We start from the raw sequence: 72,089 nt of genomic DNA, 5'->3' as shown, positions 1-72,089 counted from the left end.
CTAGGTGACTTCCCAGCGGATTGGCCTATGCAAAATGGAGCAGTGATTGTTCCCGTTCTAACATTCCCCCAACCTGTGGAAGAGCCGCAACCAGAGGAGCCTACTGGCGTTGCACCAGTGCACACACCTAGGGTTGCACCACTATCAAAAATCCACCAGCCTTTCTCCTCCCCTTGGATGACACAGGGGTAGAAAAGTCCTCTCTGATCCATGACTTGTTCATCTTGATGAACGTTTGTCTGTCCACATTGTCACTGGACAGACGCGTGCGCTTATCTGTCAGCACACACTCAGCAGCACTGATGCTTCTTAGATTCGTGGGCTGCCTAAAACACAGAAGTGGGGGGTCTGGAAAAATAGATTTTAATCGGGCATCTTTTTGTAGTAATGGTTGTAGTTTCCGTGCAGCTGCTCTTACCACCTCCAGATACCCTCTACCCATCCAGAGACTTTGAATTACATGTTTTGCTATAGGTGTTTATTTTTTTATCTAAATGGGCTATAGTCAGCAGTGGGGTACCGCAGGGATCTGTGCTAGGACCAATTATTTTTATTCTCTTTATTAATGACCTTATTAAAAACTGACCTTGATAGTGCAATATTACAAAACGATGTGGATAAGATGTCAGAATGGGCAGATGCTTGGCAAATGAGTTTTAATGTTGATAAATTTAAAGTAATGCACTTAGGACGAAGTAGTCCTATAGCTGCATATACATTAAATGGAAGTAAACTTGGGATTACAGAACAGGAGAAAGACTTGGGGATTCTGGTTACTAATAAGCTGAGCAGTAGCACTCAATGCCAAGCAGCAGCTGCAAAAGGAAACAAGAAATTAGGGTGTATAAAAAGAGAGATTAGATCCCGTGGTCCTAATGTATTGTTACCACTCTATAAATCAGTTGTAAGACCACATCTAGAATATGGGATCCAGTTTTGGGCTCCACATTTTAAAAAGGACATTCAGAAGTTAGAGTCAGTTCAAAGGCGGTAACTAGATTGTTGCAAGGAATGGAAGGCCTCGCATATAATGAGAATACATGTGTGGTCAATATAAAGGACTGGTTCATGACGTATTCCTTCCAAGTCAATACTAATGATCAGGGGGTATACACTGCGAGTGGAAGAAAAGTGATCCCAGCAGCTAAATAGGAAAGGGTTCTTTACAGTTAGAGCAGTCAGACTGTGGAATGCCCTACCACAAGAGGTAGTAATGGCATATACTATAACAACTTTTAAAAAAGGGCTGGATGAGTTCCTTAGTGCACACAACATTGTCGGTTATAAATGACTTAGTGACAAAATGTATAATTGGTGGAGGAAGGTTGAACTAGAATGACCTAGGTCTTTTTTCAACCCATGTAACTATGTAACTATGTAAGATAAAGTATATGGGATTTAGCTGCTGGAGGAAGTTACCCAGGGCAAGTTAGCAGAGTTTTTCCACGAGGTGAAGGACACAGCACAGGGATCCTAGGGACCATAAGTACGGATACCGAACGTGCCAGAATAACATTGGGGAAGGAAGGCCGCCCATCATACGGCTCCCCTCTTCAGGCACATACCCTTATTCTGTTACGGAAAAAATTCCAGCAACAAGTCCATGGAAAAATCTTCATTAAAAATTCATGTTTATTTATCAAACTTATAAAAACAGTCCATGTTAAATTGCCCCAACAGAGGACGCGTTTCAAACGACCAAGTTCTTAATCCGTCTCTAACTCTTCTGAGAAAAAAATGGACTCATTAAAAAGGGCTGAAACCCTAACATGAACCTCATTAACCAGTAGAAAGGTTTAGGAGGTGCAGCAAAGAAGTTCTCCTATTAACCCTACATATTCAAAGTCCCAGAGAAGACTAACCAAAAGATCCTTTTGTCGGAAGCCAGTTCCCTGTCGATCCCTCCACATCATTCACATTAGACTTATTCAAGTGGTCACTAGGCGATAATAATGCATTCAAAGCCGTTGTCAGGTTTCCGGGTTTTCCAGTTCTCTTTTGCATGAGCTTGCCCTCGGTTAACATGGAGTTTTATGTTCTGTTGCCCTACTTCCTGTCCAGCTGCTTAAAAGGCCGCCTCTAAGCTTAGTCCAGTGCCTGAGTATACTGCTTGCTGTGTGCTCCTGCTTTGCTGCTGCTGCTACTTCTTGATTACCTTTGGATCCTCCTGAAAGTCTACCGACCGACTCTGGACCATACCCCGGTTTCTTCAAGCTGTGCCCGGACTCCGTCTGCCGTCTTTGTTCAGCACGTCTGCCCGGTTTTCTCCGGTTCGTAACCATTCTGGACTTTCATCCCGTACGGACACTTCTGGACTTTACCACTTGCCCCTTGTGTCCCGGCTGCTGCGCATTTAGGCCTTCCGGGGTTGATTGCCGGACAGTCCCTGTATAGGGGTTCGCTCTGGTGGTCTCCCTGGGGGAGTCCGGTGCGTGGCCCCGGGAATCCCCTTCGCTCCGTTTCGGGAAGGTATTTTTCATGTGTTTGTTATACTGTGTATTTCCGTTGTGTATCTACCGTGGTTACATATTATAAACATCTTGTACCACAAACTCGTCTCTGGTTGTCATTGCCCTAACGCTATCGAAATCCTCAGAACATATAATAAGTATTACATTATACTCAGGCCATAAGAGGATTTCGCTGGGGCAATGACTGAGACACGAGGAGTAGATCAGCTCTTTTCTATGATTAACTCCTTGCAGCAGGAGATGGAGGTGGTGCAGACTAAACTTAGAGATGTGGAGGCACAGCTGGGCCATGATCACCAGGTACTGGGTCCGGCTATTCAGGATTTGCAAGTCAGAGTGGAGGCTCAGGAAGCCGTTCCCACTACGTCCGTATCAGCTGCCGGTATGCCTAGGTTACCCCCATTCCGTTTCAATGGTGACCGTAGTCAGTTTCGTGGATTTGTGAACCAATGTATACTGTTTTTTGATGTACATGCCGATTATTACCGTTCTGACCGGTCCAAAGTGTTATGTATAATTATGTTATTAACCTCACGAGCACTGGCTTGGGCTAATCCTATGATAGAGAACCGGGACGTCCGTTTAAATCACCTAGATGATTTTCTGACCGCAATGGCGCAGATGTTTGATGATCCGAATCGCCGTGCTACCGCTGAATCGGCTCTCCTTTCCTTACGTCAGGGAAAGCGTTCTTTCGTTGAATACGCCACTGAATTTAAGAGGTTAGTGGTAGACACCGACTGGGGAAACAATGCATTATTGTCTGTCTTCAGAAAGGGGTTGTCCGGTACCATCAAGGATGAGTTAGCTCGTTCCGAATCTCCAGGGGATTTTGAACTGTTTCTCCAGCACTGTGTGCGTATTGATACCCGCTTGACGGAACGTAGACAGGAAAAATGGGCAGCTGTAAACCGTGTAAACAACTTTGCATTTCCTTCCAGAGAACCCGCTCTCAGGACGCCACGGGAGGCCGAGGACGTTCCTATGCAAGTGGACTCTCTGCAAAAACGAGAGACCAATGAACGTCGCGAACACCGGCTCCGTGAGCGTTTGTGTTTCTATTGCGGTCAATCGGACCATTTCTTGATCGACTGCCCGAAACGTCCGAATCGCCCAAATAAGGTATTGGCAGCCATGGCAGAGTGTGACAACACGGACGCAGAGTCCGATATCTCTGAGGCAAGTGGACACTTGGATGCGGTATTTCCCTTGACTGTAATGTCTACCTCACCGAAGGACTCAGAGGGGAAATATACCCATTGCTCACTCCCCATTCAGATCCGTTGGGAGGGACAGCTAATTCCTACCTCTGCAATGATAGACTCTGGGGCAGGGGGAAATTTCATGGACTCTTCCTTTGCCAGGAAACACGGTATCCGGACTCAGCAAAGATCCTCACCGGTTACCATGGAGACGGTAGACGGATCTCCGTTAATCTCTGGACCAGTTGATCGGGAAACCGTACCGCTAGAATGCGTCATGAAGCCAGGTCAGCAGGAGACCCTTGTTTTCATGCTAATTTCTTCTCCTCATTTTCCGATTATTTTAGGTATTCCGTGGCTACGGTCTACAAATCCGGTCATCGATTGGGAAACTAAGGAAATATCCTTCCCACCGCAGAGTATTCCGACCATTAGTCCAACTGTTCCGGTTCCAGTAACACCGAATGCGGAGGGCACTGTACAGGTACCTGTTCTACCCCCGGTGTATAACGACTTTGCGGACATATGCGACAAAAGAAAAGCCGATCGGCTTCCCCCGCATAGACCGTATGATTGCCCCATAGACTTACTCCCAGGGGCGGAGATCCCGTTTGGTCATGTCTACCCGTTGGCGGCACCTGAGCTAGAAGCACTAAAAGACTACATTGATGAGAGTCTAGCTAAGGGATTTATTCGTCCGTCTACCTCACCAGCAGGGGCACCCATCTTTTTCGTGAAAAAGAAAGAGGGGACTCTAAGACCCTGTATTGACTACCGGGAACTGAATAAAATAACCATCCGGAACCGGTATCCGTTACCATTGATTCCTGAGCTGTTGGAGAGGGTCCAACAGGCAAAAATATTCACCAAATTGGACCTCCGTGGGGCATACAATCTACTCCGCATACGTCCCGGAGACGAGTGGAAGACCGCATTCCGATGTCGGTATGGACATTTTGAGTACCTAGTGATGCCTTTTGGACTTTGTAACGCTCCCGCGGCTTTCCAACATCTAGTTAACGATATTTTTAGGGATATCATGGACCAATTCATGGTGATTTATCTGGACGATATCCTAATCTTTTCTGATTCCCTACAGGAACACCAGGAGCACGTCAAGACCGTACTTACCCGGCTGAGGGAAAACCACCTGTACATTAAACTGGAGAAATGCGAATTCCATTGCTCACAGATACAATTCTTAGGTTATGTCATCTCTCCTCAGGGACTGAACATGGAGTCGGGCAAGATACAAGCAATTCTAGACTGGCCGGAACCGGGAAACATCAAAGAGGTACAACGCTTTGTCGGTTTTGCCAACTTTTACCGACGTTTTATCCGTAATTTTTCAGAGATCGTTCGTCCCATCACTCTGTTAACCAAGAAAGGACAGAAGTTTGTGTGGTCCGCCCAGGCCCAGGAAGCCTTCCATCGTCTCAAGGTTTGTTTTACCTCAGCGCCTATATTGGTACATCCGAATCCCGCACTTCCCTTTATCGTGGAAGTCGACGCTTCCGACTACGCATTAGGGGCCATCCTTTCTCAAAGGACTGGGGACAAGAGTCTCTTACATCCGTGTGCTTTCTTTTCCCGCCGGTTGTCCCCTGCAGAAAGGAACTATGACATTGCGGACAAGGAATTGTTAGCGATTATTTCCGCTTTCAAGGAATGGAGACACCACTTACAGGGAGCCGCGCAGCAAGTGATAGTACTCACAGATCATCGTAATCTGGAATTTCTTAAGTCTGCCAGGTGCCTGTCTCCACGGCAAGCCCGTTGGAGCCTATTCCTTAACCAGTTCAATTTTGTCGTTACATACCGTCCAGGTTCACGTAATGGGAAAGCCGATGCCTTGTCCCGAATCCACGCCGTGGACTCCGTGCCTGGAACCCCGTCTCAGACCGTGTTATCGGATGCCAATTTCGTTGGAGTAATCCAGGACCAGGACTTGTGGAAGGACATCAAGCTGGCCTATGATGGTGACGTATTTCTTGCTGCCCCCCCGAATGATGTAACTCTTGTTCTTCGGAATGGTGTGTGGTTGAGAGAACGACGCATTTATGTCCCGGAGGCCGTAAGACTTCGGGTTCTCAAGTTGGTCCATGACTCCGTGTTGGCTGGTCATAGGGGGGTACAGAAGACGCAGGAATTTCTCAGCCGTTTTTTCTGGTGGCCTACCTGTTTAAAGGATGTAAAGGACTATGTCCACTCATGTGTGGTTTGTGCCCGGTGCAAGGTTCCTCGTGTGGCTCCTACGGGACTCCTCCAACCGTTACCCGTGCCATCTCGCCCTTGGGGGTCTATCTCAATGGATTTTATAGTGGAGTTGCCCGTCTCAGACGGTCACAATACCATTTTAGTGGTGGTGGATCGGTTGACTAAAGCTGCTCACTTTATTCCGTGTGCCGGTCTTCCCTCAGCCGCAGAGACAGTGGATTTGGTTATCCAGAACGTATTCCGATTGCATGGGGTACCAGACGAGATCATCTCTGACCGGGGCGTGCAGTTCACGTCTAGGTTCTGGAAGGGGTTTTGTACGGCACTCCAGATTGATGTCTGTTTGTCTTCTGCATACCATCCTCAGACAAATGGGCAAACCGAACGGACCAATCAAACCCTGGAACAATACCTTCGATGTTATGTCAGCCATCTGCAGGACGATTGGTTGAAGATGCTTCCGTTGGCGGAGTTCTCGTATAGCAACACTCAGAGCAGCTCCACTAAGGTAACGCCCTTTTTTGCTAACTTGGGTTACCATCCGACTATTTTGCCTAGGTCACCGGTTGCGGTCTCAGTGCCTGCGGTGGAGGACAGATTGACAGAGCTACGACAAAATCTGGAGGTTCTGAAGGACACTGTGGCTACAGCTCAGGAGCGTTACAAGAGGTCGGCAGACACTCACCGGAAACCGGCACCCATGTATAAGGTAGGGGACTCTGTATGGTTGTCCACCAAGAACCTGAGATTGGGTGTCCCTTCGCAGAAGCTGGGACAAAAATTCATCGGTCCGTTTAAGATCACCGGGATCGTGAGCCCTGTGGCCTGTCGGCTGCGGTTACCGCACCATCTAAAGGTACACCCGGTCTTTCATGTTTCTCTCCTCAAATCCGTCTCTCCCAATACGTTTCATGGTCGTGTAGTGCCTCCTCCTCCGCCTGTGATGGTCGACGGCGAGGAGCAGTTCGTGGTTGAGGACATTATTGACTCCCGGCTCCATCGTCGTCGGCTTCAGTATCTGGTACGTTGGCAGGGGTACGCCCCCGAGGACGATTCCTGGGAACCGGTGGGTAACATTCGAGCTCCCCGGAAGATCGCTCAGTTTCATCGACGGTACCCGGACAAGCCAGGCCCTGACCCGTCCTGAGGCCGTTTCTGGGGGGGGGAGTAATGTCAGGTTTCCGGGTTTTCCAGTTCTCTTTTGCATGAGCTTGCCCTCGGTTAACATGGAGTTTTATGTTCTGTTGCCCTACTTCCTGTCCAGCTGCTTAAAAGGCCACCTCTAAGCTTAGTCCAGTGCCTGAGTATACTGCTTGCTGTGTGCTCCTGCTTTGCTGCTGCTGCTACTTCTTGATTACCTTTGGATCCTCCTGAAAGTCTACCGACCGACTCTGGACCATACCCCGGTTTCTTCAAGCTGTGCCCGGACTCCGTCTGCCGTCTTTGTTCAGCACGTCTGCCCGGTTTTCTCCGGTTCGTAACCATTCTGGACTTTCATCCCGTACGGACACTTCTGGACTTTACCACTTGCCCCTTGTGTCCCGGCTGCTGCGCATTTAGGCCTTCCGGGGTTGATTGCCGGACAGTCCCTGTATAGGGGTTCGCTCTGGTGGTCTCCCTGGGGGAGTCCGGTGCGTGGCCCCGGGAATCCCCTTCGCTCCGTTTCGGGAAGGTATTTTTCATGTGTTTGTTATACTGTGTATTTCCGTTGTGTATCTACCGTGGTTACATATTATAAACATCTTGTACCACAAACTCGTCTCTGGTTGTCATTGCCCTAACGCTATCGAAATCCTCAGAACATATAATAAGTATTACAGCCGTATTCTTTTTAGATACAAACTTGACTCCTTCTTTCAGGATTTTAAACAGTGTCTCATCGGTTGTTAATATCGGTAAATACTTTTTGACCACATGTACCACTTCATGATAATTTTTACTGAATTTTGTGGAGAAAACCACAGGCAACCTCGACCTCCCCACTACCTCCTTTGTCTCCAAATACTGAGCCCTACTTTTCAAATTAGTTTTTTCTTTAGCTCTTTCCAAATTATCCCGCGGTATCCTCTGGCCACAAATCTTTCATCAATAATTCTACATTCAAGTCTATAATCCTCCTCACTCGTACAACACCTTCTAGCTCGTATGTACTCACCTGTTGGGATGTTCTCAATAATATGCCTCGGGTGACAACTCCCTGCATGAAGCAGAGAATTCCCCGCTGCAGGTTTTCTATACAATTTGCATTCTATCATTCCCATATTGGGATTACCATTCATGTTCATATCCAAAAAATTTATCTCCTGATTCTCATACTGGTGGGTAAAAAATAAATTATGAGCATTATTACTGATGTAAAATAAAAAATCCTTCACTCTATCTTCCTCCCCCTTCCATATAATCAATATATCGTCTATATACCGAAGGTATATAGCCATATCTTGTGAAAAGGGATTAGAATGGTTAAAAATATACTGCTCTTCCCACCAAAACATGAATATCCCTGCCAAAGAGGGTGAGAATTTGGAACCTATGGAACATCCCTGCAGTTGGACATATCGATTATTCAGGAATGAAAAATAATTATTCTTTAACAAGAAATTGGTCACTTCCAATATAAACTCCTGTAAGTCAGACGTGTAGCCAGAATACCGCTCGAGCTGACTTTTCAGAGCCAAAATCGCAAGATAGTGTGGAATCGACGTATAAAGCGTCTGTACATCACATGTCAGCCAACTGTAGCCTTTTTTCCATTCCACCTTAGACAAAGTATTCAACACATGTTTTCCATCTAATACAAAACTCGGAGATGCTTTTGCTAATGCCTGCAGATGGTCATCAAGCCATTCTGACAAATGCTCTGTCATTGACCCAATACCCGAAATTATAGGTCTAAAACTAGGTGGAAATAAATTCTTGTGTGATTTGGGGAGAGCATGCAGCAGTGATGTTCGTGGACATGAGGGAACAAAGTACTCTTTTTGCTTAGCATTAATCAATCCCAACTGCAAGCCCTCATCAGTCAACTTCTCCAGGGCCACTCTAACTCTCTCTACAGGATCATAATCTATGCTTTTGTATGTTTCACTATCCTTAAGCAATTTCAAAATTTCTCTCTCATACAATCCCACGTCCATCACTACTACCGCTCCCCCCTTATCAGAATTTTTTATAATGATATTAGGATTATTCTGCAACGATCTTATAGCATCTTTCTCCTTATTAGACAGATTCTGAGCCATAACTCTTTTCTGATTATACAAACATGTAAGTTCTTTCTCTACAATATTTTGGAAATCTGTCATTTGATCTGTTCTTGAAACAATTGGATAGAAATCTGGGTTAGGTATCCTCCTTTTTCTGATTATATCATCTTGAGTACTCAGCTTTAAATCATCTGTGGAAAGATCTCTCAGATCCTGCAATGCCAGTTGCTCACGGAATGAGGAGGGGGAAAAAAACGCATCAGTCTGATGAGGTTCTTCCAGCTCCTCATTCTGATCGCTAAAGAAGTGTCTCCTGACAGGCTCTATTGGAAGTTTGTTAAAAATTTATGAAAAAACATCATAGAAAATAATTCCTAGGGAATAAATTCTATTAGAGGGGGGTTTCCTCTTTTTTCTCTTCTTCCTTTGAATTTGCTTCTGATTGGGAAATAGTGATAGGGGGATATAATGGTATAATGATAGAACGAAAATTAAATAAAAATAAAAAATAAAAAATAAAAATTTAAATAGAAATAAAAATAATTAAAAACAAACCAGAATGTGGACATATGGGAATTAGTGCTATAGGAGACTGTGGTTAGTCTTCTCTGGGACTTTGAATATGTAGGGTTAATAGGAGAACTTCTTTGCTGCACCTCCTAAACCTTTCTACTGGTTAATGAGGTTCATGTTAGGGTTTCAGCCCTTTTTAATGAGTCCATTTTTTTCTCAGAAGAGTTAGAGACGGATTAAGAACTTGGTCGTTCGAAACGCGTCCTCTGTTGGGGCAATTTAACATGGACTGTTTTTATAAGTTTGATAAATAAACATGAATTTTTAATGAAGATTTTTCTATGGACTTGTTGCTGGAATTTTTACCTATACATGAAATGAGTTCTGCTACCTTCCATTCCGTGCACGGTCCTGGATAAGCGGTCTCCGGCAAATAGCAGGTGAGCTGGACTAAGCAAAATTGTCCTTATTCTGTTACCTACTTGTTATAAAGTAATGTACAAGTAGTGGGGACATTTTCAGGGAGGCTAATATTGGTCCGAATGGAATGCGATGTTTTATCGCACTCCACTCGCACCGTTTTTCTTGCCGTGTGACTTAGGCCTTACTTGTTCTGTGATTCCCCTGCATCAATCGCAGCGTGTGCGGGCTGGAGTTCAGCTGAGTTCAGATCAGCTGACTTCAGTGCTGGACTGAACTCAGGTGACCTCACAGCCCGCACACGCTGCGATGGATGCAGGGGGACACAGAACAAGTAATCGGCCAACACTGGAGTAATCTGATTACTTGTTCTACTAGCGCTGTGGTCAGGAGTAGGCATGAGTGAGCAGTAAAATGCTCTGGTGCTCAATGGGCAAAGCCCATGTCGATTTAAAAAATGACGTGGGCTTCGCCATATATTTTGTACGCTAGCCAGTTACAGCAGGCATGGGCTGCCCCCAATCCCCAGCTTCCTATTTGTACCCGCCTGGGAACCAAAAATATAGGGAAGCCCTTTTTTTTTTAAATTATTTCATACATTTCATGAAATAATTTTAAAAAAAAATGACGTGGGCTTTGCTCGTTTTTTTGTGTCCAGCCAGGTACAACTAGGCAGCTGGGGATTGGAATCCGCAGCGCAGGGTGGCCAAAGCTTTCTGCCCCCCCCCCCCTGCTGTGAATTGCATTCCACAGCCTTTCATAGAAGCACCATCTTCTGGCACTGTATCCAACTCTTCCAGTGGCCATGGTGGCAGGTGGCACGCTGGGTAATAAGGGGTTAATACCAGCTATGTTTTACCAGCTGGTATAAAGTCCGAGATTCTTAATGTCAGGCCAAGTTTGACCCGGCCATTAAGAATCTCCAATAAAGGGTTAAAAAAAAGACATCACACAGAGAAAGATACTTTATTAAGATAAATACACAGACACATTAGGGACTCCATGTTTATTACTCCCTCTCACCGCCCTCCACGATCGAGAGATTTCTGTACTGACCATGCCAGGAGACAGAGAGGGAGGGAAAAAGAGAGAGAGAGGGAAAAGAGAGAAAGAGGGAAAAAAGAGAGAGGGAGGGAAAAAGAGAGGGAGGGAAAGAGAGAGAGAGAGGGAGAGAGAGGGAGGGAAAAAGAAAGAGAGCGAGAGGGAGGGAAAAAAGAGAGAGAGAGGGAGGGAAAAAGAGAGCGAGAGCGGGAAAAAGAGAGAGAGAGAGAGGGAGGGGAAAAGAGAGAGAGGGAGGGAAAAAGAGAGAGAGGGAGGGAAAAAGAGAGAGAGGGAGGGAAAAAGAGAGAGAGAGGGAGGGAAAAAGAGAGAGAGAGAGGGAGGGAAATAGAGAGAGGGAGAGAGAGGGAAAAAGAGAGAGGAAGGGAGGGAAAAGAGAGAGGGATGGAGGGAAAAGAGGGGGAGAGAAAAGAGGGGTGGGAGAAGAGGGTGGAGGGAGAGAAGAGAAGGGGGGTGAGAAAGAGGTGGGGGAGAGAAGAGAGGGGGGGAGAGAAGAGAGGGGGTGGAGAAGAGAGGGGGGAGGTGCTCTGTCACCAACTTGCTCTACTCTGTGACTTGTGGTGCAGGTGACAGAGTTTAGACAGTTGGTCCCATGCAGCAGGACAGATGACAGAGCAGAGTGGTGACATGCTCTGCTCTGACACATGCAGTGCTGCATGTCACCAGCTTGTCAGTCTCTTGCTGCGTCTTGTAGTGCTGGTGGGAGGAGCACATGATCACACTGCCCGACACCACCCGCTCTCCTGACATTGGAGCAGAGCGGGTGGAGAGTGAGATCAGTACTTACGTGACAGGGGGGTTTCATCTGAATAAACCCCCCTGTACTCCACACTGGCGCCTCGTGCCTCACCATCTGCCGGACGCTCAGCCCTCTTCACCGCCCCACACTGGTGCCCTCCGGATCCTCCCCTCGATGCTGGGTTGTGACGTGAAGTAGTCACCGCCCACAGCCCACTCAATCACTATGAGTGGCGCCAGCATCCTCTGACGTACCCATCCAGTTTGAGAGCCCGGAACTTGACGGGCCGTAAGAGGATACCAGTGGCCGCAGCACCAGGGGGTCATGTGACCGGCACTGAGCGTGCAGGATAGCGCCACTCAGTGCCAGAAGTGCAAATAGAAGCCAATGTAGAAAACACCTATAATGGTAAGGTACACTCATAGAGAAAATAAAAAAAATGGGTGAACCACCCCTTTAATAGCGGCACATAGCTGCTACTAAACCCAAGGTTAGTGTGATAGTACAGGCGTCTATCAGATACCTGCATCACGCAAACCTGTAAATGACAGTAAGTAAACACAGACACAAAGAAAAATCCTTTATTTTGAATAAAATACAAAACACGCCCTGCTTCTCCTCTTTATTAAGCCCAAACACCCTGCAGCTCCGACTTAATCCACAGGAGAAGTCCCACGCCGCCTCAGCTCTGCTACATCTGAATATCATAGAGAGTGGCACGACCGACCGCTCTCTGTGAGCTCCAGAGAATGAATGAGCTGCGCATTGAGCGGTGACGTCACTCAGGTCATTTGCGGTCACAGCTGGAGATTCTCATGGTCCTTCTCTGTGATCGCAGGTAACCTGACCTAAGGTGGAGGTCACTGAGTTCACAGACCTGCATCTCCTAGCAGAAAAATCGCAGTTTTTTTGGCCAAGATATGCAGATTTTGTGCTGAAATTTTTATACCAAATTCCTGCATTCAATCTACACCTCCTGGCAAAAAAACGCGGTGTTTTGATGCAATTTTTCACCACGTTTTTTGCCGCGGTTTTTGCCGCGGTTATTTTTCTGCGATTTTTGCAGCGCTTTTTTGCCAGGAGGTGCACATTTAGTGCTGAAATCGTCTGCACCAGCTTTCAGCACCAAATTTCCACCTGTGGCAGAATTTTTTTTAAATTTTTTTATTTTTGGGGGCCAAGGCTTGCAAATTTGATGCTGAGATTTTTACACCATATTCCTGCATCCAATCTAGACCTCCTGGCATAATTTTTTGCCGCAGTTTTTGCCACGGTTATTTTTCCACGATTTTTGCCACGGTTTTTTGCCAGGAGGTGCACATTTGGTGCTGAAATCGTCTGCACGAGCTTTCAGCACCAAATTTCCACCTGTGGCAGAATTTTTTTTATTTTTTTATTTTTGAGGGCCAAGGGATGCAAATTTGATGCTGAGATTTTTACACCACATTCCTGCATCCAATCTAGACCTCCTGGCAAAAAAATGCGGTGTTTTGACGCAATTTTTTGCCGTGGTTTTTGCCGCAGTTTTTGCCGCAGTTATTTTTCCACGATTTTTGCTGCGGTTTTTGCCGCGGTTATTTTTTCACGATTTTTGCTGCGTTTTTTTGCCAGGAGGTGCACATTTGGTGCTGAAATCGTCTGCACCAGCTTTCAGCACCAAATTTCCACCTGTGACAGAATTTGTTTTTATTTTTTTATTTTTGGGAGTCCAAGGGATGTAAATTTGATGCTGAGATTTTTACACCATATTCCTGCATCCAATCTAGACCTCCTGGCAAAAAAACGCGGTGTTTTGACGCAATTTTTTGGTGCGGTTATTTTTACCAGGAGGTGTAGATTGGGTGCCGGAATATGGTGTAAAAATGTAGTAATCAGAAAAGTTACATCCCTTGGTCCAAAAATGAAAAAGAAACAAACATTTAGACGCTGTTTTTGTGCGGTCTTGTGCCAGGAGGTGCAAATTTGGTGCAGGATTTTGGTGTATTACTTCATCAACAAATTTGTATCTCCTGGCAGAAAACGGTAATGAAATGGTTTTCATACTGCTGGTTTTTGGCTATTTTTTGTCAGGAGATGCAGATGTGGGATAAAATTGCACACACATGAATGCTGCTGTCAGAAGTGTGCAGCTGTGCCGGTGATGAGCTGTTAGGCGGGCTTTGCACGTTGCGACATCGCAAGCCGATGCTGCGATGTCGCACGCGATAGTCCCCGCCCCAGGTACGATATATTGTGATAGCTGGCGTAGCGAAAATTATCGCTACGCCAGCTTCACATGCACTCACCTGCCCAGCGACTGTCGCTCTGGCCGGCGACCCGCCTCCTTGTTAAGGAGGCGGGTCGTGCGGCGTCACTGCGACGTCACACGGCAGGCGGCCAATCGGAGCGGAGGGGGGGGAGATGAGTGGGATGTAAACATCACCCTTCCTTCCACATATTCTACGGAAGCCTCGGTGACGCCGGTAGGAGATGTTCTTCGCTCCTGCGGCTTCACACACAGCGATGTGTGCTGTCGCAGGAGCGAGGAACAACATCGGACCGTCGCATCAGCGTAATTATGAATTACGCCGACGCTGCACTGATGATACGATTACGCCGCTTTTGCGCTCGTTAATCGTATCATCTAGGCTTTACACACTACGATGTCGCATGCGATGCCGGATGTGCGTCACTTTTAATTTGACCCCACCGACATCGCACCTGCGATGTCATAGTGTGCAAAGCCCGCCTTAGACTCGTGCGGGTCTGACATCACCCGGCACAGCCTGCCACTGTCTGAACATGAGCGTGCATGTACCTAGAAACACATGCACGCTCCTGTCAGATGTGTGTGCGGGTGATGCAATGTCAGACTCGTGCGGGTCTGACCTCACACGGCACAGCCTGCCACTGTCTGAACATGAGCATGTATGTACCTAGAAACACATGCACGCTCCTGTCAGATGTGTGTGCGGCTGTGCTGTGATGTCAGACTTGTGGGAGTCCCTCGCAAGTGTGACTGCTGCCTAAGATAAACAGCATGCGTTGTTTTTTTTAATTTAAATACATAATTAAAAAAAAAAAACGACGTGCGGTCCCCCCCAATTTTCATTCCCAGCCATGATAATGCTGGCTGGGAGCTGGTATATCCTCAGCCCGCAGCCGCCCGGTATAGCCGCATCTATTAGATGTGACCATTCCGGGGCGATATCGGCTCATCTTGATTGCCCTGGTGCGGTAGCAATCAAGGTAATAGTAAGGGTTAATAACAGTGCATGGCTGCTGCTAAACCCTAGGTCTGTGAGATACCCGCATCACAAACCTGTAAATTACAGTAAATAAACAAGACACAGAGAAATCCTTTATTTAGAATAAAGTACAAATGCAGCCTCCTCCTTCACCCCTTTTTTTTACCCCAACACACCCCTCCAGCTCCGGCGTAATCCACAGGAGATCCAGCGAAGACACATACAGCTCTGCTACATGCCACAGTGAGCAGCCATAGAGCACGGCTGCCCGCTCTGAGTGCAGCGTAGTACTGAGCCGCGATAACCGATGACTGCACGGCAGAGACTGTCACAGGCTGGGGGCGCGTCAGCCAGGAACCAATCACAGCTGAGAGGATGGCCGGTTGGCGGGGAAAACGCGGAAAGCTGTGTGATTGCATGCACAGCACAGGAAGGGAAAGCGCGACCCGGAAGCAGTGTGCCGCCATGACACCGAGTCTCCGTAACTATGAAACGCTCATTTATTTATTGTTTTTTTTTTCATTTTTAGTAATTGCCGGTTCCAGATCGTGCACCCGGAATCCCGCATCCGGGTTGGGCCTAGAAATAGTGCTAAAACCTTACGGATCCGGACATTTACAGTCTGGGCCCGCTCAGCACTACTCATTTTCATTAGTATTTTTGTTCAGATTTTCATCAGAGGTTGGTCAGATTGTCAGATTTTTACCGTCTGAGTTTCACCAGTCTTATGCGAAAAAAAATCATAAGGCTTCTGAAGTGTGGCGCCCCGGAGGCTCTGGTCGCCACAGGGTACTGCAGGTGTGGTATCCATCTCAGGTAAGGGGGGGTTAACCATCGGTGTCACCACATTTCATCTCACATACAGTCAGGTGCTTCCCACTGGGGAGCTGTCTTGGTGCAGACAGGTGGTGGCCATATAGGGTCATGGGACTTTCCAGTCGGTAGGGCAACCGCCAAGTAGTGGGCACCATTGGGGTAGAGGTAGGCGCAACACACTCATACAGACAGACGAGTCTTGAACATAGTTCTGACAAGACACTTCTGGAGCTCTTTGATCTTTGCTAGGCCCGGGGCTTGGAGCAGGAGCTCAGCCAGGGTTCCTAACTGCTGAGGGGGACATCCTAGGAAAAGGACACTCTGTCTCTCTCCAAAATGGTGGTGGCCCCTTACTTGCTTGGAATTGACTGTAGCCCAAGACGGCAGAGACCAGCACTTGGGTGCAGCTTTAAATCAGCGAGTAAAAAAACCTGGAACTGCGGTTGCTGACTCAGACTCTGTTTAGTGATGTTGTCGCCCCACGCTCTGGCACTTCCAAGGGACTGCCAACCCTCGTCATCCCACCCGTGGCCCGCTCCACCTGTGGGGAGTGACACCATCCCTGCTGCCATAACACCTGCCCGGCGAGGAATTCTGCAGCGGCGACTACTCCCTGGCCACATACCACAGGTGGTGTCATGACAAACTCTCCCAATCACCCTGCTTTCCCTTCCTTTTACTGTACGCCCTGGGGCAATGGAACCAGGCAAGGCCACCCATGACATCGCCTGACCCGACCTTCAACAGCCCGACAACGAGTAGGTTAACCACCTGCCCCGTGGGGCGCTACAGAAGCTTTTCTTATAAGTCAGTGAAAAACAGACAGCACACAGATTGCACATGGATCTCATCTGTGTTAAATAGTTTTTATTAAAGAAATGTCTTGACAAGTAATCAAAACAAAACAGAACGAACAATAACATTAAACACAATACTCATATATAGCAATCTAATTAGACATTAACGTTGCAAGTGAGTAAACCGGCCTACCTAAAGGGATAAGGGATAAAGGGATAGGGTAGGGAGATAGCGAAGGGAAGAAGGAAAGAGCACATTTATTGGGGAGAAGGGGAAAAGTGGAAAGGTGGGAAGACCGTGGGAAGGGATAAGAAACTGTCACTCCGTACTCTAAGATGTACAATAGCAGTACAGTGCAGTAATGTGGGACTGAGAGGATTCCTGAAACTATCTGAGAAGGTAGTTAGCTGGTAAACCACTAGGGGGCGTAAAAGTGGAGGAAACGTATGAGCAGGGAATTCCCTAGCAGAGGTAATACTAGTCAAGCCCACCAGATGGCAGTAGAATTGTCAGAAAGCCGTGTCACAACATGAGGTCTTGTAAGTACACAAGGGCAAAGTCTAAACGTAGTCAGAGGGAAGCAAATAGTCAGTAGCCGGGAAATCAGAGCCTAGAAGCGAGGGGGAGTGGGAAGACAAGACAGAATTAAGGTAAACAGATAAGGAACGAACAGGGAGACAGCGGGAGAGACACTGATGGAAATAGACAACAGAGGAGGTTAACAGGTCAGGTGAACACGGAGGTCAGGAGGGGGCAGGGCAGACAACAGGTCACTCAAGAGCAGAACACAGCAGAGCCAGAAGTATCACTGGCGAAGTCCAAGAGAATCAGTGCCCTAATAAAGCAGCCTGACCTCCAGAACGAGGCAGAAAGGATTAACCCCTAACGTGACCTGCATCAGAAGTGAAACTAAAAAAAGGCTCAGCTCCAGCTGAGCCAGGAGTCAATCATGACAGAAACAGCGGCAAACTTTGTAATAATTCAATATTATATACATAAATAACAAGATGCTGAACTTAAAAAAAGGCAAATTCCAGTCATACAACAAGTCTCAATTTTTCAAGAACAACAAAATGTAAATCTAAGTATTTACTATGGGTAAATAGACAAACTGACTATAGAGTATTCTCTGTTGATAAGAAAGCCAAGGGCTCCCTTTTTTATGGTATGTAGCAAATAAGTTATTATAAGTTGCATGGAACTGTTCAAGTTTGTTATGTAGAGTAACTGTCAATCACCTCAGTGATTGTTAGAGTCTAAACCTGTCTCCAGTAAGTTGCAATTAGATTTTTTGCAACCATACATATGTGAATTATTAGTGGTCTAAATATTGGGTCGATCTGCTCCATGTCCAAGAATAAAACAGCCATTTGCGGCGTAAGATCAATTAGAAATGTGAGTTTTATGATTTATCAGTGCGGATATTAAAGGCCCTTTAATTTTGGGCAGCTCCAAAAGGTATGAAGGAGCTTATTCATTATTATTTACCCAATTTTGGATTTGTCTTATTAGGTTTGTTTGGTAATAACTCATTATGCTCCGAAGACTATAGCCCCCCTTTTTTATGTTGAGTTAAAATATTTTTTGCTACTCTAGGTTTTTTATGGTTCCAAACATAGTCATTTAGTAATTTATGAAGGTCCTAAATTATTTTGACGGGATAGTTAAAGGGATTACTCTAAAAATATATAATATTTTTGGGAGAATGACCATCTTAAAAGACAATCCTTCCAAGCCAAGTTACTTCACTCTTTATCATGTTGTTCATATCTTTCTGAACTTTTCCAACCAAGTTATCTAAGTTAGATTCAACTAAGGAGTGTAGTTTTTTTACAAAGGGAGATTACCAAATATTCTAGTGACTCTTCTACCCATGTAAACGAGGTAAAACTCTTAATATTTATAATAGTGGAATCTTTTAAGTTAAATTGTAATATTTTGGATTTTCCTGAATTTAATTTGTAGTAGGAAATTCTTGAAAATCTGTCTAATATGGCTTTTGTTTCTCTGATTGAGTTCAGAGGGTCAGAGAGCGATAGAATAACGTCATCTGCAAATAATCTGATTTTATATTGGCGTTTATTTGTTAGAATGCCCTTTATTCTGCCATTACTTCTGATATGCTCGGCTAAGGGTTCCATTGCTATGGCGAACAAAAGTGGAGAAAGAGAACAACCTTGCCTAGTTCCATTAAAAATAGCAATCAGTTTGGAGAGATAGTTATACGTGTACATTTTTGCAGAAGGGTTAGTGTACAGGTACATAATTGTCTTGATAATGTTTTCATTAAAGCCAAATTTAGTTAGGGTTATTTCCAAAATACTTCCAATTTATCCAATCAATGCCTTTTCAGCATCTAAAGGCCACTTTACATGCAGCGACATCGCTAATGATATATCGCTGGGGTCACGGAATTGGTGACGCACATCCGGCTTTGTTGGCGACATCATTGTGTGTAACACATACGAGCGAGTGTTAACGATCAGAAATGTGACGCCCTAGCCTATCAGGTTGTCACAGGATATTGTGCAATCTGCCCTTCTGCATGATATCCATCTCCTCCTTGGTTACGGGTCCCTGGCCTTTGGTGTTGCTAAGAACAAGCTAATCGAAATCCTAGAAACACTCTGCACCACGCCCACCAGACACACCATTGGGTAGCTTGAAGGGAATAGGGCCGCCCACTTGGGGGGTTGGTTAGGAAGGGTCAAGAGTGTCCGAAGCAGTCAGTTGAGTGGTGACTCTTGTGGAGACACGGGGCTCAGTGGGTGCTCTCGTCCACTAAACCCGCCGCCTTTAGAAAGACAGCGTGGCTCAGGGCTCATCCCAACTGAACGCCGGCCTCCTTAACCATGGGCGTAACACTACTCAGACAACACAGGGTGAGGGAACCACAATAATTAGACTTTATTGGATACCCAAACAATTCACGGCACATAACACATAACCAGCAAAACACACAAATGTAACAGGCAACAGAGTCTCACCCTTCCGCTGGCTCACCAGGGATTTAGAATGTCCATGCCTCAGAGGTTCCAGGGCTATTTACTCCAATCCAGCAGCACCCCGCTTTTGGCGGGCACCCACCGAGAAAGGAATAATGCCAGATTTAGGAAGCTGGCTGAGGTCTGCAAAGTCTGTAACAGGTGACTGAACTGTCCCAACCTGAGTGTCCTCCTTAGGTAGTCCTGGTATGATGATACAATCCTGGCAGCCGGAGTCGAAATCCCTAGGCTGTGGATATGGTCTCCAACTGGAACCGGAGTCCCTAGATTAAAGCCATAAGATATCCTGATCCTCTAGTCAGCTCCGAAGAGCTTAGATTGGATCCATCAGCATCCATCAACCTGGTGGCTTAAAGAAGTCCCTTTTTATAGCCACAGCCTTCCACTTAGATACACTGCGTCCTCATCGGATTGGTTGGACAAGATTGCTTCTCCCATTGGAGGAATTTCAAGCTGCATGGATAATGTTCATTTAAATGATGTGGGTAGAATGACTGAGGATATCTACATGGAGCCTGCAAGTCTGCGACTAGACAATGGCTACTAAGGTAATTACATTAGATTAGCAATACACAACTACATTACAATGAATGCTCCGAAGGGTCTGGTCCCAAACAATAGTTAAGCAAACATGAGTTACCACACAGTAGAACAATACGTCTGGCTGAATGTTAAATAACTTTAACCCATGAGAGTCCATGTCGTCACAACTCACATGAGGAGAGGTCACAAGTCAGTCGGAGGAGGTCAGTAGCTGCGCTCCTTGATTACTGGGGGGCAGACGTTGGTCTGGGCCTGGTAGGTGCTGGAACCCCGGTCGCAGGGGATCGTGTCAAGGTGCACAGAACTGCTGAGGAAGGCAGCCAGCGGCCTTGTACCATCTCCGGGCAGGGGCCAGCGCATGACGGGGTACGTGAACCCTAAGCCGGGAAGTAGCTTCAAGTGTCCTGGTAATTCACCCAACGAGGACAAAGTCTTCAGGAATCGTTCTCCACCCGCTCAAAAATCGGGGTACTAGCGCAACGAGGGGGATAAGACTTTCCCAATACATAGTCCAGAAAATCCCAAGCGTGAACCCTGAGAGAAAGCTCACTCCGTTAGCCATACGGGTGAGTGGGACCCGAATAGTTCTATACTACAGGAGCCAACCAGTAAAGAAGGTGCAAAGGGAAAGGTCACAGGCTAACAAGCAACACCATCAGGCACGGGATCTAGGCGTGCTCCCTTCCTGCTGCAGCGGTGCTCAGAATTTTGGTTTAAAAGTTGTCGGTGTCAGCGTTATTGGACTGAGTGAGTACGCAGTGACCCTTTCCTCCCCAACGGTATCCCCTTACTACCATCACCGAGCCCCGGGGCATTCCCCCTACCCACGGAGGGGTTAAACACCTAGCTGCCATCCCATCACCACCGGGCGCTCCCAACAGCAGCGGTGGTACTCCACTTTACCACACACCGTGGGTGGCGTCACGAACTCTAAACACAAAACCCCTTGTAAATACCCCCCTTTTATTTCGAGTGGCCGCATGACCCCTCCCGGGTCTGGAGACCCATCAAGCCACCGCGGATCCAGATCCGAGCAGTCTTGGCTGCTGACGCTGGGGCTTTACAGAAATGCTCACCTAATCGTTGATTGTTGACACGTTGTTTATTTTCAAAAGATCGCTGCTCGTTCTGGACTCAGATTATTCTTCGTTCCTGAGGCAGCACACATCGCTACGTGTGACACCCCGGAAACGACGAACAGCAGCGTTCCTGCGTCCTCCGGCAACGAGGTGGGCGTGTCATTAATGTGGCTGCTCTCCGCCTGTGTGAAAAAAAGAGGTTGTTCGCCTCCCACAGCGACATCACTAGGAAGGTAAGTACGTGTTACGCGTCCTAGCGATATTGTATGCCACCGGCAGCGATTTGCCCGTGACGCACAAACGATGGGGCGGGAGCTTTCACGAGCGACATTGCTAGCGATGTCGCTGCGTGTAAAGCAGCCTTAAGGCCAATAATAGAGAGGGTGATTTTGTGATTCCAATACTAGATATCAAGTTTAATGCTCTTCCAGGGCCGTCTGAGATGGATCTCATCTGGACCTTTCTGTCCTTCAAAATTGACTGTTCAAACCAACTACATGTGCTGAATTCATCATGGTGTGACGCCCTTGAACTAGTCAGGGTTTCACAGGGTACTGCACCCCCTTTCACTTCTGGTGCAGGACTCAACCCCCCATGGTTCTGGGATCCTAACTTTTGGTATTGTTCAATCAGCATGCAAATCCAAGTCACACCTCACACCACATCCTGTCAGGCACACCAGTGGGCAGTCAAGCTGGAACAGGGCCACTCGCCTAGGGGTAAGGCAGACTGGTGGGAGGGGGGAAGTCAGGGAGAGGAAGTGGAGAGCAAATCTTAGTCAGACAAGTAGTAGCTCCCAAAGAGTGAGGAGCTGGGAGTTGGAGCTCCCTGGTGACTTTTGGCTAGGTTGTGGATGGTGGTCTGGGACCAAAGGAGTTCTAGCCCCCTTCGTAGGGTATTGGAGAAAGGTGACAGGCTTAGTTTTGGAGAACGGGTGGCACAGGAGTATCTAGTAACCAAACCGGTACCGAGCACGGTGGGGTATTGGACCCTAGATCAGGGAGTAGCTTCATGCAACTTGATAATTAACCTGTGGAGGATAGTCTCTTTATAAACTTTCCCCAAGAGTTCAGAGATCGAAGGCATCAACACGAGGGGGATAGGGCTTTCCAGCTTATGCGGCCCACTGAAATCCCAAGTGTCAGCCATTAAGAGCACAGCTTCACTACTTAACCGTAGGGAGCGGGACCCCGACAGCTTCAAGCATATGGGTCACAACGAACACTAAAATACAGTGCATGGAGGCAAGGTAGAGCTCATCAGCAATACCAAAGGGAGCAGACTCCCGGACGAGCTCCCCTGAAATGGCAGCGGCACCCAGAGACTTGGTTTACCTTTGTGTCAGAGTCTGCTTTGCAGTCGCATCACTACCAACACTGCCTGAGTGTGTCCTCCCCTGCTTCCAATCTGCACCACGCTCCCCTACACCAACTCCACCATTCAGAGTCCCTGGGCCTCCCCTACCCGTGGAGGGAACGTCTTCTGGCTTCCCCACTCCATCTCCCCAAGGTACTCCCATCGGCAGCAGCGGTACTCCCCTTACTGCGAACTATGGGTGGCATCACGAACTCTTATCCCCTGTAAATGCCCCCTTTGAATTTGAAGTGGCTTTGAGCCCCCAGGTTGGGTGACCCTCGAGCCACAGCAACCCCCAGATCCGAGTGGTTCGACCGCAGGGGCAGCACAATGGCATGACCAAACATTTAGATACACATTCCATTTGCTTGTTTTACCTCTATTTTCACCCTTCTCTGGCTCAATGAAGCCAAAGCTGTCAATCAAAGAAAACTAGAGGGTGGTGATAGAGGGAAAACAAGCAGGTAGGATGGGATTTGGACTGGGCTCACTAACCTGGGTGACGTGTGCCTTGAAAATCCAAGCTGCGGTGTCAAAATTACGTTCCCGACATTTTCCGCCATTTTTGCGCCTAAAATGCCATCTTACCTATCAAAAGCGCGCGAAGCCGAAGCTCTGCCCCTCATCCTGAGAGCGCGGCCGGAAACTGGTAGTGACTGGAATTGGAAGTTCCCAGTGTCCCTTGCGCAAGAGTGATTGCTGACGAAAACCAAGGGGGCGTGACGGGATGTAGCGACGGAAGTGGAGCAGGGACGCCAGGACTCTGCCATAAAGTTCCTGGACACCGCAGAAGCAAGATGTCGGAGCAACGCGACTGGTCAACAGAAGGTGCTGCTCCCGGGATGGCTGCCTGGATTGAGATGAGGAGTGCGGTAGCGGCAGTGCGGGCCTGCGAGAGAGAGGCCCTGCGTGTGGATCGGGTAAGCAGAAGCCCGGTTCCGGTTGATCCGGCCTCCCCGGAACACGTTCTACCCCCAGCCACCACCACCGTCATACCACCTCCTCCAGCAGCTGCAGCTGAGATCCTGCCCGCAACACCGGCAGTGGAACCCTCGGCCCCTGCGAAGGACGACCAGGCCGCGAACGCTGATCAAGTTGTCCCAGTTCCTGTGGCTTCAGATCCAGAAGAGGCGGAAGAATAGATGGATTCGGGTTCCAGTCCCCCGGCTGATACTATGGAAGTTGTAGTGCCCATATGTCACCGCTGCGGCCTGCCAGGGCACTTTCCTAGAGTGTGTCCAGGGGATCCTCGACACTAAGGAACTGGTACTCAGAAGCAGCAGCAGTAGCTGAAGTGGGATGGCTATCTGCCAGTTTGTTTAATAGTTGTAAAATGACTGAGTGGACCTGTCACCCTTGTTGAACGTTTTCCAGTATTCTGAGAGGAGGAGGCCATGGGGACTGGTTGCATGGTCCTCGGTGGAGGGTGACAGGAGAGCTAATGCTTCCAGATAGACTGTGTCATCCTTTTTGAACCTTTTTCCATGCTCCGTTAAAGGTAAAAAGGCCATCAGGATCTGGGACGGTGCGGCGCTGGTAGACGGCACCAGGGACCCTTGGTGGAGGTTGGCACAAAAGGGTAATGGCTACCAGGTTACTCAGAACGGTTACCAGAGTCGTCTTTTACACCTCCATGACTTCAATGCCGTCACAAGGAACCGGGGGATACAGGTTAGTTGGGTGGCGGGTTTAAGGGAGAGGGACAATGCGAATGGACTGTTGCAGGAAGGGGCTGCAGCAGAGTAGGCTGAGCCACCGACTACCGCTACAACCGGTAGCGTTCCCATGGTTCTTATAACTGTGAACTCTGAGGGTTTTTATGTAACGTTTAAGTGATGTGCCTCCCCTGTGTAGGATGAGAAACTGTTAAATTAAAAATGTTACTTCTTTTTCTCTTTCAGTTAAAACAAAATAAACCTCTGGGTGTCCTGTAGCTCGAGGACGATCTACGTTTCACCAAGGGGGAATGTGATGCTCCTGAACTAGTCAGGGTGTCACAGGGTACTGCACCCCCTTTCACTTCTGGTGCAGGACTCAACCCCCCATAGTTTTGGGATCCTAACTTTTGGTATTGCTCCATTAGCATGGAAATCCTAGTCACACCTCACACCACACCCTGTCAGGCACACCAGTGGGCGGCACAGTGGCTCAGTGGTTAGCTGGGAGTTGGAGCTCCCTTGGGACTTTTGGCTAGGTCATGGACGGTGGTCTGGGACCGAAGGAGTTGGAGACCCGGTCGCAGGGTATTGGAGAAAGGTGCCAGGCTTAGTTGTGGAGAACGGGTGGCACCGGAGTACCTAGTAACCGAACCGGTACTGAGCACGGTGGGGTATTGGACCCTAGATCAGGGAGTAGTTTCACGCAACCTGATAATTAATCTGTGGAGGATAGTCTCTTTATGAACTTTTCCCAAGACCTCAGAGATTGAAGGCATCAAAACAACGAGGGGGATAGGGCTTTCCAGCTTATGCGGCCCACTGAAATCCCAAGTGTCAGCCATTGAGAGTACAGCTTCACTACTTAACCGTGGGGAGCGGGACCCCAACAGCTTCAAGCATATGGGTCACAACGAACACTAAAATACAGTGCATGGAGGCAAGGTACAGATCATCAGCAATACCAAAGTGAGCAGACTCCCGGACTAGCTCCCCTGAAGTTGCAGCGGCACCCAGAGACTTGGTTTACCTTTGTGTCAGAGTCTGCTTTGCGACCGCATCACTACCAACACTGCCTGAGTGAGTACGCTGTTGTCGCTGGCGGGGAGGACGCCGTCGCTGCTGCGCACTCGCTAACGCTCGGGTCCTTCGCTGCTGCGATGGCTGCTTGGTGGCTCGAGCTGTGGGCCGGATCCGGGGACTCGAGCGGCGCTCCTCGCCCGTGAGTGAAAGGGGTGGTTGGTTTGGGGGATTTAGTCCCTGACGCCACCCACGGGTCGTGGTGAAGATGGGCACCACCGCTGCTGGTGACGGGGATCCCGGGAGCGATGGTAGGGAGCAGCTGGGATGTTGTTTTCCCCCTCCGTGGGTAGGGGTCGGTGGTCCCGGGGCCCGGTGATGTAATGGGGAAGCAGGGTTGGCGAGGTGCAGGGTTGCAGGGACAGCGCGGCGCGGTGCCGGATGGCACGGGTGTACTCACTCAGCAAGAAAGGTACAAAGTCCTCGGTAAACCAAACGGCTGGATGGACGGGTCCCACAGCCGGCTGCAGTGCTTCTCCCCGGACAGGTGATCGCAGCTGTCTTTCCCTGCACCTTGATGTTCTTCTTCTGACTACTATGGATTCCCAACGGTAGTCCGCTCCCCGGTGTATGGCTACCGGAGGAACCCGTTTACCCGCAGGCGCTGGCCCTTGGGTCTCTAGCCTTAGGCGGTAGCTGTATACCCTCACGGTGTGGGCGGTTGCCTTCAATCGGGACTTTTGCTGTTGTGAAACCCCTGGGGTTCCAGTCAGATTTGGATCTGACTATTGTCGGCGGCTCCAAGCCTGGTCGGGGTCCAATGGCCCTGCCTGTGTGTGCTGGCTTCACTTCGCTCCCCGGTCGGTACTGGCGGGCCGTCGCCCGATCCCGGTCCTACGGTTCCGCATTGCTCCACCACTCCTGCAGACGGCCACCACCGTCTGCCAACCTTGCTGTCAGTGCCTGGGCCACAAACCCAGACACCCAAGTGTTTACTCTTCACTCTTCCACCTCCTGGACTAAACTGTCACTTTTCCCGCCTCCAGGCCTGTGAACTCCTCGGTGGGTGGAGCCAACTGCTTAGCTCCGCCCCACCTGGTGTGGACATCAGACACTGGAGGGAGGCAACAAGGGTTTTGTGTTTGGCTGGTGTCCCTGTCTAGTGGGGGTGGGGTGTTTGTATGTTATCTGTGACGACCTGGCTAGGCCAGGGCGCCACACTGTCCTCCCCTGCTTCCAATCTGCACCACACTCCCCTACACCAACTCCACCATCCAGAGTCCCGGGGCCTCCCCTACCCGTGGAGGGAACAGCATCTGGTTGCCCCACTCCATCTCCCCCAGGTACTCCAGGTTTTACTCTATTTTACCTTTATTTCCACCCTTCTCTGGCTCTATGAAGCCAAAGCTGTCAATCAAAGAAAACTATAGGGTGGTGATAGAGGGAAAACAAGCCGGTAGGATGGTGTATTAAAAGGATTAGCCCTGCCATGATGCACAAGCGCCTGCACTTAATTTGAACAGTCATTCTATGCTAACAGAGGCCCTTTAAAGAGGACAGGATGTCACCACTGATTCCTAACTTTAGTAAGATCTCTGGTGCTGCACACAGATGCTGTACCTCTCTTCATAAATCAAGAGCATCTGACTCCAGTATCCCCCCTGATCAAAACCTGCGTGAACTTTGCTGGTCTTGATTAGTGATGATCAAACCTGTGGATATAACAGGACCCCGAACTTGACCCTGAAAAAAGAGCCCTATACAAATTAATGGGGAACCCAAGTTTGGGGCTGTAAAATATTCCTAAATGTATAATATACCTAAATTGGGATAAGAGCACGCCAATTGCTCTGCAAAATGTGGATAGGTAAATGACTTAACGGACTTCTGTCACAATAGCAATTATGGTTAGTAAATGAAGAAACTAAAAATTTTAACAGTCACCACACATAGATGGATTTCACAGATTCTCCATAGACAAACAATTTTCAAAAGACCTCTTCCATCTCCGCTCGGCAATTCTGGAAGCCCATATCAGTTCTTTAGTCTGACTCGTATGCCAAGCTTGCCTCTTGATCGTGCGAGTTTTGGTGTGCGTGAGGGGCGTGGCCAAATTGAGAGCTGCAGAGATTGTGGTGTTATATCAAGTGGCAACAGATTCTGAGTCGTGTAAGGAACCAATGTCTGCGAGAAAAGAGAAGAGACTGAGAAAATAAGTGTAATTCAAGGTGTTTAAGATTTTTGCGAGGGTGCGGAAGTTTGTGGAGGGAGGGTTGTGTATTTGGAGAACAGAGAGAAGAGAATGTGAGTAGTTTGTGGTCAGATGTCGTGGGCAGGGGGTGACTGACTATGTCAGGGAAGGCTACCCGAGGCGCTCGGATCCAGGATCATGGCTGGGGCTTGAGTGGCAGCCGGAACCGGGGCTCGTGCAGCGGCCCGTCGCCCACAACAATAAAAAAGGGGTATTTACAGGGGAAGAGTTTGTTAGTGATGCCACCTGTGGGTTTTGGTGATGGATGGTGACACCGCCGCTGCCTTGGTATGGGACGCCCGGGGCTGATGGAGCGGGGCAGCAGGATGGTATTCCCTCCACGGGTAGAAGAGGTGTTGTCCCGGGGCCCAGGTGTACGGGAAAGGAGGATGTTGCGGAGCGTGTTACGCAGGGCTGGTAATGGTGTACTCACAGTTCCAGAGAAATTCACGCAGAGTCCAATGGTAAACCAAATTGCCAGTGACCGGTAACCTCCGGCGGGTGTATTAAGGACCCACACCCTGGTACAGCAAACAGGGGTCCCTTCCTCTTGCACTTAGTGTTTGTGTCTTCAGTTTGACTACTCCGCTTGAAACCGGGAAGTCCACTCCCGTTGATTCTGTGTGTAGAGATCTGTGCCCCGAAAGAACTGACCCGTGGGATCTTAGCAGGCAATTGCGTAGCCCTATCCTCTTCTTTGGGCTTCCGTCTCGCTCTCTGGGCTTGCTGGTGGGACAAGACATTGAATATTGTCCCCTGCTGGCTAATTGACAAGAGGCTTGAAGCAGTCCTCGCCCTAGGGTCCAGTCACTCCGACTGTCCACGGCCTCCGGACCGGATTCCCGCTGTCGGCACCGGCGGGCTACAACCCTGCCCCGGTCCACTTAAGGTCTCCGGTGACCATATCTCCATTGCCTGTGGCCCTGTGCCGACTGCCACCTAGTCAGTAGTCCAGTAGTCCAGAGGCTCCAACCCCTGACTACCCTGTCACTCCACACTCCTCTCACTTTCACTGTCAAAGCTGTTCTGCTGTGTTACCTCCCAGAACACCTCAGGACCCCTAGGTGGGCATATCACCATCCGCTTGGCCCTGCCCACTGGTGTGTCCGTATTGTCATGAGGGGTGACTAGGCTTTGCTGGCTGGTGTTGTGCACCTGGGTGTGGGTTTGTGTTGGTATACCAAAGAGGATGGAGTCCTGCACCTGGAAGATTTGTGCAGTCTCTGTGACAACCTGGTTTTGCCAGGGCGTCACACTCCCCCTTGGTAGAATACAGCCCGTCCTCGTGCTGTCCGGCCACTGACGTTTTCTTTTCTGCATCTATAAAAAGGTAATAGAAAAAGGTAAAACATATAAAACATTACAACCTTTCACCCCAATTAGGAAGGCACATTTCTTAAACGTTACGGATTATTTTCTTCTTCCCTTTCACCCGCCACACAAAACACCTGAACCCACCCTAGTGCTACCGCTAACACAGGTGTCACACTGCCCCGAGTTCTGTGGGTGTCCATAGTGTCCGGGTAAAAGTTCCTTACCTACCAGTCCACCCCAAGAGTTCCATGGTCCAGAACCCTTGGCCTGGAGGTTAGCCAGGTTAGCTTAGGTTTTGCTGGTGACTGGGCCTTGGCCGACTCCACAGCAGGCCCTTCCTCCAACCAACCTCTCCAGAGGTCTTACAGTCCTGGTGGTGGGGTAACAAGAACGTAGAAGAAAGTTTTTGAGTGGCCTCTTCCAGTCCAGAGGCCATGGTCCAGTAAAAAAAACATTAAACAGGAAAAACTGGGTTTCAACTGGGGAAAGGGTATCCAGTATCCACTACCTTACTCTTTTTCATGTAGGTGATGGTGGGAGGCGAGGCATGGGTGCTCATTAACCATGATCCACTTTTTGACATCCAAAGCAAACCACCCTCACTCTCCACAATGCCTGGTGTAGCTCACCATGTCTCCAGGTTCCAAATTTCGGTATGGGTGGCCAGTTGGCAGGTGGGGGGCTACATCCCTCCGGGACACAAAGATTTCGGACTCCAGTCCCGGCTCATAGATGAAACATCACCCTTTCTGGGGGTCAAAGTAACGAACCTGTCCTCGGTATGTCAGGCCCCGGACCCGGAAGGTAGCTTGGCGCAGGCAGTCCTTTTCCTTGTAGGTGTGGGAAAGCACCTCACCCTTGCGCTTCTCTCTGGCAGCTATCTCCCGGCGTAACTACTTCTTTTGCCGCTCCCAATATGGGGCACGGGTTCCGTGCTCCACCTCCTGCTCGGGAGCCAGGCCCACTTGGATGCCCTCGGAGCAGGCGACGACCGGCCTCTCATACTGCCATGGGCCTTACCGATCAGTGGCCTGCTACGCCTCTCTGCAGGTGCCCTCCGGCTGCTCCACAGCCGGGACGGGGTATTTGGGGACGGTTGGCGCTGCAGCTGGGGTAGTCTTAAGGTCGGGTGCCGCCTCCGTTGCGGCTGGACAGACTGCCGGAGCCGACGTCATCATTGGTGTGGCCAGATTCGGGGCCGGGGAAGACGTCATTGGGGTTGTGGCATGGCTCGGGGCCGGACGGGATGTCATCAAGGTTGCAGCCTGGCTCGGGGCCAGACAGGATGTCATCGGGCTTGCGGCCTGGCTCGGCGCCGGAACGGGTGCCGAGGCGGTAGTACTAGCAAGGCCCGAAGTTCCAGTCACTGGGTCCTGTTCAGCAGACGAGATGGGTTCCGCTGCCACAGGACGGGGTAGTGGGTCCGTCGGGGTGCTGGCTGTGGACACGGGCGACGAGGGAGGCGACGTGGCGGACGGGGGCAGGCCGGATTCCTCAGCTGGGATGGCCGGTTCCTGGGGAACATAGGGGCGTGGGTCACTGCTTATGTGACGCCCTGGACTAGCAGGAAATCACAGACAGGCCCTTGCACAAACACCCGTCCCCTAATAAGGTAACAGCAGTCAACCTAAAAACCCTGAGTCACCCCTCTCAGGTCTTGACGTTCACACCAGGGGGCAGAGCCAGGCGGTTGGCCACGCCCACCGAGGAGTTTGGAGAGCCTGAGGTGGGAAAAACACACAGAAGAAAGACAGAAGAAAAAGGGAGAGAGGAGTGAGGAATAGTTGGAGAGGAGTTCAGAGAAAACGTCTGTCAAGGATCTGGGTCGTAGCCCGGATACCCTGTGGCCAGGAGGCAGACTGTGGTGCCGCCTGCAGGAGCCAGGAAGACGACTGGTGGAACCGTAAGGGGCTGGGACAGGGTAGTGGCCTGCCGGTACCGAACCGGGGAACCAACTGGAAACCGGAGCACCAGGAGGTGTACTCAGACCCAGAACGAGGTCCAGAAGCCACTGGACCACGTCGAATTTACTGATTGAGGTCTGGACCTTAGGTCCTTTCTCGTCCAAAGACCCGAAAGACGGTAACAGCCCACCGAGGGGGATAGAAAGCCACTGCACAGTCAGAGAGATCCCACGGGCTAGCACACACGGGCAAACGGGTTCCCCGACACACACAAAGCAGGGGAGCGGACTACTGTCGCTGAAGCGTAGGCAGTCAAAATCTACAAAACGAGGTGCAGGAGAAAGGCGGGAACAACCAAACCGGGTGGGGGACCAGACGTGGCCGACTGTGGGCACCGACCACCATCTTTTTGGTTTACCAGAGACTCCGGTGTATCTGCCGCACTGCATCCAGAGCTTTCCAGGCCTACTTCTACGGGCCACATGGCTACCCTGAGAAGGTGCTCACAGATCAGGGGCCAGCCTTTGAAGCGGAGGTGTTCCAGGAGTTCTGCCACTTGTATGGGTGCAAGAAGACCACGCCTTACCATGCCCAAACCAATGGGATGTGTGAGAAGATGAACCATCTGGTCCTTAACCTCCTTAAGACATTACCACAAGAAGAACGGAATCTGTGGCTGGAGAAGCTACCTGATCTAATGGACACGTACAATAACATACCCTGCAGCTCCACCAAGTGCACCCCCGCGTACCTGATGAGAGCCCGGCTGGGACAGCTGCCAGTAGATCTGGAAATGGACGTAGAAGCACCCGAAACTCTTCCTCCCACTGGCAATTGGGATGCCAAGCGGCAGGGGTGGGATTAAAATGTTTAACAACAGGTTCTCTGTAAACCCCGCCCATTTTAAAACCACACCCATTCTGTAACCACACCCATTTTGTTAGCCACACCCATTTTCACGCACTTTCCTCAACCAAAAAATACAAGTAATTTAAAGTAATATCTCTTTCCCCTTCTTCCCCTCCTATACCTTCACTCTCCTGTCCAGTACTAGTTGTTGCAGTCACTGTCAGTCATATTGTATTAAACAGTTTTTCTACAATCTTTAAAAATTATTACTAAAGGATCCCTGCTAAAATTGGAATGGGCGATCTTCCCCATACAGATCCCATCCCATGTGGCTCCTTTCCCCCAACAGATCCCATCCCATGTGGTCTCTTACCTCCTGCAGATCCCATCCCATGTGGCCTCTTTCCCCAGCAGATCCAATCCCATTATGGCCCCTTTCCCCCTGCAGATCCCATCCCATTATGGCCCCTTTCCCCCTGCAGATCCCATCCCATTATGGCCCCTTTCCCCCTGCAGATCCCATCCCATTATTGCCTCTTTTCCCCTGCAGATCCCATCCCATTATGTCCCATTTCCCCCTGCAGATCCCATCCCATTATGTCCTCTTTCCCCTGCAGATCCCATCCCATTATGGCCTCTTTCCCCAGCAGATCCCATCCCATTATTGCCTCTTTCCCCAGCAGATCCCATCCCATTATTGCCTCTTTTCCTCAGCAGATCCCATCCCATTATTGCCTCTTTTCCCCTGCAGATCCCATCCCATTATGTCCCATTTCCCCCTGCAGATCCCATCCCATTATGGCCCCTTTCCCCCCGCAGATCCCATCCCATTATGGCCCCTTTCCCCCTGCAGATCCCATCCCATTATTGCCCCTTTCTCCATGCAAATACCATCCTATTATGGCCTCCTCTCCCCATATAGCCACATATAGCTCCCCTCTTATGTGGCCCCTCTCCCCATATAGCCACATATAGCTCCCCTCTTATGTGGCCCCTCTCCCCATATAGCGCTCCCCTCTTATGTGGCTTCTCTCCCCATATAGCGCTCCCCTCTTATGTGGCCCCTCTCCCCATATAGCGCTCTCCTCTTATGTGGCGCCTCTCCCCATATAGCGCTCCCCTCTTATGTGGCCCCTCTCCCCATATAGCGCTCCCGTCTTATGTGGCCCCTCTCCACATATAGCGCTCCCCTCTTATGTGGCCCCTCTTCCCATATAGCGCTCCCCTCTTAGGTCGCCCCTCTCCCCATATAGCGCTACCCTCTTAGGTGGCCCCTCTCCCCATATAGTGCTCCCCTCTTAGGTGGCCCCTCTCCCCATATAGCGCTTCCCTCTTAGGTGGCCCCTCTCCCCATATAGCCACATATAGTTCCCCTCTTATGCGGCTCTTCTCCCCATATACCTGCTATGTTATGCGGCCCCTCTCCCTGCATCTTCGGCTGACTGAGCGCTTACATGCAGCGGCGGCCTCTCCTGTGTCTCCCGTCCTCCTCCGCGGCTCGTCTCTGCACGCTGACGCTGACAGACAGCAGGAGGAGGAGCTCCCTCCTCACACTGCCATCACCTCTGCAGCGTCAGCACGTCGCTGCACGCCGGGTCAGGGAGCCGACAGGCTCCACTGAACCAGGAAGTGCGGCGAGGAGGTACGGGGATTCCTTTGTGCTAGTGTCTTAAAGAGACACTAGCACAAATGAATACAGAGAACCGGGTCGCCGCAGCTGTTTCTTGCCGGTTCTGGGAACCGGCTGCTATTTTAACAACCGGTTCTCCAGAACTGGACAGAGCCGGCTGAATCCCACCCCTGCCAAGCGGCAGACGCAGTACCGACGGATCCAAGAATATGTGGAAAGGAATCTGCGTCAAAGTCGAGAAAAGCAGGAGCGGCTCTTCAACAAGCGGGCTCAGGCTGTTCCCTTTGGACCTGGAGATGTGGTGCTGAAGCGCAAACGGAGAACCCATAAGCTTGACGATCAATGGGAGATTATCCCCTACGTTGTCCAGCCAACTGGGTGGGAGAATGAGAAAACCTACCTGATCAGTCGTGACCAGGGGAAAATCATAGCCACTGTTTCCAGGGACCACCTGAAGAGATGCCCGGGTCCCCTGAGGCTGGTGGAAGAGGGCCCCGTGCCCATGCCAAGCACGGAGGAGAAGAAGGGGGTGATCCATACGGTAATGGGAGACTTCCCAGCTGACTGGCCTATGCAGAACGGCGCGGTTATTGTCCCTGTAATAATGTTCCCACAACCCGTGGAAGAAATAGAGCCGCAGATGCCCGCCAGCGAGCCACTCGAGCTAGCTCCCAGGGATGCAGAGTAGGGGACCCTGGAGGTCCACACGCCCTAACCTAGGTCAGCCCCCGCTTTGGTACAGGGAAACTGCCATCTAGAAGGGGTACAGTTTGTTGATTATGTACATATGTGCGTGAATGAATGCCAATCACCCGAGACTCTCATCTGATTCAGAACACCAGTGTTAGAGGTAGCGGATCCCGGCTGCCATGTTTGAAGTCCCCGTTGGGACTTTGTTGAATCTTGTTTGTCCCATTTAACCCATAGACAAGGCCGAGAAATAGCAGGCCACCCAATAACTTTTGGGTTTGTAAATAAGTCCCGGACCAACCTTTCGGTCCCACAGCCTCCGGAGAAGCAGACTGGAGGAAGGGCCTGCGGGAATGTGATGGCCGAGGCCCTGTCACAAATGCAACCGGTGACGACCTTCCGGGTCAGGGGTCCCCTGGTCGTGGGGCCTCTGAGAGACTGCCGGGTAAGGAACTTTTTATCCGGCCCGTTTGGGCAATACCTGGACCCGTACTTGTTTCTGGACTGGGCAAAAGGGGTGCTGCCTGTTTCTTAGCGGCAGCATCAAGGCTAGGTTTATTTGGGTGGACAACTGGAAGGAACCGGTCCCGTTACCGTTAATAAAAATGTTTTATATATGTGCAACGTTTAAGAATCTGCCTCCCGTAAGGGATGATTTCAAAACCTTTTTAAAATGTAAAAAGTTTAGTATACTTGTACCTGTTTTTCCCATTTATCCTTTACAGCAAACAAAAATAAACCGGTGGTGGTTGGGCAGCCCGCGGACGGTCTGCATTAAACCAAGTGGGAATGTGACGCCCTGGACTAGCCAGGTAGTCACAGACAGGCCCTTGCACAAACATCCATCCCCTAACAAGGTAACAGCAGCCAACCTAAAGCCAGAGCCAGGCGGTTGGCCATGCCCACCGAGGAGTTCGGAGAGCCTGAGGCGGGAAAAACAGAAGAAAGACAGAAAAAAAAGGGAGAGAGGAGTGAGGAGTAGTTGGAGAGGAATTCAGAGAAAACGTCTGTCAGGGATCTGGGTCGTAGCCCGGATACCCTGTGGCCAGGAGGCAGACGGTGGTGGCCGCCTGCAGGAGTCGGGAAGATGGCTGGTGGAACCGTAAGGGACCGAGACAGGGTAGTGGCCTGCCGGTACCGAACCGCCGAACCAACTGGAAACCGGAGCACCAGGAGGTGTACTCAGACCCAGAACGAGGTCCAGAAGCCACTGGACCAAGTCGAATTTACTGATTGAGGTCTGGACCTTAGGTCCTTTCCCGTCCAAAGACCCAAAAGATGGCAACAGTTCACCGAGGGGGATAGAAAGCCACCGCACAGGCAGAGAGATCCCACGGGCCATCGCCTGCGGGCAAACGGGTTCCCCGACACACACAAAGCCGGGGAGCGGACTACCGTCACTGGAGTGTAGGCAGTCAAAATCTACAAAACGAGGTGCAGGAGAAAGGCGGGAACCACCAAACCGGGTGGGGGACCAGACGCGGCCGACTGCGGGCACCGACCACCATCTTTTTGGTTTACCAGAGACTCCGGTGTATCTGTCATAGTGCGTACAACAGTGCCCTCAGACCGAGCACCGCACCGCACTAACACGCCCGCACCTCGCAACCACCGGGCCCCGGGACCATCACCCCCTGCCCACGGAGGGGTCAACACCAGTCTGCAGAATACCGTCCCCGGGAGCCTAGTTAATGGCAGCGGTGGTGTCCACACTCACCACAACCCGTGGGTGGCGTCACGAACTTACATCCCTAAACACCACGGCCCCGGCCGTGAACCTCCCCACCAAAACCCCCTCACATAGCGCCAGCACCCCTTCAGAGCGACGTGACCCTGGGTCCGGAGGTGCTCGAGCCACCCACCAAACGAGCCCAGACCCGAGCGGCTCGGCTGCGGCCGAGCACGGGGCGGTACACTTACCCGCTCCTCCGAGGCCATCTCCATCTCGCACGCCAGGACAGCTGCAGCCAGGCCTTTCATCTCTGTCGTCAGCCTCGTCAGGATTAAGTGGGCTTGGGCCTGGATCCTTCGGCACATCTGCTCCATCTGCTCCTCAATCCAGTTGGCAGTGTCGGGAACGGGAATTTCCGCATGGTGGTTGCCAGGCTACTGAGACATCTTGCCGAGTTTGTGTCCAGGAATGGGTTTCTGCAGAGTCCTGGTGTCCCTGCCCTTTATCTTCTCTGGTCACATGCCGCTCTTTCCTGCCCTCCTCCTTAGTTTTTGACAGCAGTCTCGCGGGACCCACTGTCCTTTGCAACTTCCTGCTCTGGGGATCACCGGGTTCCGCCCTCAGATTCGTGCTCTTTTTGGGGAAGAAGATGGTGAGGTTGTTGTTTTTGGTGCCAAGAATGGCGGCGGTCCAAAAATTTCTGCGTTTCACGGTTCAACAGTTCAGAAAAAGGCGCACTTCACCCAACTCAGCGGATGGGGTAAGAATCCTGTTTGTGACGCCAGAAGTTGTCGCGGGCAAGGGGTAACTGACCACGTCAGGGAAGGCTACCCGAGACGCTCAGATCCGGGATCGTGGCTGGGGCTCGAGTAGCAGCCGGATCCGGGGCTCGGGCAGTGGCCCGTCGCCCACAACAATAAAAAGGGGGTATTTATTTATAGGGGAAGAGTTTGTCAGTGACGCCACCCGTGGGTTGCGGTGATGGATGGTGACACCGCCGCTGCCTTGGTATGGGATCCCCAGGGCTGATGGAACGAGGCAGCAGGATGGTATCCCCTCCATGGGTAGAGGAGGTGTTGTCCCGGGGGCCCAGGTGTACGGGAAAGGAGGATGCTGCGGAGCGTGTTCTGCAGGGCTGGACCGGGTGGTAATGGTGTACTCACAGTTCCAGAGAAATTCACGCAGTCCAATGGTAAACCAAATTGCCAGTGACCGGTGACCTCCAGTGGGTATATTCGGGTCCCACACCCTGGTACAGCAAACGTTGAATCTTGTCCCCTGCTGGCTAATTGATAAAAGGCTTGAAGCAGTCCTCTCCCTAGGGTCCAGGCACCCCAACTGTGCACGGCCTCCGGACCGGATTCCCGCTGTCGGCACCGGTGGGCTACAACCCTGCCCCGGTCCACTTAAGATCTCCTGTGACATTATCTCCGTTGCCTGTGGCCCTGTCTGCCGACTGCCACCTAGTCAGTAGTCCGGTAGTCCAGAGGCTCCAACAACTGACTACCCTGTCACTCCACACTCCTCTCACTTTCACTGTCAAAGCCGTTCTGCTGTGTTCCCTCCCTGAACACCTCAGGACCCCTAGGTGGGCGTCACCATCCACTTGGCCCCGCCCACTGGTGTGTCCCTATTGTCATGGGAAATGACTAGGCTTTGCTGGCTGGTGTTGTGTACCTGGGTGTGGGTTTGTGTTGGTATGCCAAGGAGGATGGAGTCCTGCACCTGGAAGATTTGTGCAGTCTCTGTAACAACCTGGTTTTGCCAGGGCGTCACACTCCCCCTTGGAAGAATACAGCCCGTCCTCGGACTGTCCAGCCACTGACGTTTATTTTTAACTGCATCTGGAAAATGTAGAAAAATGGTATGAAAGCATAACATCATAAAACATAAAACATTTCTTCCTTTATAGGGAGGCACATTTGCTTAAACATTGCAAACATTTCCTTCTCCCTTCAACCCGGCACCCAAAACACCTGAACCCATGGTGCCACCGCTAGTTTCTAGTATTGTGCCCATCCTTGTAGTATTGTGGCCAGTAGTATTGTGCCCATCCTTGTGCCCAGTAGTATTCTGCCCATCCTTTACGCAAAAAAAAATTCTCCTCACCTTTTTTCCGCTCCAAGGCTACGTGCCCATGATCAGTGTTAGCAGTGTTTTGGAGACAGCATGCTTCAGCTGTGACCAAAACACTGAAGTACAGTACAAGCAGAGTGGATGGGATTTCTAGAAATCAAATGCCCACTGTGCCTGTGTGGCCCGCAGCAAACACTGAGCTGCGGTGTGGTTTTCATAGGCCGCAGCATGTCTGTTATTTGCTGCGGAGCCGCATGCATCCTCCCTAGGGAGAACACAGCGAGGAAACTGCAGCGCTCTGAACCCTGATTGCAGCCCCGCAGGTCAGAACCTGCCGCGTCCAGGACATAGCGGGTGCTGATCGTGGGCACGTACCTTACCTGTTTGTTACCCTTACCCTGACGATCGTGGCCCTATGCTGGGGGTCGGCACCGACAGGGGTTTACTACAGTTGACTCATTTGTGGTACAGCACAGCGGAGCTGTCTGCACTATACCAAGGGCTGCTGCCCACCAATCAGATGCAAGTCATAGAGCGACGTCACCTCCTTGCATCTGATTGGTGGGCGGCAGCCATAGGTACAGTGCAGAAGGCTCCTCTGCGCTGTACTGCAAATGAGTCAACTGTAGTAAACTCCTGCCGGCGCCGACCCTCAGCATAGGGTCGCGATCATCAGGGGGTCTGCGGGCCGCAACAAGCAGCCTCAGGGGCCGCATGCGGCCATCGGGCCGTGTTTTTGAGAACTCTGGTCTACAGTACAAAGACTAGAGATGGGCAAATACTAAAATGTTCGGATTATTTGTGCAGAATAATTTCTATTATTCGTGTATTTGTACTGAATAATGAACCCAATGCAAGTTAATGGGAAACTCAATTTTAAAACGCTATGCTGTAAAAAAGTTTTTGCATCATCATATTTTGTGAGCTATACATCTTTCCTTTTTCCTCCTACAGAGTCATATGTGGGCTTGTTTTTGCGAAAATCTTTGACATTTTTATTGGTACTATTTTTTCCACATAACATTTTTTCATTGCTTTTAATTATGATTTTTGGGAGGCAGAATGAACAAAAACCTGAAATTTAGAAATATATATATATATATATATATATATATATATATATATATATTTTCATGTTGTTCCATGATTGGAAAAATTGATAACACTGCATTATTCCTTGGGTCAGTACGACTACAGTAATACCACATTTATATGTTAATTTTTTTACCTTCACACAATAAAAACAATTTTATAGCAAAAAGATTGATTTTGTATCCCTATATTCTTACAGCTATAGCTTTTTTATTTTTTCGCTGACTGAGCTGTATAGCAGCTTATTTCAAGCTGAGCGAGAGGACGTCTTCAGGGACACCATATTTATTTATATTCCACTTTTTCCAGAGGTTTAAGGAAAAAGCATACTTTTTGCCACATATTTTATTTATTGTTTTTATTGTGTTTGCTGGAGAAGTTACCGTATTTTTCGGACTATAAGACGCACCTGACCATAAGACGCACCCTGGTTTTAGAGGAGGAAAATAGGAAAATAAAATTTTAACTAAAAAATGTGGTCATGACACACTGTTATGGGGCGAGGATCTGCTGCTGACACTGTTATGGGGGTAATGTCTCCAAATTCTCTACTAAGGTACCCCATTCTGGTAACGATCCTCCTGCCTTGTATATGATCCTGCTCATATACCCCCATCCTGCTCATATACCCCCATCCATCCTGCTCATATACCCCCATCCATCCTGCTCATATACCCCCATCCATCCTGCTCATATACCCCCATCTTGCTCATATACCCCCATCCATCCTGCTCATATACCCCCATCCTACTATGTACCCCCCATCCTGCTCATATACCCCCATCCAGCCTGCTCATATACCCCATCCTGCTCATATACCCCCATTCATCCTGCTCATATACCCCATCCTGCTATATACCCCCCATCCTGCTTATATACCCCATCCTGCTCATATACCCCCAACCTGCTCATAATATACCCCCATCCTGGTATATGGCCTGTATCCTATGGCACAGAAAAAAAAATAAACGTTTATACTCACCTTTCCTCACTCCCTGAAGTATCGATCATCTTCCTCTCTGTCTCAGCTGCAGCGCCGCTGAGTGGAGCCGTCACCGTTGTCTGCAGCATCGCAATGTCTTCCTGTCTGTGCCGGTCAGCTGATCTGTGTGGACACTAGCGGCGCGCACAGCAATGACGTCATTGCTGTGCTCACCGCTCTCTACACAGATCAGCTGACCTGCACAGACAGGAAGACATCGCGATACTGCAGGGGGACGGTTCCACACACGGTGACGGGTGAGTACACTGATTCACTGCACCCCGATAATGATGCACGGGGGCAGTGAATACAGCCTCACATGATCACTCCAGGCTGCAGTTGCCAGGGGTGATCATGCGGGCCAGCTGTTAATTATGCGCACACACCCCGCCCATCCCCCCACCCATCTGTCAGCGCTGGCTTCACCGCTGAGAGATGGGCGGGAGGATGAGCGTGCATATGTAATGAGCGGGCCCACGTGGTCATGGCACGCTGCTACAGCCTGCTAGTGCCCCCGATGACCCGCTCCACCGCAGCACCCTCATTCCCCGCAGCCACATTCAGACCATAAGACGCACCTCCCACTTTTCCCCAACATTTGGGGGGAAAAAAGTGCGTCTTATGGTCTGAAAAATACGGTAACTAGTGTGAAAGATATATAGATTGAGTCATTTTAAATGTGTCTATACCAAATACGTATACATTTTTTGTTTAATTTTGTTGTTACATAAATATACATAATAATTGTAATATCTTTTTTTACTTAGTCTTTATATGGGATATTAACTTTTATTAGTCTGTTCTCTGGCAATGCTTTACACTTGTAAGTATGACTCTGACAGAATGCTTCATGGATCATGCTCTTGGCATGGTCTAACAGCCCACTATAGCCAGGTAAGCCGTAGGTCACTATGGCAAAGATTGGGACCCCGTGATCACATTACAGTTGTCCCAAACTGGTGGGAGAGGGAGCCTTCTTCCTATCATATCCTACTAAATGCTGCAATCGCTATGACTACCGGAGCTCAGTTATGCCAAGCTCTCGGTGGCGATGACGTGTTCAGCTCCTGTGCCCATATGATTGCAAGGATGCACCGGTTGTCCATTTGCAGGAACGCACTGCAATATAGGGTGTATCGGTAAGTCCAATGTCAGGAAAGGTTAATTGTCAAAGACTAAAGTTTCTAGTGTTACTGAAAGTATCATCTTTGCTACTCTATATAAAGTATATATTATGAGACTCATGTGGGATTAGTGGATGAGGGCAGGTATATCTCACCCCGGTATCGGTCCTATGTGACTTAGCCTGGCCAGGATCACCTGGCTACTAATGGATTAATGGGAGGTGAAGGACGGAGGTAAAAGGAATCTGGGAAGTTGGGGGAGGTTCTCCATCTGGGAACACAGTAAGCCTGGCTGTGTAGGAGACACTTGTGAGGAGCAGTGCCTGATGTTTGTATGGTTTAGCTGGAAGGGAGAAGCCCTCCAGTTGGTAGTTAGGATAACACTGTGTATAGTTAGTGCCGGACAGGCAAGGATTTATTTTGTTGGTGTTTTTTTTTCTTTTTGTTTATGCTTCACTGCAATAAACCTGACCAAGTGTCAGTTACACCTTGAATTCGGCTGTCTGCCTGAGGTGAATACGTGCCCTTTGAACCCAGCAAAGGCGATCCCGGAGCGTGTTATCACATTATATATATATATATATATATATATATATATATATATATATATATATGTACAGTACAGACCAAAAGTTTGGACACACCTTCTCATTCAAAGAGTTTTCTTTATTTTTATGACTCTAAAAAATGTAGATTCACATTGAAGACATCAAAACTATGAATGAAAGCATGTGAAATGAAATACTTAAAAAAGTGTGAAACAACTGAAAATATGTCTTATATTCTAGGTTCTTCAAAGTAGCCACCTTTTGCTTTGATTACTGCTTTGCACACTCTTGGCATTCTCTTGATGAGCTTCAAGAGGTAGTCACCGGAAATGGTTTTCCAACAATCTTGAAGGAGTTCCCAGAGATGCTTAGCACTTGTTGGCCCTTTTGCCTTCACTCTGCGGTCCAGCTCACCCCAAACTATCTCGATTGGGTTCAGGTCTGGTGACTGTGGAGGCCAGCTCATCTGGTGTAGCATCACATCACTCTCCTTTTTAGTCAAATAGCCCTTACAAAGCCTGGAGGTGTGTTTGGGGTCATTGTCCTGTTGAAAAATAAATACTGGTCCAACTAAACGCAGACCGGATGGAATAGCATGCCACTGCTAGATGCTGTAGTAGCCATGCTGGTTTAGTATACCTTCAATTTTGAATAAATCTCCAACAGAGTCCATCCGCTCACCTTTTCTACAAAAACACGGTGGTTGGATCCAAATAATTTGGACTCATCAGACCAAAGCACAGATTCCCACTGGTCTAATGTCTATCCCTTGTGTTCTTTAGCCCAAACAAGTCTCTTCTGCTTGTTGCCTGTCCTTAGCAGTGGTTTTCTAGCAGTTATTTTACCATGAAGGCCTGCTGCACAAAGTCTCCTCTTAATAGTTGTTCTAGAGATGAGAAGGTGTGTATATATATATATACACACAGTACAGGCCGGTGTCGGGGTGACCGCTGTCGTGACCGGGTCGAGGATTGGACCTGGGTTTCCGTAGCTGGGTTTTCACATAAAAGCACGAAGGTTCCGCTGCCGGGGTTAAAGTGGGCAGCTCGGCATCCACTGAGGACGGGGTTGGTGGCAGTGGAGTTCTCAAAGGGAGCGGGGGTGGTCCGGATCCCTCAGCCGTATCGGCCGGATTAGGGTGTGACGCCCTGGCCTATCAGGTCATCACAGGGTATTGTGAAATATGCCCTTCTGCATGATATCCATCTCCTCCTTGGTTACGGGTTCCTTACCTTTGGTGTTGCTAAGAACAAGCTAATCAAAACCCTAGGAACACTCTGCACCACACCCACCAGACACACCAGTGGACAGCCTGAAGAGAAAAGGGCTGGCCACTTGGGGGGTTGGTTAAGGGGAGATCAGGAGTGTTAGAAGACAGTTAGTTGTTGAGTGGTGACTCTCAAGTGGAGAGGTCAGGAGCTGGGCTCCTCGTTTACTAGTTGGCAGACGTTGGTCTGGGCCTGGTAGGAGCTGGATCACGGTCGCAGGGGATCGTGACAAGGGGCACGGACTGTTGAGGACAGCCGGCGGCCTTGTGCCATCACCGGGCAGCGGCCAGGGCACGACAGGGTATGTGGACCCCAGGCCAGGAAGTAGCTTCAGGTGTCCTGGTAATTCACCCGACGAGGACGGAGCATTCAAGATCCGTTCTCCACCCGCTCCAAAATCGGAGTACTAGCACAAAGAGGGGGATAGGACTTTCCCACTGCCTTGTCCAGAAAATCCGAAGCGTGAACCCTGTTAGCCATACGGGTGAGCGGGACCCATTTAGTTTTAAGCTGAAAAGGACCAACTACAGAAAAGAGGTGCCAAGGTCAAGGTCACAGGCTAACAAAAAACACCAACGGGCACGGGATCCAGGCGTGCTCCCTCCCTGCTGCAGTGGCATCAAGAACTTTGGTTTACCACGGTTGTCAGCGTCAGCGTGAATGGACTGACTGAGTACGCAATTAACCCTCACCGGCCTGATGGCACCTCCCCGACATCATCACCGAGTCCCGGGGCATCCCCCCTACCTGTGGAGGGGTTAAACACCTGGCTGCCCACACCATCGCCATCGGGTACTCCCAGCCGCAGGTACTTTACCCTTACCACACACCACGGGTGGCATCACGAACTTTCCACACCGTCCTCTGTACATAGCCCCCCTTTATTTGAGTTGCCGTACGACCCCCGGGTCCGGACGTCCCTTGCTCCCTACTGGGAACGACAACACCCAAGATTGAAACCAAGAATGACGACTCCAGATCAAAGGCAGCGGGAAGCAGTTGCCCATGCACAGAGGGAGAAGGAACACCTGAGGAAGGCCACTTTCCACGTCAGGGGGCCATGGCGCAGGGGCCTTGCAGGCGGTTCAACCACAAAAAAGGGTGGGGTTTCCTCTGGGAAGCGGATCTCTCTGAGGAGGTGATTGTTGCACAACGCGATATTGAGCAGCATCTCTCGAGAGACCACCCAGGCTGAAATCTGGAGCCGGGAGAAGTGGCTGGATACACTCGGCATTGGAGTGAACGGGGCTGGTACGCCCTCGATGTGAAGTGGCTTGCCATGGTCAATGAGCAGGTTGTGTCCGCTGCCGCTGTCTACTACCAGCCTCCCAGTGAGCAGAACCAGTAATGTTTTGAAATAGAAACTGTTAGCTAGTTGTGCTTTCGTTTATTGTTTTTCTAAGTTTATTATTTTTCACATAGAAAATGATAGAAAATGGGTCTAATTAATAAGGTTTAAATGAACGAAGAAGTTAACTGATTTACAAAGAGATTCTTTACAGTGTGTACACCTGGTACATGGACTTTGTTAGTTTTATATAGTAAAAATGCACCACGGTTACAGGACTGGCATGACCAACAAGAACTTGTGTTTTGTAAATAGTTGCACCTCTTGTGTTCACCAGAGTCGTCTACTACAACGCCCGGGACCTTAACCTGGTCACGGACCCACCATAGGTTTGCAGGGGGTCAGATTGTTTGGGTGGTGGGTTAACAGGATCCGGGACATTGGGACTGTCGTGGGAAGAGGCTGAAATGGAGCAGGGTGAGCCTCCGCTACTACTAAAACCGGTAGCGTCCCACCGTTGAAGAGATGAACTTTAAAGTGTTAAGTAACGTTTAAGTGACAAACCTCCCTATTGTGGGATGAACCTGTGTAAATGAAAATGTTCTTTTCCTATTTTTCCACAGTTAAAAAAAATAAATAAATAAACCTCTGATGTCCTGTAGCTCGGGGACGAGCTATGTTTAACCAAGGGGGAATGTGACGTCCTAGCCTATCAGGTCGTCACAGGGTATTGTGCAATCTGCCCTTCTGTGCAATATCCACCTTCTCCTTGGTTACGGGTCCCTAACCAAATGGTGTTGTCAAAGACCAGCTAATCAAAATCCTAGGAACACTCTGCACCACACCCACCAGACACACCAGTGGACAGCCTGAGTGGAATAGGATCGCCCACTTGGGGGGTTGGTTAAGGGGCGGTCATGACTGTCAGGAGCAGTTCAGTTGAAGTCAGAGAGTGTGTAGTGTTGGAGGTGAAAGTGAGAGGAGGTCAGGAGATGGGCTTCTTGAGACTACTAGGTAGCAAATGTTGGTCTGGGCCTGGTAGGAGCTGGACCCCCGGTCACAGGGGATCATGACAAGGGGCATGGAACTGTCGAGGAGGACAGCCGGCGGCCTTGTACCATCACCGGGCTGAGACCAGGGCACAACGGGGTACGTGGACCCTAGGTTAGGGAGTACCTTCAGGCAACCTGACAATTAACCCAACGAAAATGGAGCCTTCAAGATCCACTCTCCACCCACTCCAAAATCGGGGTGCTAGCGCAACAAGAGTGATAGGACTTTCCACAAATACGGTCAAAGAAATCCCAAGCGTGAACCCTGAGAGCAAGCTCCCTCAGTTAGCCATACTGGGGAGCGGGACCCGACTAGTTTCAGGCTACAGGGACCAACCAGAGAGAAACAAGGTGCCAAGGGAAACGTCACAGATCAACAGGCAACACCAACTGAAACGGGACCCAGACGTGCTCCCCCTCAGCAGCAGTGGCGTCCAGAACTTTGGTTTACTACAGTTGTCAGTGTCAGTGTTATTGGAGTGAGTACGCAAGTGACCCATAGTTCCCCAACGGCATCTCCCTGTCACCATCACCGAGTCCCGGGGCATTCGCCCTACCCGTGAAGGGGTTAAACACCTGGCTGCCCACTCCATCGCCACCGGGACTCCCAGCCGCAGCGGTGGTACTCCACCTTAGCACACACCACGGGTGGCATCACAAACTATTCCATACAATACCCCCTGTAAATACCTCCATTTTTCTATTCGAGTGGCCGCGATATGTATGTGTGTGTGTTTGTGTGTGTGTGTGTGTGTGTGAGTGTGTATATGTCCACTAAAGGAATCCACACCATTGCATTTACAATCACGAAATTTTGCTGTACAGACACCTCATTTGACTCAGGGAACGTCATAGACTATATTTGAGGGAAAAATTTAACCCGCACTTTACAGTTATTTGCCAAAAAACCTGCTTACATTGAAGTCAATGGAGCTGGGAACATCTCTTGAACTAGACTCCACACACAGAGAAAGAGACACACACATAAAGAGACACACACACACACACAAAAAGACACACACACATAAATAGACATGCACACAGAGACACAAACACAAATACACATAGAGACACGCACACACATACATAGAGATACACACACATAAAGAGACAGACATAAAGAGACACAGACACAAAGAGACACACACATAAAGAGACACACAGACAGAAAGAGACAGAAAGACACAGACAGAAAGAAAGAGACACAGACCAAAAGAGACACATACACAGAAAGAGACCCAGAAAGAGACACTCACACAGAAAAAGACACACAGTCTGAAAGAGACGCACAGACAGAAAGAGACACTCAGACAGAAAGTGACACAGACACAAAGAGACAGACAAAAAGAGACACACAGACAGAAAGAGACAAAAAGAGACAGACAAAAAGAGAGATAGAAAAAGACAAGGACAGAAAGGGGCACACAGACATAAAGAGACGCACAAACAGAAAGAGAGGTGCACAGACAGAAAGAGATGCACAGACACACACAGAAACTGGGTGTTTGAGGTAATATATTGACAGTTACCCAGGATGTACAGTATATCAGGTGGCCTATAGCAACCAATCACAACTCTGCTTCTATTTTGTTAAAGGTCAAGGAGCTATGATTGGTTGCTATAGGTGACTTGCCCCACCGGGGCCTGGGGGCACTTGGAACTGAGCCAGTTCTGTTCTGCTTGGAGGATGTCACAGCGACAGGGCCCGACTCTGTGACCTCGGCGGTGTCGTCTTAAATGGGGAAACTTATTTACAAGGGGAGATGAATTTGTGATGCCACCTGTAGTATGCGGCCAGATATGTGCTGCCACTGCTATTTAGTTCCCTTGGGGTCAGTGGCGATGCAGCTGAGTTGGTATAGCTCTCCACAGGTAGAGCTGGGCCCCAGGGCAGTTGAGAGTAGTAGTCGGTAATGGCGAGGGTGCAGGGCCAGAGGCGCAGGCGAATAACAGATCAACACAGCAGTCTCAAGGTTTTTACTCACTGTAGCAGGTTCTAAGGTAACACGACTAGTCAGTGACCGCCTTTGGAGTGCTGGGTTCCACTGTGATGGGCTCCAGTCGATCCCACGTAGTTTGAAGGTCAAGACCTGCGCACCCTTCTAGTGTTCCTTCCCTGATCGTCTTTCTGCACTGACTTCTCGCCCACCTGTCCCGCGCCTACACAAACAGTGCCCTGAGCCAGTTTCCGCGGACCCTGTTGGGTGGTTTGAAGTTCTATCCCTTGGCCCTATGTGGTCACCTTTCAGTAGATTCATGTGCGGAGTTGGTTTTTGGTACTAGATGTGTCCCTAGCCTCCGGTTTTACTAGATGAGCACGTTGGTTTTTCTCCTCTAGTGTAGGGACCGGATCCCCGTCTGAGGCCAAGTCCCTCCAATCCAATATGTTGTATGTGGAACGAGGCCACGGGAGTATAGCGCATGTCCCGTGGGCTCTAGAACACCCTCTCACTTGGGCCTGGGCCGAGCTGCACCAGCTCCAGACCACAGATCTTCACTCTTCCACTGCTCCTTCCGACTGTCTGACTTTCTACAGTGTGCTCCCCCTAACTAGACTCCACCCCCCAGCCTGGCCACGGGTTCACCAAGCCCTTACCATGGTCTGATGGGATGTTGCTAAGTGAGAGTCTTGTGTGTTTTGCGTTCATACCGGTAGATGACCTCTTCCTTACCCAGGATGGAGTACCACATCTCTGGCTGAGATGCAGTACCTCTGTGGTGACTGAAGCCTCAGAGGTGTCACATAGGCAACGTAGGACATTGTTAGAAAAAAGAGTCTTTCATTTTGCCAAAATGCAACAATACCCACACAAGCCATATCATGAAGATATAAATATTTTATTATAAATGCTGTAGGGGAATCGATTATAGGCATACATAAATAGTTAATTACAGGACCAAGGGAATAGTGCTGGAGGGGAAAACCCCACGTGTCCCAGGCATTCATTCAGGAGAACCAGTCTCTACTGAGGAACGACAGACATACCATGAGTAACACCAGGCAGACAAGGCTCAAAGAATAGTAAAGCGGCCAAAGAGGCCAAAACAGTTAATGCCCAAAGGCAAAGCCACCTACCAGGAGAGTATGACGCCGAAGTCTGGGATAACACGTGGGGACCAACGTCCCAACACGTGTTTCGCTCCGTGTGCTTCGTCGGGGGACGACTAAAAATAGTGCTGGAGTGATTCTTATATAGGGTCCAACCCTAATCAGCAAAGACGCCCCCTCATTAAATTAATCATAGGAACCAGGGTTCAGCAAAACGCGCCGCACGGGATCCTCAGCAGCGGAAGCCGGAGGGAAGAAAACTTCCTGTGACGTCACAGCACTTCCGGAACTCCGCTGATAAGGACGCCGGCCGCGGCCGCGTCAGAAGGTAGGGACGTCCCACTAACACGTCATCGGATATGTCCGCCTTAGTGAGAAGGCGCCGGACCATCCATTAGTAAACAGGGCAAAAATGCCCATAGTTGTAAGAAGAAGCGGGGCAGTCAGTTATAAAGACCTTCGACACAGGGTTTGCAATATACCCTAGTAGGAATAATCAAATAGGACAGGGACATGTAGAAAAACAGCAGAGGATGCTTTAAAGAGACAAGGAGAGAAATGATGTCGGCCATTCATACATAAATCACATCCACATATGCAGCGATAGTGTGTATAATAATACGCATATATACATAGACAATAAAGATACATAAGCTGAGATAAGATGTCACATATAAAACAACCGAATGTGTACATAAATAGATATATTCGTTGCATAATTGTGATAAAGCAATATAATTGTAGTAAAACATATATATCTTTAGATTCATCCGGCATCAAAAATACTCCTTGTCTCAATAAGGTTGATGGAAAGTTGACATCCTCCGCAGTAGGTGTCCCAACTATAGGGGCTTAGGACATAGAAGGGGTGGGACCCAAGCTAAAGAAGACAAAAAACACACACTGTTAAAATTTGAGAAAAGCAGAGCCGCACAAAAGGACCAATCGTCCTATTAATACCAAGTCTAAAACTCCACCACGGATACCAAGATTAACCCGGTCAATCCCACGAACCTTCAGGGAGATTGGATCACAATTGTGAAACTCCCTGAAATGACGGGGGACTGTCTTGAGGGTCTCCGGGTTAGTGACCTCTTTTGCGGCCACAATATCACGTACATGTTCTCTCGTACGGATCTTTACACTCGGTACCATGTCCCCAAGCGGACTCAATGAACGCCTTACCTTTGTCCCCTTTCTATGATCCTTGTCTTGGATAATAATTACCATTATAACATCCGGTTTTCTTGTTGTCCGGAGTTTTGGACTTTAACACTTTGTCCTCTAGTGGTAACTGTTACCCCTTGGCAGTTGTACTTATGAGTTTTAGACTTGGTATTAATAGGACGATTGGTCCTTTTGTGCGGCTCTGCTTTTCTCAAATTTTAACAGTGTGTGTTTTTTGTCTTCTTTAGCTTGGGTCCCACCCCTTCTATGTCCTAAGCCCCTATAGTTGGGACACCTACTGCGGAGGATGTCAACTTTCCATCAACCTTATTGAGACAAGGAGTATTTTTGATGCCGGATGAATCTAAAGATATATATGTTTTACTACAATTATATTGCTTTATCACAATTATGCAACGAATATATCTATTTATGTACACATTCGGTTGTTTTATATGTGACATCTTATCTCAGCTTATGTATCTTTATTGTCTATGTATATATGCGTATTATTATACACACTATCGCTGCATATGTGGATGTGATTTATGTATGAATGGCCGACATCATTTCTCTCCTTGTCTCTTTAAAGCATCCTCTGCTGTTTTTCTACATGTCCCTGTCCTATTTGATTATTCCTACTAGGGTATATTGCAAACCCTGTGTCGAAGGTCTTTATAACTGACTGCCCCGCTTCTTCTTACAACTATGGGCATTTTTGCCCTGTTTACTAATGGATGGTCCGGCGCCTTCTCACTAAGGCGGACATATCCGATGACGTGTTAGTGGGACGTCCCTACCTTCTGACGCGGCCGCGGCCGGCGTCCTTAGCAGCGGAGTTCCGGAAGTGCTGTGACGTCACAGGAAGTTTTCTTCCCTCCGGCTTCCGCTGCTGAGGATCCCGTGCGGCGCGTTTTGCTGAACCCTGGTTCCTATGATTAATTTAATGAGGGGGCGTCTTTGCTGATTAGGGTTGGACCCTATATAAGAATCACTCCAGCACTATTTTTAGTCATCCCCCGACGAAGCACACGGAGCGAAACACGTGTTGGGACGTTGGTCCCCACGTGTTATCCCAGACTTCGGCGTCATACTCTCCTGGTAGGTGGCTTTGCCTTTGGGCATTAACTGTTTTGGCCTCTTTGGCCGCTTTACTATTCTTTGAGCCTTGTCTGCCTGGTGTTACTCATGGTATGTCTGTCGTTCCTCAGTAGAGACTGGTTCTCCTGAATGAATGCCTGGGACACGTGGGGTTTTCCCCTCCAGCACTATTCCCTTGGTCCTGTAATTAACTATTTATGTATGCCTATAATCGATTCCCCTACAGCATTTATAATAAAATATTTATATCTTCATGATATGGCTTGTGTGGGTATTGTTGCATTTTGGCAAAATGAAAGACTCTTTTTCCTTGGTTTCATTCATTGTTAGAGTTGTTGCCATTTTTATCATTAAGTGGCCCTATTTTGATTTATGTAGGACATTGTTAGTATAGGAAGTTTATGTGTCAGTTAATATGATTTCGGAGGTGATGCTTAGCCAATGCTGTTGTAGAGGCTGAAGTCACATGACCTTAACCTGTATACCAATTGTGTGGGGTTTTATAAGGCAATATATTGGCTGTTTTGACAGTTAGCCTGGATATTTATCAGGTGGCAACCAATCACAGCTCTCCTTTTGATTTGCTACAGGTCAGTAACAGGAGCTCTGATTGGTTGCTATAGGCAACGAAGGACATTCTTAGTATAAGAAGCTTATGTGTCAGTTAATATAATTTTGATGATGAGGGTGGCAGAGTGGGTGACTTAGTTACAATCCAAGGCAACGCCAGGTACTACAGCTAGTATATATACTATATATATATATATATATATATATATATATATATATATATATTTGCAAGCTGCAATGTTTAAAGAATTTATTTATTCTGCTTTTAAAACTTCATTTTGGCATTATCCAACCAGTAATGTTTACTGTGGAATAACGGCAAATAGGAGGAAATTAAAATGATAAACAATTAATGGTGTAATTCGCTCTATATTGACATACTGTTTCCATCTAGCAGCTTCTGATAAATAATTTCCTGATGTGACCTGAATGTCCTGCCTGCTCAACACTGTATGCATTTTCTGTCTAGTACAACAGAAAGACATCAATAGAACATAGGGCAAATAATACAGATCATTGTATTAGTAGAAAAGACTACAATCCAGCTTGTAGTGAATGTGCTTGCACTTCTTTGCTTAGAAAGATTTTTCTAGACAAACAAAAGCTCAATGGGGATTTCATAGTCCAATTAAACCATTCCTGCCTGCGTATGCTATCACAAGCACATTTAACATGAGGTGCATAGACGGTAGCACATAACAAAGAAACAAAAAAATATTGAATATAGTACCCAGAAGACAAAAAAATGGTTAATATATGCAAATCCTGGTTTTATGGTTGCACAGTTAAATAGAAGATAAGAACATCCCATAGATGTACTCTGGACTGACGGTGAAATTCACTCAAAATGGGGAAGGTGAGTTAGATAATATTTTTTAATATCATAGTAGATTAATTTATGTATTTCCAACAGGGTTTGCCAGATTATATTCCTATGCCCTAATATTGATATATTAAATTAGCTAACAGGACTACTATCTCACAAATTGCAGAATTTTAACCCAATTAAAAAAATTTGTTTAAAAGAACTGAAGTCCTCAGTGGTTGATACCTTTTAATGGCTAACTGAAAAGATGGTAATAATAGCAAGCTTTCGAGACTACTCAGGTCTCTTCATCAGGCATGGTATAACACAAAATCTGAAGAGTCACATATTTATACACAACAGGACATAGAATGGGGCAGTAAAAAAAAAAAACAAAAAAAAAAACAACCAAGTTATATAAAACAGAACTATCACTATGGCAGGGGGACAAACTGTTGTAGCCATAAATTTTGCTGCAGTTCAGTGTGAAAGTTTTATTGTCCTCTGATAAGGGTCTGGCCCAGGCTGTTACACGCTCGGATGGTCAGAGGAGCACATCTTTTAACTGATGTAAAAAGACATGAATCCATGAGACACATTCATTCCTGCTCTGAATGTGTCAAAGGTCATCATAAGTTTGTACTCCCATAGTCTCCTATCTCTCTGGGACTTGAAATTTCCTTTCAATACCAGCAATTTCATGTCCATGATGCTGTGGTCTGAGTTACAAAAATGTTTGGCCACAGGTAGATCCATCCTTTTTTCCCTAATTGTGTGGCGGTGAGAATTCATCCTTGTCCTGAGCTGTTGTCCTGTCTCCCCTACATACAGATCCCCAGTTGGACATTTGGTACATATAATTAAGTACACCACATTGGTTGTGGTGCAGCTGAAGGTACCTGGGATCTTGTAGTCCTGATGTGATCTGGGAATCTTTATCTTGTCTGTTGTCAATATTAATGGACAGGTCTTGCATTTTTTCTGGTTGCAGGGAAATGTTCCTGTTGTTGTTGGAGAGGATAGGGAGCTTCTGACAATGATGCTTCTTAGATTCGGGGCTGTCTAAAACACAGAAGTGGGGGGTCTGGAAAAATAGATTTTAACCGAGCATCTTTTTGCAGTAATGGTTGTAGTTTCAGTGCAGCTTCTCTAAACACCTCCAGATGTGGATTGTAGGTGACTACAAGAGGGACCCGATTGTTTTCTTCTTTAGTTTTATAATGTAGGAGATGGTTTCTTGATATTCTGGTGGCTCTTATAATCTGGTTTTCAATTGTTCTTGGGTGGTAGCCTTGATTCAGAAAGGTCTTTCTGAGGCCCTCAAGGTGATTGTCTCTATCTGTACTGTTGGAACATATCCGATTGTACCTGATAGCCTGGCTGTATACAATAGAGTTTTTTATGTGTTTTGGATGAAAACTGTCCCATTTCAGGTATGTTGGACGGTCAATTGGCTTCTTGTACAGGGATGTCTGTATTTCATTGTTCTGTAGTTTAATGATGGTGTCAAAGAAGTTGATTTCAGTGCAGGAGTAGTTGAGTGTTAGGTTGATGGTGGGATGAAACTGATTAAATTGTTCATGGTAGGTCTTCAGCTGCTGCTCAGACTCTGTCCAGATGATTAAATATCGTCAATGTAACGGTAGTAGGCCAGAGGCCTGATAGGACAAGAGGATAAAAAGTCACTCTCAAGCTTGGCCATGAAAAGATTTGCATATTGTGGTTCCATTTTGCTTCCCATTGCAGTCCCAGTCTCCTGTAGATATATGTCATTGTCAAATGCAAAGTAATTATGGGTGAGGATGAATTTTGTAAGCTTCACCACAGAATTGGCATCAGTTCCTGTATTTTCCAGGAAAATTTTGCAAGCATTTAATCCATCCTAGTGTGGAATATTCGAGTACAAGGATTCCACATCCATGGTAGCAAGGATGGTTCCCTCTGGAAGAGGACCTATTGCTGATAGTTTTTTCAATAGGTCAGTAGTGTCCTGGATGTAGCTGGTTGTATCCCTTACCAACGGTTTAAGGATACCCTCTACCCATCCAGAGATTTGTTCAGTGAGGGTGCCCACACATGAAATGATGGGTCTTCCTGGGTTTCCAGATTTGTGAATTTTGGGAAGCATGTAGAATGTGCCTATTCTTGGACTCACCGGTATCAGTTCATCAGTTCTTATGGATATGTCAGGCAGACCAGAGGCCAACTTGTTAAGTTCCTTGTAATAGTGCTGTGTAGGGTCAGACTCCAATTTCTTATAGTAGCGTGTGTCCATCAGTTGTCTGTGTGCTTCCTTCATGTAATCTGATTTGTTCATCATGACTATTGCACCCCCCCCTTGTCTGCAGGTTTAATGATGATTTCTTTGTTGGTTTTCAAAGATTTTATGGCCCTTCTCTCCTGGGCACTGATGTTGGATGGTTGCCTCCTGTGTGTGTCTAGTAAAGTGGATTTTACCAAATGTCTGAAAGTGTCTATATAGTTATCCAGATGAGGGTTGCGTCCTGGTGGAGGTGTCCAATCTGATCTTTTCCTGGTTGGAGGTGTTTAGAGGAGCTGCACGGAAACTACAACCATTACTGCAAAAAGATGCCCGGTTAAAATCTATTTTTCCAGACCCCCCACTTCTTTGACAACCAGGAAAAGATCAGATTGGACACCTCCACCAGGACGCAACCCTCATCTGGATAACTATATAGACACTTTCAGACATTTGGTAAAATCCACTTTCCTAGACACACACAGGAGGCAACCGTCCAACATCAGTGCCCAGGAGAGAAGGGCCATAAAATCTTTGAAAACCAACAAAGAAATCATCATTAAACCTGCAGACAAGGTGGGTGCAATAGTCATGATGAACAAATTAGACTACATGAAGGAAGCACACAGACAACTGATGGACACACGCTACTATAAGAAATTGGAGTCTGACCCTACACAGGACTATTACAAGGAACTTAACAAGTTGGCCTCTGGTTTGCCTGACATATCCATAAGAACTGATGAACTGATACCGGTGAGTCCAAGAATAGGCACATTCTACATGCTTCCCAAAATTCACAAATCTGGAAACCCAGGAAGACCCATCATTTCATGTGTGGGCACCCTCACTGAACAAATCTCTGGATGGGTAGAGGGTATCCTTAAACCGTTGGTAAGGGATACAACCAGCTACATCCAGGACACTACTGACCTATTGAAAAAACTATCAGCAATAGGTCCTCTTCCAGAGGGAACCATCCTTGCTACCATGGATGTGGAATCCTTGTACTCGAATATTCCACACCAGGATGGATTAAATGCTTGCAAAATTTTCCTGGAAAATACAGGAACTGATGCCAATTCTGTGGTGAAGCTTACAAAATTCATCCTCACCCATAATTACTTTGCATTTGACAATGACATATATCTACAGGAGACTGGGACTGCAATGGGAAGCAAAATGGCACCACAATATGCAAATCTTTTCATGGCCAAGCTTGAGAGTGACTTTTTATCTTCTTGTCCTATCAGGCCTCTGGCCTACTACCACTACATTGACGATATTTTAATCATCTGGACAGAGTCTGAGCAGCAGCTGAAGACCTTCCATGAACAATTTAATCAGTTTCATCCCACCATCAACCTAACACTCAACTACTCCTGCACTGAAATCAACTTCTTGGACACCATCATAAAACTACAGAACAATGAAATACAGACATCACTGTACAAGAAGCCAATTGACCGTCCAACATACCTGAAATGGGACAGTTTTCATCCAAAACACATAAAAACTCTATTGTATACAGCCAGGCTATCAGGTACAATCGGATATGTTCCAACAGTACAGATAGAGACAATCACCTTGAGGGCCTCAGAAAGACCTTTCTGAATCAAGGCTACCACCCAAGAACAATTGAAAACCAGATTATAAGAGCCACCAGAATATCAAGAAACCATCTCCTACATTATAAAACTAAAGAAGAAAACAACCGGGTCCCTCTTGTAGTCACCTACAATCCACATCTGGAGGTGTTTAGAGGAGCTGCACGGAAACTACAACCATTACTGCAAAAAGATGCCCGGTTAAAATCTATTTTTCCAGACCCCCCACTTCTGTGTTTTAGACAGCCCCCGAATCTAAGAAGCATCATTGTCAGAAGCTCCCTGTCCTCTCCAACAACAACAGGAACATTTCCCTGCAACCAGAAAAAATGCAAGACCTGTCCATTAATATTGACAACAGACAAGATAAAGATTCCCAGATCACATCAGGACTACAAGATCCCAGGTACCTTCAGCTGCACCACAACCAATTTGGTGTACCTAATTATATGTACCAAATGTCCAACTGCGGGTCTGTATGTAGGGGAGACAGGACAACAGCTCTGAACAAGGATGAATTCTCACCGCCACACAATTAGGGAAAAAAGGATGGATCTACCTGTGGCCAAACATTTTTGTAACTCAGACCACAGCATCATGGACATGAAATTGCTGGTATTGAAAGGAAATTTCAAGTCCCAGAGAGACAGGAGACTATGGGAGTACAAACTTATGATGACCTTTGACACATTCAGAGCAGGAATGAATGTGTCTCATGGATTCATGTCTTTTTACATCAGTTAAAAGATGTGCTCCTCTGACCATCCGAGCATGTCACAGCCTGGGCCAGACCCTGATCAAAGGACAATAAAACTTTCACACTGAACTGCAGCAAAATTTATGGCTACAACAGTTTGTCCCCCTGCCATAGTGATAGGTCTGTTTTATATAACTTGGTTGTTTTTTTTTTTTTTTTGACTGCCCCATTCTATGTCCTATTGTGTATAAATATGTGACTCTTCAGATTTTGTGTTATACCATGCCTGATGAAGAGACCTGAGTAGTCTCGAAAGCTTGCTATTATTACCATCTTTTCAGTTAGCCATTAAAAAGTATCAACCACTGAGGACTTCAGTTCTTTTAAACAAATTTTTTTATCTCTACTGGCTAACACGGTACAAAGATATATTTTACTTGAACCCAATTAAAAACATGCATTCTTAAATATACAGCTTGTTTACATTTGTTTAACAACAAGAAGAAAAGTAAAGCTCTAAAAGGGGCAAAAAAGAAAGTTATGCAACTTTTCATTACACAATAACGGACAAAACATTTTGTATGTCACACTTGTGTGTTCCACAGGCTTAGCCATGTCCTCCTCTTTCTCCTCACCGTCCTCTGCACAAACTCCTCATCCTATTTTCACCCTAATACTGAGCTGCTGCTGCCATATGTGCTACTATTACTGACCCTCTTAATACCCAACATAATGTCCACCAATGTGCCTCTTACAAAGTAAAATGCCTCCTTTGTGCTCACTTAATGGTAAAATTGCCCCTACAAAATATTAATGTCCTCTGCAAGTGCCCTAGAAAACAGTGTGCACATTTTGCCCCCTTGAAAGTAATAATGTCCCCAAAGTGTCCATTTCACAAAACATTGATTGCCCCTATAACAATAATGCTTCATATGTGCCCTTTTAACATTTAATAATTTCTCCAGAGTCCCCTTATACATAATTCCCCTCTATACAGCATGATACTCACCACAGCTCCAACGTAGCATGATAGATATACTGCTTCCTATACACAGTATGATGGGCCCCATAGTAGCCCCTCGCACTGTATGACTGAACTCAGTAGTCACCCCTGACTGTATGATGGCCCCCAGTAGCCATACTCACACTCTATGGTCGCCACCAGTAACCCCGTCACACTGTAATATGGCCCCAAGTATTTCCCCCACACTGTATCATGGCCCCCACTAATCCTCCCATCCTGTAATATGGTCCCCAGTATTTACTCCATCCTGTATTATGACCCCAGAAATTCTCTCTACACTGTAATATGACCTCCAGTATTTCCCTCACACTGTATCATGGCCCCCTGTATTTCCCTCACACTGTAACATGACCCCCACTATTCCCCCACGCTGTAATACGACCCCAGTATTTCCCCCACATTGTATCATGGCTCTAATATTTCCCTCACACTGTAAAATGGCCCCAAGTATCTCCCCTGCACTATAATATGGCTCCCACTATTCCCCCAACACTGTAATATGGCACCCAGTATTTCTACCATAATGTAATATGGCCCCCAAGTAATCCCCCTGTGATGCCCTGGCAAAACCAGGTAGTCACAGTTAGGCCCCCGCATTACACCTTTCCCTCATTAGGAAACACACAGCCAACCATTAAACCCTAGTCACCCCCTTAGGGACAGTTAGACATACCAGTGGGTGTGGCCAGGCGGTTGGTGCACGCCCACCCAGGGGTTAAGACTGAGAGTTGAGTAGTGGAGGTCAGGCCTGTGTGTTAGGCCTAAAGCAAACTGACAGGTACCAGGGTAGGAGCCCTGGTGCCTTGGCTCGGAGGCAGACGGTGGTCTCCGTCAGCAGGAGACGGGAAGACGGCTCGGTGGAACCGAGGTGGACAGGGCCAGGGTAGGAGTCCGCCGGTACCGACACGGGGAACCGACCCGGAAACCGTAGCATAAAGGGGGTACTTGGACCCTGAAGGCAGGAACCAGAACCTACTGGAACTGGTTAATTAACCGATTGCGGCCAGGACTAGAGGTCCTGTCTCACCCAAAGTCCCTCATAGAAGACAACAGCCCACCGATTATGGATAAGAGGTAATCGCCAAGGCCCATAGATCCCACGGGCCAGCGTATGCGGGCACGGCTCCTTAGGCCACATCCAGCCGGGAGCGGACTCCTACGTTTCATACAAGGAAGTCTTTTCTACTAATACAGTGCAGGAAAAGGATAGAGACCACCAGCTGGGTGGGGGATCCCGAACGCAACTGGCCGTGGCATCGGCCACCACCATCTTGGTTTACCAGAGACTTGTGTGTTTCCTTCAGAGTGAGTACACCAACACCCCCTGCGGTCGTCATTGCCCCTGCACCAGAGCCATCGGGTCCTGGGGCCATCCCTGCCCACGGAGGGGTTAACATCTTGCTGCACAACATCTCCCTTGGGTGCCCCGTAACAGCAGCAGTGGTGTCCCACCTCACCACACACCGTGGGTGGCGTCACAAACTTATTACGGCCTAGCCCGTACATCTACGTCCCCCATTTTATTCGGCATGTCTGTGAGACCCCTGGGTCCGGAGACCCTCGAGCCACCACCCCTGAAGGTCCGGGCCCGAGCAGCGACCGGTTGCTGGCACGGGGGCGGCACACCCCCACACTCCATCATGGCCCCCAGTATTTACCACACACTGTACTATGGCCTGTAGTAGTCCACTCATGCAATTATGTGGCCCCCACTATTCCTCCCACACTGTAATATGGCCCCTAGTATTTCCCTCACCATGTAATAAGGCCCTCAATATTCCCCCCACACTGTAATATGACCCCAGCATCCCCCCCACATTTAAATCTGCCCCAGTATCCCCCCCACACTGTAATTTGATCCCCAGTATTTCTCCTACAATGTAATATGGCCCCCAGTATTCCCCTAATCTGTATTATGGCCCTCAGTATTTTCCTCACACTGTAATCTGGCCCCCAATATTTGCCCCACAATGTATTATGGCACCAAGAAATCCCTCCACACTGCATCATGGCCCCCAGTATTTCCCACACACTGTTATGTGGCCCCCAATATTCCTCCCACACTGTAATATCACTCCCAGTATTTTCTACACACGCTAATATGGCCCCCAGTATTCCCCACACTGTAATATGGCTGCTAGTATTTCCCTCACACTGTAATATGGCCACCAATATTCCCCCCCCACAGTAATATGACCCCCAGTATTCCTTCCACATTTAAATCTGACCCCCAGTATTCCCCCCACATAGTAATATGATCCACAGTATTTCCCCTACACTGTAATATCACCTCCATTATTTCCCCAATCTGTCTCATGGACCTCAGTATGTTCCTCACACTGTAATATGGCATCCAGTATTTCCCCAGCAATGTATTATCGCTCCAAGTAATCCCCCCACACTGCATCATAGCTCCCAATATTTGTCCCACACTATTATGGCCTCCAGTAATCCCCCCACACTGTAATATGGCTCCCAGTATTTCCCACACACTGTAATATGGCCCACAGTATTTCCCACACACTGTAATATGGTCCCCAATATTCCTCCCACACTGTAATATAACTCCCATTGTTCCCTCACATTCAAATCTGAACCCCAGTATTCTTCGCACACTGTAACATGACCCTCAGTATTCCCCCACATTTAAATCGACCCCCAGTATTCCCCCTACACTGTAATATGATCCCTAGTATTTCCCCTACAATGTAATATAGCCCCCAGTATTCCCCCAATCTGTCTCATGGCTCACAGTATTTTCCTCAGAATGTAATATGGCCCCCAGAGTTCCCCTGACACTGTATCATGGCCCCCAGTATTTTCCCCAGAAGCAAAAAACAAACGTCATATACCCACCTACCCATGGATGCTGAGGACTCTGCCAGCGACAGGACCAAAGTGTAGGACTAACGCAGTGATGTGATCACACTAGGACATGCAGATTCCTGGCGTAAAGACATCTGAGAGCTGCAGTGCAGAGAGATTGTGTCTCCCAGCACTATCACAGAGTTTAAGGGCGGCTTTGCACGTTGCGACATTGCACGTGCGATGTCGATGGGGTCAAATCGAAAGTGACGCACATCCGGCGTCGCAGTCGATATCGCAATGTGTAAAACCTTTTTGATACGATGAACGAGCGCAAAAGCGTCGTTATCGTATCATCGCTGCAGCTTCCGACATTTCCATAATGCCGGTGCAGCGACAGGTGCGATGTTGTTCCTCGCTCCTGCGGCAGCACACATCGCTGTGTATGAAGCCGCAGGAGCGAGGAACTTCACCTTACCTGCCGCTGGCTGCAATGAGAAGGAAGGAGGTGGGCGGGATGTTTACATCCTGCTCATCTCCGCCCCTCCGCTTCAATTGGCCGCCTGCCGTGTGACGTCACTGTGACGCCGCACGACCCGCCCCCCTAAGGAAGGAGGCAGGTCGCCGGCCAGAGGGACGTTGCACGGCAGGTAAGTGCGTGTGAAGCTTCCGTAGCGATAATAATCGCTACGGCAGCTTTTACTAGATATCGCACGTGCGACGGGGGCGGGACTATCGCTGCAGCATCGGTAACACATTGTTACCGATGTCGCAGCGTGCAAAGCCCGCCTAACTGTATCAGAGCGATGCGCGCTTATAGAGTTTCCAGTAGCGGTAGCTCCGGGAGGGCCCCTGAGTGACTGCCCTCTCTGCCCCCCCCCCTGGTAGCTAGGTTGCTGCCCACATCCTACAGCCCAGCACCAGGAGAAAATAAAAAAGATCAGCAGATTTATCATTGTGTTTTTACCAGTATTTTTGTAAAACTGTTTTGTAGATTTTCTCTAGACTAACAGTAAGGGCAATTATATTTTCTCTCTACTCTTAGTTTCAAGGCTTGGTATACCTTTAAGAATAGTTTATTTTCTTCTTAATACAGACAAGAAATTAGTGATCTAAATATTTTTTTTTAATTATTCAGTCAAAATGATATTACATTTTTTTATATTATTTTACATTTTCTTTCACAAAAAGAGAAAATGCATTTTAACATATCGTAAAATGGTACGTGATAATTGAATATAATTTTGTGGATCCAAACGCCTACTACACAAAGTGAAGTAAACACCAAAGAAGTTTGTGAAGTCATTAGGTTCAACATATTACAGGACGAACTGATAATTGTATGACCCTATATTCTTTTTTATACTCTTGGGTCAATTCTCCATATCCATTATGTAAGAATTCTCTACACCCATGATGTAAAATCTAGTGGCAAGGAACAGCCTCTCACCAATCAGTAGAAAAGGGATTACTTCATCTGTCTCTTCAAAGACTCCAAAACTGAAACAAAAACTAATTCCAACATAAATGCAAATATCACTTTTTTATATTACAAATCGGTTTATTCTTTTCTGCAAATAACTACAGAGCTATAATATTTCCCGTTTTTACAGATTATCTTTTATGAAGACAAAAACTTTCAGGGTCGCTCTTATGAGTGCAACTGTGACTCCGCTGATCTTCACTCCTTCTTTAGTCGGTGCAATTCTATCCGCGTGGAGAATGGAAACTGGATGATCTATGAACATCCTAACTACAAGGGCCACCAGTATTTTCTAAAAAAAGGAGAATATCCAGATTACCAACAGTGGCTGGGCTTCAATGACTCCGTGAGGTCCTGTCGACTGACCACACAAGTAAGATCTTCTTTGCTTTATAAAAGTGTAAAAGAATAAAAAAGATGACGGTGAGTTAAAAGTAATCCACATTCCTAGCTGTAGAATGTATTTAATCAGTTTTCAGAAAATACTTTATCCATTTGTCATAAAACATTCATAATCCCTTGTTAAACAATATTAAAAGAGCTGAACTGCGAGCCGTGAAGGCACGTCTATCTTCACCTCTATAGGGCTACCACAATTCACTGTCACTCATCTATCCAACAGTATCAGTTTATGTCCACGCTCAATGCTGTCATTAGTTATGTGCGTGGATGGTCGAACCTGTCATATCCAGATGGGAGCAGTAATATTCCTTGGCATTTTGTTTGACCGCCAATTTTGCAGCATGTTTGTGCAGCATGTGTGTGCAGATAAGTGATAACAGCTGTGCTCACTGTGTAATGATTGATGACTATAGCTGCTCAGTATACTGTCCCTATGGCTGGAAGTGAGTGTCTGCTGGGAAAATATATGTTAATTTTCTCTGTCGCCACTGCACTTGGAAGGCAGCCTAACACCACATTAATACTATTACCATGCATATTAGGCCACTTGGGTATGACATCAGATGGGATAGAATCGGATGCCATATGCTATTAACACTCGGCTCAGGCTCTGCTGCGAGCAGGAGCCAAGTAGCATTCACTGTGCTCCGATTCTCTCACAAGCGAGAATTGGATGATAGGTGCAGAGAAGATGTAGAGGTTAATCTCTCCATCTTCTCCGCTGCCTGTCTGTGAGTATTGTGGACTGTACTCCGTTGACATCCGAGTGGAGTGCTGTTGCGTCCAGGTGGTGGAAACACTAGACCGTACACCGGATTTCCCTGGTGAGGCAGCCAGGCCGGTCACCCCGCCAGAGGGCCTTGATGCACGGCAGCCAAAGCACTACTGGTAGCAAGACAGTCCGTATAGAGAGCTGGAAAGTAGATGTCCCTGGGAACACAGAGTTCTAGACGGTAGTACGGGTGACGAGGCTCAGGGTCCGAGGCCGGGTTGTAAGGTCAGGCGGAATCCGGAACCAGCTGAGCGAGATGACAGGTCACCAAACGGAGCCAGGGACTGGAGCCTGGCGGAACTGAAGAGGTGGTGGAACATCAGCCGACAGTCACCGTCAGGAGTACTGGAGCGGACGTGGTCAGGACCGGCTGGCGTGGCAGGACAGGCTCTGCGAGACAGACAGGGGTTAATACTGGACAAAGCAATACGGGGACCTGAACTCCTAGCTTACTAAACACATAGAACAGGCCCCACCCACCAGGAAAGAGAATCCTCTTCTACCCTGTACCTGTCTATGCAATATCCTGTTTCTAGACGCTGGCCCTTTAAGAGAGGGTCAATGACCGCGCGTGCGCCCTAATGCGCATGCGCAAGGCCCGTGTGCCAGAAGCCAGAGCAGGAAGCGGTGCAGAAGAAGCAGGAGTGCCCGGCAGTGTGTCCTGCGTCGCAGAGGAGTGCTGGGAGCGGGGAGCAGGACACATGGAGGGCACAGGCGAGGGAGAGGAAGCAGGGACCGGAACGGTGAGCAGGGGACGCCGTTGGGGACCGGAGAGCGGGCCACGGGGACCGGAGAGCGGGGCACGGGAACCGGAAGCGTGACAAGTGCGATGTTTTACATGCACCCATAGACATTTATGGGTGCGAGTGATGTGAGACATGTTGCCAAACACAGCATGCTGCAATTTGTTTCACATGCCGATTTGGCATGAGAAGAAAATATTAGATGGATCCTGCCTCATTGTTTAACACTTGTGCAAGTGCAATCTGATGTTTTATCAGATTGCACTCATAGGCTAAGTTCACACACTGCGTTTTTTTGTCACTGCGTTTTGTGCGTTTTTTGCGGCAAAAAACGCACAAAAACGCACCCGTGGGAAAAAACATGCGTTTTTACCGCGTTTTGGTGCGTTTTTTGTTGCGTTTTGCTGCGTTTTTGCTCACTGCGTTTTTATGCGATTTTTATCAGTGAACAATGCCATTAAAGATTGTTGCAAAAAAAAAGGTTTGATGTCATTTCCTTCTTCAATATGTTCTTCATTCTCCACTAGTGTATGCAGGAGAGCAGACATCTGCAGAACTACAAGGCTCAGCATGCTCCATCAAGGACTGTATGCTGGAGGGAGAGGCAGGGGGAGCAGAACTACAAGGCTCAGTATACTCCATCCACTAGTGGATGCAGGAGAGCAGACATCAGCTGCAGAACTACAAGGCTCAGCATCCTCCATCCAATAGTGTATGCAGGAGAGCAGACAGCAGCTGTCAAACTACAAGGCTCAGCATCCTCCATCCAGGACCGTATGCAGAATTTCTTTGCCCCGCCCCCAAAAATGACGTGGGCTTCGCCATATTTTTGTATGTTCGCCGGGTACAGCAGGCAGGTACGGGCTGCCCCCAACCCCCAGCTGCCTATTTGTACCCGGCTGGGAAACAAAAATATAGGGAAGCCCCTTTTTTTAAATTATTTCATGAATTTCATGAAATAATTAAAAAAAAAATGACGTGGGCTTCGCCCAATTATTGAGTCCAGCCAGGTACAACTAGGCAGCTGGGGATTGGAATCCGCAGCTTAGGGTGCCCAAGCTTTCTGGGCACCCCTGCTGCGAATTGCAGTCTGCAGCCGCCCCAGAAAATGGCGCTTTCATAGAAGCGCCATCTTCTGGCGCTGTATCCAACTCTTCCAGCTACCCTGATGCCGGGTGGCTCGCTGGGTAATAATGGGATTAGGGCTAGCTCTATATTATAAACTGACCCTAAGCCCAAAATTCATTGTGTCATGCCAATATTAGACATGGCCACCATGAATTTCTAGTAAAGATAACAAAAAAAATACACAGAAAAATATTTTTATTAAAAATAAAACACAACACAATTAGTGACTCCATCTTTATTTAAATAAAGAACCCCCCTCCGCAGTAATCCTGGGTTAGGGTCCCGCGCCGTCCAATCCGGATCCAATATCATCTGATCGGTTTGCTGGAAGGCAAAGCGATCAGATGATGTGTCAGGTTTGGGGCCTGAATCACATGACACAGCAGCTGATTGTATAAACGGCTTTTATACAATCAGCTGATGCATCAGTGCAAAAAAAAAAAAATACACACTTCAATGCAGCGTTGGACTGGCTACCGGAGGAAACTCCAGTAATGTCAGGCCTGGATTCAGGTACCTGCACTGCACTCCGGAGCTCTCACTTGAGCGCCAGACGGCAGCCGAGACTGTACAGCGAGCGCCGAGTGACTGGCGCAAGTGACAAGAGCCCCAGCACTTGCAGTCAGTTAGTTCATGACAGCTACAGACATCCCGGGCTAATCTCCGGTGCTCTCACCTGAACTCCGGAGATCACCCCGGCCTGTCTGCAGCTGTCATGAACTGACTGCAAGTTCCGGGGAATCAGTCACTCGGCACTTGCTGTACAGTCTAGGCTGATGCATCTGTGCAAACCCCCCCCCCAAAAAAACACTACACACAGAGCTGCCGGTAATCTGATGAAGTCTGACGGCATCAGCTGATTGCCCGGCCGACTGTAAAAAGCCGGTGTCACCGCGAGACTTACGATCAGCTGATGCATCAGGTGACCGCATCAGGTGATCCACCGCCAGGTCCTGCAGCCATCGGACGTACCTGGGAACCGGCACACAGGCGGAGCGGGGGTGGCGGACCGGGAACAGGAGCTGGGAGCGGACATGGCACCGGGAGTTTGCAGACAGGTGAGTATGACATTTTCTACTCTTCACTTTTGATTTAGCAGCCGCTTCCATCTCCCGCCCGTACATGGCGCCGCACGGGAGCTGACATGGCACAGGGCGGGAAATGGAAGAAGCGGTGACGGTACCAGGAGGATTCACGCTTCTGTGTTTACTGACAGAAGGAATCCTCTTCCTGTACATGTCACTATAGTACCCACCCCTTGCATTTATAGCTGCGTTTTTAGTCATAAAATCGCACTAAAACGCAGCTATATTTGCAATTTGCGTTTCTCATTGCGTTTTCAAACATCCCATTGCATTCAATGGATGAAAAACGCGGAAATAATTGACATGCTGCGTTTTTTTGGGCACCACAAAAATGCAGCTAAAAAAAATGCTGTGTGCAGACAGCAAAAATGAAAACTCATAGACTTTGCTAGGGAAGCAAAGTCATGCAGTTATCTGATCAAAAACGCACCCGAAAAACGCGCAAAAACGCCGTGAAAAACGCACTGTGTGAACTTACTCATACGTGTTTATCGCAAGTGGAAGCAACGTCTTAACCCTATATCTGAAGGTAAATAGCTTTCTTGTACATGATAGGTTTACGTTAAGCATTTCCATTACTATGTATGACTAAACTTTAAATTTGTTAAGCAGGAGCACCAATATTATACAAAAATTGTTCTGTCTTTTAGCATCGGGGCACATTCAGAATTAGAGTTTATGAGAAAGAAGATTTTGGAGGTCATATGATGGAATTTACAGAGGACTGTCCACATGTTCAAGAGCAGTTCCGTTACAATGATATCTACTCCTGCAGCATCCCAGAAGGCCAGTGGATCTTCTATGAAGAGTCCAGCTATCGAGGAAGACAGTATTACCTGAGGCCTGGTGAATACAGAAGATATTCAGAATGGGGAGCAAGCAGTCCCAGAATTGGCTCCTTCAAGAGGGTTCTCGATCTTTATTAATGTCTGCACGTGAAACATTAAACACAGTTGTAACAACACTTAATAAAATTGATGTTGTGATCTTTAATTTGCAGTGTAATTACTTTTAAAAAATGAATAACTGAGTGTCCTAATATGTTAACAGATTTACAAAAATATCTATTTATTGAAACTTATCTATACTTTTTAATATGAAGGCATATTCAAAAATGTCTTCCCAGCAGAATGCACACAAAGTTTAATGTTATAGAAGGGAGACTGCGGAGATGCAAAATATCAGTGGACAACCACTTACATAACATTCATGATGGCACAGGAGGTGTTTACTAAGTATGATATTTCCACATTGATAAGGGTTTTTCTGGGGTAACATGGTTAAATGAAACACACCACACTGAATTACAGGTGTCGTGAAAACCCTTCTTTAGTTAGAGCTTTTAGAGAAGATGCAAAGTGTCTTGCACGAGGCCTCGTGTTTCAATTCAGTGCATCAATTGATGGAAACACAGCAATAAGTACACACATCTGTCGGTCTGTGTACAAAGCCTTTCTGACCCATCATTTTGAGCATTATTCTTTTATTATTTTGTAAATAAAAAGAATTTACAGCATTTTACCACTAAAAGAAAATGTAAGCTAAAAAAAAGAGCTGGCAGATTTCCGAGACTCCAACCACATCCAACTGTCAGGAAAACTAAACAGGAAATTAATATCTGTTCCTAATAGTTCCTATGTGCTCTATGAACTGCAGAAACTGAGCATACAAAAACTCAAACATATTAAAGCTAGACAAATAGATTTCCACCCAGCATGTGATTAATAAAGCTTTGTGTGTGCTTCTTATTAAATTATAGAGACCACGTACATACATATAGGAGAAGCCCCCAGGAGGCAGTCATGTATCAGACGTAGCTCTCTGTCTCACAATAAGTGCCATTATTATATCTTTGTCACTCAGTTATATAGGCATTTCTTGGACATACATTGTATCATCCTAATTGGCTCCATTTATCTCTTATATACTGCTGGCATTTCCACCCAGCTTTAAGAGTCTGGGTGAGACATACATGTCTTAGTTTCACATTCCTGAGCTTCTCTAAAGGCCGCTTTACACCCGGCGATTTATCGTGCGATCGCACCCGCCCCCATTATTTGTGCAACATGGTCAATTTGTTGCTCGTGTCGCACAAAGTCGGTAACCCCTTCTCACTACTTACCTTCCAAGCGATGTCACTCAGCGGCCGCCCAATAGAAGAGGAGGGGCAAAGATTAGCTGGACGTAACATCCCGCCCACCTCCTTCCTTCCGCATTGCTGGCGGGACGCAGGTAAGCTGCAGTTCATCGTTCCCGGGGTGTCACACGGAGCGATGTGTGCTGCCTCGGGAACAATGAACAACCGGTGCGCAGAACGACATTCGATTTTTTGAAAATGAGCGACGTGTCAACGAGCAACGATAAGGTGAGTATTTTTGCTCGATCACAGTCGCTCGTAGCTGTTACACGCTACGATATGTCAAACGATGCCGGATGTGCGTCACTTACGGCGTGACCCCGAGGACATATCGTTAGATATATCGTAGCGTGTAATGGGCCCTTTAGTTTCAAATTTTGACAAAAAAGAGGCATGTGATGCTAATCTAAAATAAACACTGGATTTCATTGTAAAGGACATGCAGAAGAAGAACTACACATACACAAACAATGGAGTTAAGCGATCATTATAATGTGTGTCCTGCTATCACAATTCCCTTCTCTTAGGGCAATGGGTGAACAATCCTGCTGAAGTGCACACCTACAGACTTGCCCAGATACTTTCTTCTCCCTAATAGAAGAAGCTAGCCTTACTATACCACTTCACCAGATTCTCCAGATCGGCCTTTACGTCCCACCGTCAGATGAATACACACACCCACAGAAGCCACAATAAGCAAGGAAACTATAAGGGTACCACATTCATGTGTTGGTCAGAGTTAGCATCCAACAGTTGGTCATAGTAGATATAATTTTTCCAGTCTACATTTTTTTTTTCTCCGTAAAAATGGGGAATAGCGATTTAAACCCCTCTGCTATCTCATATCTTGCTTTGAACTCATCTGGTACTCCTCTTGGAACTCCAATAGAGTCAATGTACACATGAGTAATAAAAAAAGAAGGGATGCTGGTGTCACGCTTTTGCCTCTAATTTTCCGTTGCATATTTATGGAGGTTGTCTGCATTTGGAGCCACAATCATTCATCCTCTCTTGGGACATAGCCCTCAATGAACTCCCATTTATGAAGGCAAAAAGGAAAATGCAAAAGGTGTGTGTTCACATCACATTAGGTTGCTCTCCCAGGCTCATTTATTATCTTGCAGTGTAAATCATGGATCCAGTTGGACTTTCCCTTGAGCTATACAGCTGTCACAGTTGTCATCAGAACTTGCGAATCCCATCAAATCAAGGCTTAAGGACGGCGTTACATGAGACGATATATTGTGCGATCACATGAGCGATCGCACCCGCCCCCGTCGTTTGTGCGTCATGGGCACTTTATTGCCCGTGACGCACAAAGTCGTTAAACCCCCATCACACGTACTTACCTCCCTAATGACGTCGCTGTGGGCTGCGAACATCCTCTTCCTGAAGGGGGAGGGACGTTAGGCGTCACAGCGATGTCACACAGCAGCCGCCCAATAGAAGCGGAGGGGCGGAGATGAGCGGGACGTAACATCCCGCCCACCTCCTTCCTTCCTCATTGCCGGTGGACGCAGGTAAGTTGTTGTTCGTCATTCCCGGGGTGTCACACGTAGCGATGTGTGCTGCCACGGTAACGACGAACAACTGGCGCGCAGAAGGAGGAATGACATTATGGAAATGAACGACATGTCAACGAGCAATGATAAGGTGACTATTTTTGCTCGTTAACAGTCATTCGGAAGTGTCACACGGTACAACATCTCTAATGATGCCAGATGTGCATCACAAATTCCGTGACCCCGCCGACATATCGCATAATATATCGTACTGTGTAACGCCGCTCTAAGGGTTTCTTCTGATGTGTCTTTTGACCATCAACCAGTATCCAGGCTGTAGGGATTGGCTCCCTTCCACAGAATCTGGAAGAAAAGGATAAACTCAAGAGTATACAGTGTGTCCACCCATATCCTATCCACCGCCAATAACTTGAGAACCGCGGCAGCTATAGGCATAGAAGTGGTGTCTAGTAGAGTTGAGCGATGTTCGATTTGAACGGTTCGCCAATTTCAAATTCGAGTGATTTTGGGCGACGTTCGAGTCGTTCGACAAACTCGAACGATTTGCTTCAAGTTTGGCTGTTCGAGTTACGTTCAATAATGGTTAAATCACCAAAAGCGTGGCTTTGCACAGTAAGGCTATGTGCGCACGTTGCGTATCTGCATGCGTCCTGCGTCCCCAGCACAATCCCTATCTCTTTCCTACTCACCGATCACGGGTGCGGTGCTGCACGGCTGTCGCAAAGCTCCGGCGGCTTTTGCTCTTTTGAAAATAGCTGCCGCTTCATTATTCCATCTGGTATTCCCTGCTTTCCCCGCCCACCAGTGGCCATGATTGGTTGAAGTCAGACATGCCCCCACGATGAATAACAGCTGTCTCACTGCAACCAATCACAGCCGCCGGCGGGCGGGTCTATATCGTGCAGTAAAATAAAAAAATAAATAAATAATTAAAAAAAAACAGCGGTTCCCCCCAATTTTGATACCAGCCAGGATAAAGCCACATGGCTGGAGGCTGGTATTATCAGGATGGGGAGCGCCACATTATGGGGAGCCCACCACCCTAACAATATCAGCAGCCAGCCGCCCGGAATTGCCGCATCCATTAGATGCGGCAGTCCCGGGATTCTACCCAGCTCATCCCGAATTGCCCTGGTGCAGTGGCAATCGGGGTAATAACGGGGTTAATAAATGGCAGGCGTCTCCCTGAGATACCTTCCATGATTAACCTGTAAGTGAAAGTAAATAAACACACACAACAAAAAATCCTTTATTCGGAATAGAAGACAAAAAAACATCCTCTTTCACCATTTTATTAAAATCCCCAAATGCCCCTCTAGGTCCGGCGTAATCTATGAGGCCCACAACGCATCCAGCTCTGCTACATGAAGCTGACAGGAGCGCCGTAGAACACAAGCGTTCCGTCAGATCCACACCGCAGCTGAAGTGAGCCGCGCTGTCACTGGAGACTTCACTCAGGTAGTGCCTGCGTGTGATATATCTCTACTGCAATACAGAGGTAAAAATTACCAAATCTTCCTATGCTTTTCATTAAAGGCAGTTGCTCAATGGATAGAGCTACTGCCTAAGCAGAATTAGTTCTCGAGTTCGAGTCCCGGCCGTCCCAGTTAAGAATTTAAATTATAATTATAATTTAATTTAATTATGCAGGGGAGGATCCGGACATCAGCTGTTAGCCGTGGGACACACCTCTAAAATCAGAGCAGTTCACGGAATGAGGCTTCATTACTCTCTCCTCTCTCTCCTCTCTCTTCTCTCTCTGTTCTGTCTCTCTCTCTCTCCTCTCTCTTCTCTCTCTCTTCTCTCTCTCCTCTCTCTCTCTATCTCTCTCTTTTTCTCTTTTCTCTCTCTCTCTTTCTCTCTCTTTTTCTCTCTCTTTTTCTCCCTTCTCTCTCTTTTCTCTCTCTTTTCTCTCTCTCTCTCCCCCTCTCCCTCTCCCTCTTTCTCTTCTCTCCTCTCTCTTTTCTCTCCCTTTTTTCTCTCTCAGACCTGGCGATGATCAGCTGATACGGTCCTCTGACGGAATCAGCTGACACTATATGTCGAGCAGTGAGGCCGGCTTGTTACCGCCCGGCTAAACTATCAGCTACTGCTGTCGGACAGGAGTCTGCACAAAAGTGTGTAGTTTTTTTTTTGCACTGATGCATCAGCTGATTGTATAAAAGCCGTTTATACAATCAGCTGCTGTGTCATGTGATTCAGGCCCTTGAACCTGACACATCATCTGATCGCTTTGCCTTCCAGCAAACCGGTCAGATGATATTGGATCCGGATTGAACGGCGTGGTACCCTTGACCCAGGATTCCTGCAGAGGGGGGTTCTTTATTTCAATAAAGATGAAGTCCCTAATTGTGTTGTGTTTTATTTCTAATAAAAATATTTTTCTGTGTGTTGTGTTTTTTTTTTATCTGTACTAGAAATTCATGGTGGCCATGTCTAATATTGGTGTGACACCATGAATTTCGGGCTTAGGGCCAGTTGATAATATACAGCTAGCCCTAACCCCATTATTACCCAGCGAGCCACCCGTCACCAGGGCAGCTGAAAGAGTTGGATACAGCGCCATTTTGTGGGGCAGCTGCAGACTGCAATTGGCAGCAGAGGGGCCCAGAAAGCTCGGGCACCCTGCGCTGCGGATTCCAATCCCCAGCTGCCTAGTTGTACC

General features: G+C 48.0%; 1 protein-coding gene across 1 annotated transcript; it reads left to right on the top strand.

Moving 5' to 3' along the window:
- Positions 1 to 51,042: 51,042 nt before the first annotated feature.
- On the top strand, positions 51,043 to 66,710 carry LOC142246013 (gamma-crystallin-3-like). The gene is made up of 4 exons (XM_075319020.1): positions 51,043 to 51,113; positions 51,739 to 51,809; positions 61,765 to 62,007; positions 66,415 to 66,710. The coding sequence occupies exons 2-4, from the start codon at positions 51,801 to 51,803 to the stop codon at positions 66,688 to 66,690; spliced, it is 528 nt and encodes a 175-aa protein (XP_075175135.1). The 5' UTR covers positions 51,043 to 51,113; positions 51,739 to 51,800; the 3' UTR covers positions 66,691 to 66,710.
- The last annotated feature ends 5,379 nt before the right edge of the window (positions 66,711 to 72,089 follow it).

This window comes from Anomaloglossus baeobatrachus, chromosome 7 (assembly GCF_048569485.1).
Source record: "Anomaloglossus baeobatrachus isolate aAnoBae1 chromosome 7, aAnoBae1.hap1, whole genome shotgun sequence".
NCBI lineage: Eukaryota > Metazoa > Chordata > Amphibia > Anura > Aromobatidae > Anomaloglossus > Anomaloglossus baeobatrachus.
The sequence above is the reverse complement of the archived record's forward strand: the minus strand, read 5'-3'. Positions and strand labels throughout refer to the sequence as shown.

Coding starts and splice junctions, on each gene's coding strand:
- LOC142246013 (XM_075319020.1), top strand. Junction 62,008..66,414: donor CCTGTCGACTGACCACACAA/GTAAGATCTTCT, acceptor TCTGTCTTTTAG/CATCGGGGCACATTCAGAAT.